The following is a 72,089-nucleotide window of genomic DNA, read 5'->3' on the forward strand; positions in this document are numbered from 1 at the left end:
GGTTTCACCCCTTAGACCTTCCTCACAAAAAATTGTTTCCACAGCCAATGGTAACACAACCCCAGTTATTGGGGAAGGATCCTTAACTCTTACTGATACTTTGAATTTGGATTCTGTTTTAGTTGTTCCATCTTTAGATTACAATCTTTTGTCAGTTTCTCAAATCACTACAGCCTTATCTTGTATTGTCATTTTTTGGCCTGAATTTTGTGTGATTAAGGACATCCAAACAAGACAGACGATTGGTTGTGGTATTAAACGGGGAAAACTCTATTACTTGGACTTGCAGTCAAAGGATTCAAATAAGTTGCAACAATCCTTGATGGCAGATGGATCTGAGGGAGAGAAGAAAAAGTCTGAAATTTGGTTGTGGCATCGACGTCTGGGACATGCTTCCTTTGGTTATTTAAAAAAATTGTTTCCTAGTTTGTTTGCAAAGAGTGATATTTCTGGTTTCCGTTGTGATATTTGTGAATTGGCTAAAAGTCGTCGTGCTTCGTTTCCGTTAATTTTGAATAAAAGTCCGTTTCCTTTTATGGTTATACATTCTGATGTTTGGGGCCCATCCAAAGTCCCAACTTTGAGTGGCTCACGTTGGTTTGTTACTTTTATTGATGATTGTACCAGAATGACATGGTTATGCTTGATGAAGACCAAAGATGAAGTGAACTTGTTGTTTCAAAAATTTCATAAAATGATTGAAACTCAATACAATGCAAAGGTTCGGGTTTTGCGTAGTGATAATGGTGGAGAATATCAAAGTTCTGATCTTCAAAAGTATTTGGAAGGACATGGCATCATTCATCAAACTACTTGTTCCAATACACCCCAGCAAAATGGAGTCGCTGAACGAAAAAATCGACACTTGTTAGAGGTTGTTCGTGCTTCCTTGATAGCAGCAAAAACACCAATATCTTATTGGGGAGAAGCAATCACATCTGCCGCATACTTGATCAATCGGGTACCTTCTAGCTCAATTAACTTTCAAACACCTCTCCAAGCTCTTACTAATGCCGTTGTTGCCCCAACCGTCCCAAATCTACCTCCTCGTGTTTTTGGTTGCGTGGCATTTGTGCATCTACACAAGCACCAACGCACCAAGTTAACTTCCCATGCATTGCAATGTGTGTTTGTTGGATATGCATTGCACAAAAAGGGATATCGATGTTACCATCCTCCAACTCGACAAATGTATATTACAATGGATGTGGTGTTTCATGAAGATTCAATGTATCTTTCATCTGAGTCTGAACTTCAGGGGGAGTACCATAAGGAAATTCAGACTCTCGATTATGATTATCATATTTTTGAGGAAGATGAATCTGGACAATCTGAACTAGTGAACCAGGAAGTGGGTGAGTTGGATATGAGTGGTCAACAATTTGGGTCCGAAGATGTCTTCATTGAAATACCAAACCAATCGTCGTCTGTTGAGGGTGTTCTTAATTTGGAGCCTGATCCATTCATGAAACGGTTACCACATCGTCATAATAGAGGTATTCCTAAACCCACATATGAACCTGAATTGTCTACTAAAGTCAAATATCCCATGAGCAACTATGTGTCTACCCATCGTTTGTCTGAATCAAATAAGCCATTTGTAAATCAATTATCTACTGTAGCTATTCCTAACAGTGTGCAGGAAGCCTTAGCTGATCCAAGGTGGAAAGCAGCCATGAATGAAGAGATGAAATCATTGCAGAAGAATGAAACATGGGAACTCGTAGAATGTCCACCAGGAAAGAAGCCAGTTGGGTGTCGTTGGATCTATACTGTGAAGTACAAGGCAGATGGTAGTATTGAACGATTTAAAGCAAGATTGGTAGCAAAAGGGTACACTCAAACTTATGGAATTGACTACACAGAGACATTTGCACCTGTAGCTAAGATCAACACAATTCGAGTATTACTGTCTTTAGCTGCAAACCTAGATTGGCCATTACAACAATTTGATGTGAAAAATGCCTTTTTGCATGGCGAGTTATCTGAAGAAGTATATATGGATCTTCCACCAGGATGCATGGTGTCAGAAAAGCAATGTCAGAAGGTGTGCAAATTGAAGAAGTCATTGTATGGGTTGAAGCAATCCCCGAGAACATGGTTTGGAAGGTTCACAAAGTCAATGAGAGCTTTTGGCTATCGTCAAAGTAATTCAGATCACACTTTGTTCCTAAAAAAGCAACATGGTAAGATTACGGCACTCATCGTATATGTGGATGACATGGTAGTTACAGGAAATGATCCTGAAAAAAGAAAAGCTCTACAAAATTATCTATCTAGAGAATTCGAAATGAAAGATCTAGGTCCTCTGAAATACTTTCTTGGGATTGAAGTTTCTCGATCAAGTGAAGGAATTTTTCTGTCTCAAAGAAAGTATGCCTTAGATCTTTTACAGGAGACTGGAATGTCGGGATGTCAACCTATTAATACACCAATAGAAGAAGGTCTGAAATTGTGTGTTGAGCCTAATCAAGTATCAACCGATAAGGGAAGATACCAAAGACTTGTGGGGAGATTAATGTACTTAGCTCATACAAGACCAGATCTTGCTTATGCATTGAGTGTAGTGAGTCAATACATGCATAATCCTGGAGAACAACATATGAATGCAGTCATGCGTATTTTGAGGTATTTGAAGAATGCTCTTGGGAAGGGAATTTTATTCGAAAAAAATGTTGATCATCAGAGTATAGAAGTATATACTGATGTTGATTGGGCTGGTGCAGTGGATGATAGGCGATCTACATCTGGTTACTTTACCTTTGTAGGTGGTAATCTTGTGACATGGAAAAGTAAGAAACAGAATGTCGTCGCTCGTTCAAGTGCAGAAGCGGAATTTAGAGGTATGGCTCTTGGACTTTGTGAGGCATTATGGCTAAGACTCCTCTTACAAGATTTAGGTTACCTATCTAGGCAACCAATCCGATTGTTTTGTGACAATAAAGCCGCATGTGATATTGCTCATAATCTAGTACAACATGATCGTACAAAACATGTCGAGGTAGATAGATTCTTCATTAAGGAAAAGTTGGATGATAAGATTGTGGAATTGCCTAAGATTCGATCAGAAGATCAATTGGCCGATATTCTTACCAAAGCTGTCTCAAGTCAAGTGTTCTCAAAATTTTTAGACAAGTTGGGCATGTGTGATATGCACCAACTTGAGGGGGAGTGTTGAGATATTAGGAATGCTTTCCTTATATCATTATTTCCTTATATCATTTAGTGTTGAGATATTAGGAATGTTTAGATATTAGGAAAGTTGAGATATTATGAATATTGAGATATTAGGAATATTGAGATACTAGGAATATTAAGATATTAGGAATATTGAGATATTAGGAAAGTTGAGATATTAGGATATTAGTTGTTATTTCCTTATATCATTCTTTCCTTGTATCATTCTTTCCCATTCTTAGAATGGTGATTACCCTCTATATATACTTTGTACATGAACGAATGAAAGTATGAATGAAAAAACTACAATTTATCAATTTGAAGATAAAGATCACTTATATATCAATTTCTTATGTTCACTATATAGTTGGCCAATGGTTAACCAAATCAATCGAATGATTTTGGCAATAACCAGAGGTTAAAAAATGATTTTGGCAATAGGCACGGATTGAAAAAAGTGTTTCAATCTTAAGTTTTCATATTAAAATAATATGAGCCATTAAAGGTTACTTATGCATTAATTTTTTATGTTTACTATATAGTTGACCAATGATTGACCCAACGGATTGGCCTTTACCCTTTAAGTACTCCAACATGATTTTGGCAATAGCCACTGATTGAGCTGGAAGCTTGGTCAATCAAGCTACCAATCAATTGCCAAGGTCAATCGGTCAAAGTTTGTAGCCTCCAAAGACTATCTATTATACTTGATGCTTCCTACAATTATGCAATTGATTGATCACATATGTCAATCGATTGATGTAAACTATGTCTAGCAACTACTTTACCATGCAAGTCCTTTATAAGTTTCCAATACTTCATTTATTAAGGTAGGAATTGTTCCCATCTTTGTTTGAAAATCCTTTGAGTTTTTGAAAGTATTTTCGTAGAATTTTGCATTTAATGCACTCTTCATTTAGAGTGCATTTTATTTGTATTCATTTAGGGTGCATTGTCAATGATTTTATAAAATGTTTTTAATCTTTTAACACTCAAAATTTTTTATCTTTCAAATATAAAAAATACTAAAAACACTTCCTAAAATCACTACTAAACGCTCTCTTAATTAAAAATTAAAAATTAGGAATTTATATTAAGAAATTTATTTCTTGTAATCATTATAAAAGAAGACTTTAAAAGTAAGATATCACTTAAGAATTTTAAATCGTAATGTATCACTTGAAAAATTGTTCAATAGATACATCTTTTGAGATTTATAAAAGATCTTTCGAAACAAAGAATCCAAGTGTAAAGCTTCAAGGTTGGGTTTAGAAGTTTGGGATTAAAAAGAGGAAAGTGCACGTAAGTCATGATTAGGGTGAACTACTATAAAATCATTGGTCCGATCCTATCTCCGTTGTTTACTTGTTAATTGGGTGTTTATCTTAGGTTGAATTAAGATAAGGTGGTGTTTGATTTTTTGCTGTTTTATTTGATTAAAAGTAACATATTGATATCAACTAACATAACTAAATTGACCATATTAATAATAAGTTCACTTTAATCATATTGATTGATATCAATAAGTTACTCTTAGTTGAATAGAAAAAAAACCAAAATATTTTATTTTTCTATTCAACCAAAAAACAAACATCACATAAATCTAACATATTCTTTTAAATTATATTTTTTTTTATAAATCTATATCAAAATTTAAATAAGAAATAAGAAAAGATTTCAAATTTAATAAAATAGACTTAAAATTCCTAGCAAAAATACATTCTATTTTCTAAATTATTTTTAAAAACCTGTAAAATGATATTATGATAATATAAATTATGAATATTAAAAGAAAAAATTAATTGGGTTCGAGCTTGACTTAGATTGCATGAATCTTTAGACTAAATGTAGTATGAATTGATATCTTGTTGAAAAAAATTTTAAATCAACTTCACCACTAAAAATGATCACTCAAACGTAGTCAAAGATTAGGTTAGGTCGGTGGGTTCAAGCTTGACTTAGATTAGATGAATCTTTTTTCTAGTTGAAATTTTTTAAAATCAACTCCATTACTAAAAATAATTATCCAAGTCTAATTTTCATTTTTCCATTTTCCAAAGTAAAATGGATCTAGATTGATTAAAACTTAGATTAGGGTTTTTATTGGTTAAAAAAAATAAAAATAGAAGAAGAGGTTGAAGAAAAAAAATGATAATTTAGGGTCTATTTAGCAAGGGTCTTCCAAACAATTTTCTATTTTGGAAAAAAAAAAAAAAGAAGAAAGAAAATATGTTTTAACAATAAAAAATAAAAATTAAAAATTATTAAAAACAATAAATATTGTGTTTTGAAAAAAAAAAAAACCTTTTAATTGTTTTATATTATTTTTATTTGTTTTTTTAATTATTTTAAAAAAAATTATACAAATATAGATAAAAATTTTAAATAAAGTATTATATATAAAGGTTATTTTTAAAAATATATTAAAAATATTTTAAATTTTCAAAGAAACACTTGTTCCGCACAAAAAACGATTTTTTAAAATTATTCTCAAAAATTATTTTTTAAAACTGTTTTAAAAAACAGTTATCAACTTTAAATATTATGTGATTGGAAGGGTGAGTGTATTGTAAATTTTTAAATTTTAATGAGGTGTATTAACTAGATGAGGGTAAAAAAAAAAAAAAAGACTCAAAATATATGTTTAATTTTATTATAACTTTTAGAAAATTACGCAAAAAGGTCAAGTGTAGGGTGACGATTAAAGAACTTGTGGTCCCATTTCATATCATGCATCCTCTGGCAATTCCATAGTCATCCAAAAAAAAAAAAAAAAAGGAAAAAAGAAAAATCTGGAAAATAAGAAAACAAAAAGGGATTGCCCTGTGATGTACGTGACATGAAATCCACATGGAAAAAGGAGGGCGTTGAGGGCCAAGTGTTGGAGCATGTAGGGGGACTCATAGCCATCCAAAATAGTATCTTTCCTCTGGCCCTACACGTGGCAAGAGATTTACGTCTAAAACAGTTCCAATCCATAATAGAGTAAAGTGGACCCTAACAGGAGTGGTCCTTGTCACGTGGCTTTCCCTCAACAGGGCGGCACCGCCCCTCCCAAATCTTTTGCTTGTTACCTAGATTTTTTTGTTCATTTACCATCATACCCTTTTATTTATTTATTATATTATTATTAATTTTCCTTTTTAAGTTTGAAATTTGGAAGGTAAAGGAAAGGACAACCTCTCCTTCTTCCTACATTTGGTTTGAAGAAATAATTAAAAAATAATTTTGCATATTAAATTTTATTATAAAATATAATTAAAATAAATATATATTCATTTGAAATTTATTTAATTTTTATATAAAAGTAGGAAAATTAAATTAAATTTATTTTTATTTTATTCTATTTTATTTTCTTTTTTTATCATTTTCCTAAAATTTTATTAAAACCAAACACAACCTTCTATGTTAATACTTGATAAAATGATAACCTTAATTAAAAAACATTTTTTGTGAGTCCCCTAATTTGATGTCAATGTGTTAAATTAATAATTCAATAAATTTGTAATTTAATATATTTTTTGAAAGCCAAATATTTAAAAAAATATTAAATAATATTTAAAAAATATGTGCTAAATTAAAATATTTCAAATATATATTATAATTAAACGAATAAAATATTTCATTGAGGATTGGATTACCATTAGTTTTATTATTATTATTATTATTATTATTATTTATAATTTCACATACTTCCCTCAAGGTTTAAACGAAATACAACTAATTTTCATTGATTTGAAAATTCTTTAAATATCTTTCTTATTTTGAATTATAAATAAGATAAATAAAAATATCAAATGAAAATGATAATAGAGGCGTTAAATGAAATTTATTGGGACTAAACCCAAAGAGTTCAATGAAATTAACTTTTTTTTAAAAAAAAAAATTAAAAAATGACTTCATTTAAGGAATATTGTGTTATATATGTGTCTACAAATACAACTATTCAAAAGAAAATTGTATTAGTTATAATTAATTAAAGCATCTAAAAAAAAACATGAAGTGCAAAAATGGTCAGCATTGAAGAAGAATTGTGGGCTTTTATCTGAATGACGAAAATTTGTGAAGAAAGTGAAAAGAAAAAGAAATTAGGAGGAAAAAAAAAAAAAAGAAGAAGAAAAGAAGGGGGAGAAATAAATAAATTAAATGTATGTTAAGTAATTTTTTTTTCTCTCATAATTTTGTTTTATATATTTTAAAAGGTTTTATTATATTCTATTTTCCAAATCAAGTTATAAAATTTTAGGACCTGTTTAATTTGTTTTCTTAAACTTACTTTTTAAAAACCGCATTTTATTTTTAATTTAAAAAAAATTAAAATACATGATCAGGGGTTTATGTTTTCTTTTCGTTTTAAAAAACTGAAAACAACTCCTACTCATTCTTTAAAAATTATTATTTATTTCACTTCATTTTTTAAAATTATTTCAAGAGAACAATGACCAAAAAATATTAAAAAAATTTAAAAATACTTTTTTATTTTTAAAAATAGAAAATTATTTTTAAATTACACAATCAGACTCTTTAATTTTTTTTTCTCGTTTTTATTTGTTTCCCAAAGCCCTTTTTAAAAATAGTTGAATCTTAAATTTACTAAATTCTTACTATTAAATATATTATGTTATGTTTGCTCATCTATAAAAGTATGAAGAAAAAATATATATATATTTTTTTTATATTTGATTGTACTATAAAAAAATTTTTAAAATAAATATAATTAAAATTAGATAAAAATGTATGAAATTTTAAATTATTTAATTTTTATATTAATAAATTACAAAAAGTAAAATAACTTTGAAGTAATAAATAAAAATAATTTATTGGCTTTAATTTTTTTTTCTTTTTATTTTTATTTTCTTACCTTTTTTCGATAAGTAATATAGATAATGTAAAATCCAATAAGAAGAAGTAAGTGTTTGAAATATTTTTTATTTTTTTTAATTAATGTGGTGTTGTAGTGCTTAGTGATAACACCCCACTATACCACTATGATGGGGTCTCAGATGTGGTGCGTAATAGGAAATTGATTTTGTTTGTATTATTGATTTGGGTTGGTCATTAAATATAGAAGCATATATTTAATAATATAAAATGGATGAATGGGATGCCGCGTGGCAAATTTGTGATGGAGAGAGGAGACAGAGGAGTGAGCAAGCCATCCACCCATCACAGAGTTGGAGACACCTCCTTATCAAGAACCATCGAGCCTGTTTCTTTTAGCCCCACTTTTGTCCACACCCCCACCCCACTCCCATTTCTAAATTAATCCCCACCCCCACTGGCTTTGTGGAAAAAAGGACCCACTTCAAATTACTTCACTACCCTTCATTCTTCACAAAAACTTCTTTCTTATTTCCTACTTAAAATAACAATTTTAATTTGACAAGAACTTTTTTTAGGCCATATTTGATTAAAAAATAAAATAAAATAAATGATTTTTTTTTTTATATATTTGATTTATCATAGAAAATATAAAATAAAATAAGTGAAAATTTAAACATTTTAAAATTATTTAATTTTTATAAAAAAAAATTAAAAAAAAATATGTAAAAAAAAATTTTCCTCATAATTTTCATCCTTCACATTTTAAGTTACATTAACGTTAAGTTAAATCCAATTTGGTACTTTTAAGCAACAAAATTAAAGTAGGATAAAAATGTTGAAGTTAAAGGCCGTTTTCCCCCAAAAGTTTCTCCTGGTGCTCCACTTGCATCCAATTAGGGCAAAGACAAAAAAGTATAAAAACTTTTTTGAATTATCATATTTAAAAGTGTGTGTAATGATTTTAGAAAATATTTTTAATATTTTAAACACTTAAATGATACAAATTTTAAAGTATAAAAAATTTGAAAATAATTTCTAAAATCACTATCAAATGAGCTTTTAGTTTAATATTGAATATTTAAAGATTTACAGATTTTCAATTTTTTTTACATAAGAAAAAATAAATTTATAGAGTAATAACTTTAAAAAATTTCTTTAATTTAAGTTAGTTATTATTATTTTTCTTTTTCTTTTTTAGAGTATTTTCTTTTTCCCATATTTTTTTTATTTTATAAATTTGTTTAATTCTGAATGAATCCTAAGAAATATAGGTCATATTTAAATGATTTTCAAACTTGTATTAAAAGGTTTTAAGTTGAAAAAGGTTGAGTGTTGAGCCAAAAAGATGACTCAACCGGTTCAACCGGTCGACCGGTTGAGGGAGGCTAAAAAGTTTCTCTCTCTCCCAGTGGCCTTTTCTTCCCCGTCAAGGTTGAACCTCAATCGGTTGAGGTCCGGTTGATGACCGGTTGAGGACTGGTTGAGGTCCGGTCGAGGACCAGTTGAGGACCGGTTGAGGTCCGGTTGAGGCTCAACGGTCACTTTTCCTAACGGCTAGTCAACCGGTCGACCCCTAACTCGACCGGTCGAACCCCCAACGGCTAATATAACTTTTTTCTTCTATAAAAAGACTCCAAACTTCATTATTTTATGAGCTTAACCTTCCCAAATCATTCTTGATTATATTTGAGCATTGGGAGAGTGTTTTTTAGTGCACTATTGTTTCATAACTTGCATATCTTTAGTGCACCATTCAATCCTAGTTTTTTTTGTATCTTTGAACCTAAAGTTCTGTTACTAGGATTTGAGAGATCATTATTTGTATATCTTTGTGAGGAATTTTCTCAAGTGAGGGGTATCACTTGAGAGGTTGTTCAAGAGAGGGATATCTCTTGAAGAAGTGTAAAGGGTGCTTGGAGCCAAAAGTCCAAGAAGGTGAATTGGAACCATAATCCAATTGTAAAGAGATTGGAAGTTTGGTTGAAGCTTCAAGATAGTGGAACCCTCACTCGGTTAAGAGGTTGAGGAGAGTGAACGTAGGCAAGGAAGTGTCGAACCACTATAAACTCTCGTGTTTGCACTCTCTCTTCCCTAACTCTTTTAAATTATATGCAATTGTGTTTATTTTGTTTATTATATATTTGCATATAATTGTCTCTTATTTTTGCATAGTTTAAATTTGTGAAAAAGAGACCATCACCCTATTTACCCCCCCCCCCCCCCCTCTAGGGTGATTGCCATAGTTTGGATTAGCCTCAAATTCCTAACATATTTCATACGATTGCTAGGCCAAATAGACAAACACTCCCTATATGATCAAACAAACCTTTACATCGAGGTTAGAGATTGACTTTAATATCATTTGTAATGACCCGCACCTAACCATGTAGATATTGCCTGCTTTGAACACAAAAAAGTCTTCACAGCTTTAAAATGTATCTACAAGGTTAAAAGAGACCTATACTTATATTTTATTAGAATTTTTTTCTCCTATTTAGCGTAGGACATCACAAATTTTTTCTCAAGAACAATTCATACCATTCTTTTTGGTTTAGTGACCAACATACAAATATAAATTTCTATACATGAATCAAATATATATTTTGTATAAAAAAGTATGTTAGAGCATTTCCTTTGTTTATAAAAATGAAAATTGTGGAGATATGATGTTTTTGTTTTGCAGGTTTGAATTAATGAAACAAAGTATTTGACTCTAGTTTGTTTAACCCTAGTCAACGGGTATCATTGTTGACTTTTTCGACCCTAGTCAACAAGTTATAATTGTTAATCTTATGACCTTAATTAAAGTGTTATAATTGTTGACCTTCACATTTTTTGGTGGGGAATGTAATTGCTTTGAAACTCCAATCTCTAAGGGTTTGGTTAAAAGTCACCTATTTATAAAGTTTCATCTAATTGGACACCATTTGTTATTAGATAATCAGAGTAAAAAATATTTTGAATGTATTTGATTTGGATTTGATACAAAATTGTTTTAACATAAATATGAAAATGTTTTGTTCAAAAGTTTTGAATGTTTTAGCATGTTTGAACTCAAAAGTTTTTATGAAAATGGTTATACATTATATTTTCTATTTGCAATCATATTTGAAAATATTTTATTCATGAAACTATATTAATATTCCTTATTGAGCTTTAATTTCATTCCATTAGTTGACAATTTTTTGAAGGTACTCTCAATTCGGGGAAGGAGTGACGATTAAAATGAGATTTTGGCATTATTAGGACTTTTGGTTTAAATTTTATTTTTGGATATTGTTTAAAAGTAAGAATTTAATAATTGTTTGGGTTGTTAAGTTTGAAATTGTTTGGACAATAATATTTTAGTTGATATGTTAGTTTTAAAGTTGAGATTTGAAGATTAAACAAAAATTTAGTGATTAGTAACTTCTAGTTACAAAACGAATGTTTGTGTCATTTAATATAGCCACTGCTACTAAGAATACTCATGGTGATGCATGACATAAAAAAAGCAACAAAATCCTCTGAGAATGCCTACTCAATCAAGGCAAAGGGGATAAAGTCCAATTGCCGTAAATGTAGCTCCAATCTCAACATGCACTCTAAATGATTATAAGGACTCCAACTAAATGGGATTGGATTAAGATTGGTTAGAGCCGAAAATAGCTTACAAGAAATAATCTCTCTTTCTTTTTTTAGCAGCTAAGGCATGAACAAGAAGACCAAGTTCTTGGCATCTCAGAATTAGAAGGAAGGTCTCATTCCCATTTTCTTTCTTGTGGGCATGGAACTACTTTGAGCCTTTGGACTCAAGGTGTGAAATAACCACCCTGCTTTTGGAGTGGGTTTTGGGACGTGATAGCCATAATCTTACACTAATAGAATAATCAACTCCATTTTTACTATTAATATTTTTTAACCATTTCAAAATATTAAGAACATTTCAAATTCCTTAAGAAGACTTTTGTTTGCAAAACATTAAACATTAGTTCTCAAAAATCATTTTTAGAATTATTTTAAAAAATCTCAAATAAAACCATAACATTACATTTTATAGAATAGCCAACACGATGAGATTTTTCTAGTAATAGTCTAATTTGAGTAAAGTGCACCTAATTAAAAGATGATCACATGGTGACGACAATGGTGAAGATGACGATGATAATGATAATCACTTCGCAAAATTTTGGTACCATTCAAAATGGGGCAAATAAGTTCAAGTCAACAAAAAAAAAAAAAAAAAAAGTATGAAAATTCTAAAATGAAAGGGAAAATTTATGCAAATAAGAGAAGCAAAATTGAAAAAGGTGTCTCAATTCCCTCCTCTAGAGGTAATGTTAGGTTGAAGCAAGACCTCATGTTGTTGACAGGGAGGGCCTCCCATGCACACAACTGAGGCCCTCTAGTGTGTCCCGTCGTGCCACTTAATTATACAAGCGGCAGTCCAACTACCATATAAGGTTGAAAATCATTATTGTTAAAAGTCTGCTAATACACTTGAAGGAAAATGTACATGGATGTGTGTCCGAACACGTGTACGGTATGGATAGTAAGGCTTGTTGAGTACGATTGACGTAGGAACAACTTGTACCTATCATGTTTTTCTTTTCTTCAAATTTTTTGGGAATGTAATCATCACAATTATGGACCCATATGGTACAGTCGTTATTAACGGGAAGATAGAGGGTAGTTCTGTAACTTTGTGCTCCGCTCTTAATTGCTCCTTTATAAGAAGAGATCTGCAGCATGGAAGGCTTTGCAGTTGAATTTCGCTACACACAAAAACACTTCTACTTCTCCTCTCTTTATTCCCTCTTCTTCTTTCTTCCCGTTTGGTTTGCTTCTTTCTTTGCTGTATCGGAAGGTATGGATGATATGTATATATTTTTAGTTATACAACTGTGTGCATATGTGCATTTCAATTTTGATCTCATGATCGCCATTGTTCTGCGAAAGCTGATCTCTGTTTGATGTAGAAGGATGTTTTAGGTTTTTCAAGTTCACTGCTATTTCATTGGTTTTAATTTTTTGGCGGTAATGTAGATGGAGAGACCGAATTCGTCGTCAGGAATAATGAGGACGAAGTCGGACCAACTGGTGGAGACGGCAGAAGCGGTGGCGGCTGCGATGAGGTCCCCGACGTCGGGCGAGGCTACGGGAGGGGCGGAGAGCGGTGGAACTCTCTCGAGGAAGTCGAGCAGGCGGAGCATGATGTCTGCGTCGCCGGGACGTGCGGGTGGCAACAGCAAAAACACTCACATTAGGAAGTCGAGGAGCGCCCAAATTAAGCTGGACTTGGATGAAGTCAGCAGCGGCGCGGCGCTCAGTCGAGCCTCTAGTGCCAGCTTGGGCTTCTCCTTCTCCTTCACTGGCTTCACCGTGCCTCCCGACGAAATCTCTGATTTTAAGCCGTTCAGTGATGATGATACTCGTGAGTTTTTTTTTTCCTTCTGCTTTTCGTACAGTTACACCAGGAAGTTGAAAAACAGATGTGTGGTCCTCGCGCCACTTCAATGATTTCCTTTGGCGTCAAGGACTTGGATGCCACGTGGCTAATTCGAATGCACTAGAAGCACATAACTTCTCATCTTTTATAATTTTAAAAGATGTATAGAAAAAAAAAATAGATTTTTTTTACACATAGAACTTTATTAATTAAGAAATAAATGAGAATAATTAATTTGTTTTCTTATTATTAAAGAAGCATAAGTGGAAATTAAATGGTAGATTCGAAATAGAGATTAACAGTAATTAGGTAATTGTGATTACGTTGTGTGAAAGGGAGTAGAGAAGAAGAGTAATAAATGATGGGTCGAAATCAGAAAGAGAAGGGTTAAGGTTAACTAATACACACTCACAATCACAATCACAAATGGAGCCACTCATCAGCTTTAAAGAAGTGGTCAACACTCACTGCAAGTCTGCAACTACCATTTGGGAAAAAAATAAAAATGTAAGGTCTAGTGGACACGTGTGGTCCGCCCTTTTCAGACCAAAATGTCGTACTCTAGTACACTTGAATTCCCCATTCTACCCCTCTCCCCACCCAAAGGGGAAACAAATATGGTAACACACCAAAAGATCTAACATCGACTTACTCCCTTTAAAAAACAAATGTACTGCAATGCAAAATCAAACTTCATTTTTATTTTATTTATTTTATTTTTTAATTTTGATAATGAAAAATCCATGCCAATGACCACCATTGTGTTAGAATAAATAACATTTTTTTTTGTAAGAATTCTCATAAGGTGTTTATTTCATAAGACTATGTTTACTTCTTAAAAATTGATAAGGAAAAGAAAAAAATATTAAGAAAAATAGTTCTTATATTTGATTTTACCGTAAAAAATGTAAAAAATAGTTAAATATAATTAAAATTATTAAAAATTTTATGTATTATTTAATCTTTAGATAGAAAAATTAAACAAGTGAAAAAAAATTTAAAATAGTATATAAAAATAATTTATTAATTTTAAATTTTTTTATTTTTTCTTTTCTTATATTTTTCTCTCTATTTTCTTTCTCTTACATTTTTCTCTAAACTTTCTCGAACCAAACATGGCCTTGCTATCATGAAGCAAAGAAAGCATCATTTGTGGGTTTGCGTGCTGCACTGACTTTGATATTTTTCCTACTCAAATTTCTCAATGGATTTCTTCTTATAGTATGTATTGTTATTGTTGTTAGATAATCACGTCTAAAGGTTCACTACTTTAAGAAAGAGAAAGATAAACTAAGTTTATGTTTAATAAATAAAATAAGAAGAAGATTGAAGCATTCTACACAAGTAACATTTCCACAATGCTTTTCCCTGTTGCAGCTGATGATCTTGAAGCCGGAATGCGGAAGCAGAGGATTCAAGCAGAGCCCACATTGCCAATTTACCTCAAGGTAAGAGCCGTTGCCTTGTACGAAAAAACTCTTTACGTTTCCCCACTCTTTACCCTCCAAGTGCATCCTACGGTGTTCAAACCTCTGTTTCACTAAATGCACATGGGATTAATTCAATACTATCTATTTGGACAGGCAAAAAATTGATCCAAGGTGGAGATTTTTCTAGAGGTCAACAGTATCCATAGAACATGGCTATCATGGTCAGGATCCGTTTGTCTTGTACAGAAGAGTCTCATTTTACATGACATTGTTGTACAAGACTATTCCTTTTGTTCCAACATAACTGAATGCAATATATACTTGATACCCTATTTATATCATCATACAACTTGTGTTTGGGGTCTAGGAATCAAAGAAACTAGTTCAGAAACCCCAAAAATAACCACTTCAGAAACCTGCATTATGGCAGGAAAACATGTCATCTTCACTTGTTACTAGGACTAGACCCAGTACCTAAGTTGGACTGAACATTGGACAGAAAAAAAAAAAAAAGAAGAGTTGTGGAAGGTTTGATAATTGATATGTTTTAGAAATTTGTTACAAATATTTAGGGTATTCTAATGCATTGTGCTAGCTATTTACTGAATGAAGAATCACACTTTCTCTTCAAAATGCAGTTCAAGGATGTTACCTACAAGGTGATTCTCAAAGGAATGAGGACGAATGTGGAGAAGGAAATCTTGAATGGGATTACTGGTTCAGTTAATCCAGGAGAAGTTTTGGCGCTGATGGGGCCTTCAGGAAGTGGAAAGACAACTCTACTAAATTTGCTTGGTGGCAGGTTGAATCAGCCCACCGCAGGTGGTTCAGTTACTTACAATGACCAGCCATATTCTAAGTCCCTAAAGAGCAAGTAAGAACCCTAGACACTCCATGCACAAGAAAGAATTACATCATGTTTATGTAGGCCTTACTGAAGAATCAACCTACGAAACTACCTGCTTTAGTTTCAATAAGGTGATTCTAATCCATGAAAAGAAGGAAAAGATATCAAATTCAACATCTAAATGGAAAGCTACTGAGTATTTAGCAGCCATTCTAAGTGTATACTTAGAGTGGAAACTTTTCAGCATATAAAAAAAAATCAGTTCTCTATGAACTACCACCTTAGTATGAAGTATGAGCTGCATCACCTATAAGGTAATTTCCATACTGGCCAACTAATCTCAGCCAAGTTTCATGGCAGGCCCGAACATACCGACCGTTGGCCTCCAAGGAATTTGGCACCAATTTATAGAGAATTGGCATTAAGGCTGAAGGTAATTCTTCATACTAATGGCAGTACAAAAAGCAGTGGCATCCACAAGTAATTTGGATACATATTATGAGAATGAAATTGGTATTTTTCTGCTATGATGAAACTCTCTTTTGTTTTTTGGTCAAAGAAGAACATCATTGAACTGGTTTTGTAATTTCATTCACCTATAAACTTGCAAAGTACAAGTAGGCTGTTATATAATCTGCAAATTATAGTAGATATAGTTCATCATACATTAATTCAAATGGGAATTGCACTCCATAATAACATGAAACCATATGGCAGGATAGGGTTCGTGACTCAAGATGATGTTTTATTTCCTCACCTTACAGTGAGAGAAACATTAACATATGCAGCTCGGCTACGGCTGCCAAAGACATTGACCAAACAGCAAAAGGAAAAACGAGCCGTGGATGTCATCTATGAGCTAGGCTTGGACAGGTAGTACTCTCTTTCTCACTGCAATTGATGTCAACCACAGCTCAAAATAAATTCCTCATCCAATAAAGATAGAAATAGAAATGATATGGATTAAAGGACCAAATATGATGGACCTTAGCTGTTTGCAGAAGCTAATCAACAAGGGAAATATCAACATGCAGGTGCCAAGATACGATGATTGGAGGTTCCTTTGTTCGGGGAGTTTCTGGGGGAGAAAGAAAGAGAGTGAGTATCGGCAATGAGATTATAATAAATCCTTCACTTCTGTTTCTTGATGAACCGACATCTGGCTTGGATTCTACGACTGCTTTGAGGATTGTTCAGATGTTGCATGATATAGCTGAGGTATGCTAACTTTTAATTACTGAGGTAGGCGGTGTTTGTTTTTTGGTTTTTTGCTGAAAGTAATTTGTTTTCAGAATTTAGGTTGTTTGTTTTTCTACTTTTTCATGATTTATTATAAACTTTTTACTAAATAAAAAAAACCAAAATATGTAGCTTTTTCTCAACAGAAAATATAATATATTAGTTTTTCTTTACTTTTTAATACTTAATAGAAATAAAATACTATAAAAACAAACAACCTAATATTTAACACTATTAAGCATTAAAGTTCTATTTAGAATTAAGTAAAAAAACAAACACCACCGCAGTGTTTGTTTTTTTTACTTTTTGTTGAAAATAATTTGTTTTTAGAATTTAGGTTGTTTATTTTTCTACTTTTTCATAATTTATTATAAACTTTTTACTAAATAGAGAAAGACAAAATATGTAGCTTTTTCTAAATATAAAAAAATAATATATTGGTTTTTCTTTACTTTTTAATACTTAATAGAAATAAAATACTACAAAAACAAACAACCTAATATTTAACACTATTAAGCATTAAGGTTCTATTTAGAATCAAGTAAAAAAACAAACACCACCTAAGTCTTTGGGATCTCATTTCCTTGTGATTTTGATTGGACAACATTCTAAACATTTACGTTCTCAAAAATTTTAAGATCTAGAGATTTGTTTCAAGAATACTAAACACTTGGGGTGTATCCACCAGTGAGTCCCTTCTTGTAGCCTAGATCCAAGTCCTGGTATCCTGGTATACTTGTCCCTGTGATCTTCAACTTGAACCAAGGCACTTCTCCATTCATCACACTTGACCAAACCATCTTATGCAGCATTTCTCTTATTTTGTACTCAATTTGATGTTAATGTCATCTCTAGTATCTCATTGTTGTTTTTTCATTGGGTTATACTTATTTGACTAAGATGGGATCTAAATAGAACTTGAGACTAAATGTGCTTAATAATGTAAAACATTAAGTTATTTATTATTTTATTTTTTTTTACATTTTGTTTCTATAAAGTATTAAGAAGTAGGCCAACAAATTTATTTTAGTTATGCTGGTTGAGGATATTGGTTGGTTTCAACATGTTACTTTTAACATTCATAAAAAAATCAAATATTTTATCTTTCTATTCAATCAAAAAATTTAAGAAATAAGTAATAGGTAAAAAAAAAAAAAAAATCTGAAATTTGAAGACAAGTTGTTTTAAGTAAAAAGTTAAAAAAACAAACGGCACCTAACATTCCTAGACTACCCAAAATAATACAACAAAGATCATCGAAAGCCAACTTGTCATCTTACAAATTTTTTTGTTCAATTTCGCAAGCATTCATATATTCATTTCTCATTTTCCTTCAATTTGGCTTACATTTATATGACCATCTCTCTCTCTCTCTCTCACACACACACACACACACACTTCTAATACTATGGGAAGATAACAAAAGAACTCTCATTTTACACACATTTCTAATACTATGGGAAGATAACAAAAGAACTCTCATTTCACACATTTCTAATACTATGGGAAGATAGCAAAAGAACTCTCATTTCACATACATTTCTGATACTATGGAACATAACAAAAGAACTCTCATTTCTGAAAATATCTGGCTACCAAATTTCACTATTCTGTTAATAATGATACCAACACTTGATTGCATGTATTAGAATAATCTCAAATACATCTTTTTTATTTTGTTGCATCTCGCCACAGATTTAACCTATGATGCCCCAACTCTAGCCTAGAGAACTTAAACTACAATGTCTGCTAAAGCAAAATGCAATATTGAATTATTTCCTCAGATAACCCATTCTTTCATAGATGGTCAAGGGGAATAACTTCAATGAACAAGATCCTTTGTACCTTACTGATCTTTTGGTATTTTGTTTCATTTCTTAGTCTCTAGACTCTTCCAAAACTCAGCACCCTTGTTCCTTTCTGTTAGATGCTGTTCTTCTCTACTTATGTGGCAATTTTTAGCTGTCACAATCTGGTTGAGCAATTTAGTCAATAAGACCAGACAAGGCATACACTTAGAATATACCACCAGCTCCTAGAGTATTTTTTTTGTGTTCCCTTTTAAGAGGTTTTTTTTATCTTCCACTAGTTTAATTCTTTGATGTACCTATGATTTCTCACAGTAATTAGATTACTTTAGACATGAATAATTGTTTCTACAGACCAAATCACGTTAACCAATGCTGCAATATGATCTGAAAAAAAATTCAGGACAGTGCATTACCAATTTCTTTCATCATATGGCAGGCTGGAAAAACAGTGCTAACAACAATCCATCAACCATCCAGCAGACTCTTCCACAAATTTGACAAATTGATTCTTCTTGGGAAAGGAAACTTGCTCTACTTTGGGAAGGCATCAGGAACAATGGAGTATTTCTCATCCATAGGCTGCTCTCCTCTCATTACAATGAACCCTGCAGAGTTCCTGCTAGATCTTGCAAATGGAAACCTAAATGATGTCTCTATACCATCAGAATTAGAAGATAAAGTACAAACAGAGCATTCAGAAACTGAAACAAGGAATGGAAAGCCATCACCTGCAGATGTGCATGAGGTAAGTGTTCCTTGATTTGAAAACTAACCAAAACTTTTGTTCCTCAATATTAACAGAAGTATGTGTTCAGTTAATTATCATACCAGGCAACCAAATTACAAAGGTAACTCCAAAACTACATTGGTGACACTAGATCTAGCTAGAAAGTCAAACATGAATGGGTAACAGTGTCCCACCACCCATGTACATCCCAATCAGATTCCCATAATCTTTATATACCCACTTATCTGGCGGGTATGTTAATCAGGTAGCTGAGCTACCTCAGTAAGCTGACACAGAAAAAAAACTCCTATTCAGAATCCATGAAATAGTGATTGTTAAATGCTGCCCCTATGTTGTAAATCCTGCCTCATTGGTTACAATGATTCTTAAGAGATCGGCCCATGAATATGCCTAGACAACAAAATCAATTACAGTTAGAGCAGAAACTGCAACTTTACTATTCCACACATGAAAATCAAATTTTCATGACATGCATGTTTTGGTTCCAGTACCTTGTGGAGGCCTATGAGACACGGGTTGCAGACCAGGAGAAGAAGAAACTTATGATTCCAATTCCCATTGATGAGGAGCTCAAGTCAAAAGTCTGTTCTCCAAAGCGAGAATGGGGAGCAAGCTGGTGGGAACAATACTCTATATTATTCCGGAGAGGACTGAAAGAACGGCGACATGACTATTTCAGCTGGTTAAGGGTCACCCAAGTTGCATCAACTGCAACTATCTTGGGATTGCTCTGGTGGCAATCAGAAAGTACTAACCCCAAAGGCCTGCAAGATCAGGTATGAAACCATTGCTTTTTCCAAAGTAGGCAAGTTAATTTACAACTGTAAAGAAAAATTCACTCTCCTCCCACCAAAAATGACTCATCAGTATCTGGAAACGCACACTCTACAAAATAATGATATGTTAACCGTATAAATCATCAAATATCTTGGGTTCTTTCTACTAATCCCATTCAGCGGTTCCATCTTACCATGACATAGCTTTTACAAAGCATGTGTCAACAAGCATTTTCTTGTCAGACAGTGGCTTTTTCAGTCCTCAATGGTTTTTTGACAGCCTTCAATCTGTGCTAGAGATTCTGCTCTAATACCACCACAGGTTATTGTTGCTCAAAACTATTTATATTCATCTATGAGGGCACCTATTAGTTTGCTAATATGCATTTACTTGTGTCTTTCCTAGTCATGAAAGTAATAAGGTCCCAGGAAGAGAACTATAGCAGCAAAACTTCATAGAGGGTGAAGCAAAGCAACAAAACATAGGAAACCAAAGTAAAGAAGGGAATGCAAGAAAGATTATCTCATTACTTGTAAATAAATAAACTCATGTAAGCACTGCACAACTTCAATCCACAATGCATAAAATACACTCGAGTTCCAATGTTAAAAGACTAAGCAGATCGTGAAGCAAAATATAAGGTTTGAGAGAATCCTATTCAAAAGAAACCATCCACTAGATATGTAACTATCTAAAGTGAAATAATCATAGGCAGGCTATTCATGTAACATTAACTTGACAGTTAATTCTTGCACACTAACCTTGAACTTAAAATCTACCTATGCTGCAGGCAGGGCTGCTTTTCTTTATTGCTGTGTTCTGGGGCTTCTTTCCTGTCTTCACAGCAATTTTCACATTTCCTCAAGAAAGGGCCATGCTGAGCAAGGAACGAGCAGCTGACATGTATAGACTAAGTGCATATTTCGTGGCTAGGACTACAAGTGACCTTCCACTTGACCTCATATTACCAGTACTTTTCCTTATCATTGTATACTTCATGGCAGGCCTGAGAATGGATGCTGGTTCTTTTTTCCTAACCATGCTCACAGTTTTCCTCTGCATTGTAGCAGCTCAGGTATTCTTCTTTGACATTAGCTGGTTAAAAAAGATACCGTAGCAACATGTAATAAAATTCACTAAGATCTGGGCATAATGACAGGGACTTGGGCTAGCTATTGGAGCCACACTAATGGACTTAAAGAGGGCAACAACTTTGGCTTCAGTAACTGTGATGACCTTCATGTTGGCTGGTGGATATTTTGTGAAGGTAAGCACAGAAATTTGCTCAAATCTACATTTAAATTCTTTCTCAATAGACTTCAAATCAAATTAAGGAAACAGCTAATTTTGTTCATAAGATAGAGCTTCCTATGATTTCTTAGAGTAACACATGGTTTGTAATTTTTTCAGAAAGTTCCAATATTCATATCATGGATCCGCTACATCTCTTTCAACTACCACACCTACAAACTTCTTCTCAAGGTGCAGTATGAACACATTACACCTAATGTAAATGGCATGAAAATTGACGGCGGTTTGAAGGAAGTCAGTGCACTGGTAGCCATGGTTTTTGGCTACAGACTCTTAGCATACATCTCTTTGCGGAGGATGAAACTCCAGACTGGAGCATAAGCAATAAAGGCTGAAGGAACACAAAGCTGGGCAGATAAGTTTCCACTTTTCACTGCTCTAAGAGATATATTAGGAATGCGTGAGTTACAACGTTAAAAAGGAAAACTAGCAAGATCACTGAACCGGACCTTCTGGTTTTCTGCCTCTTAAGAGATTGTAAGTTCATATCTTGCAACATAAATAGCATAAAAGAGGGTCTTACACATTATCCTAGGCGTGTCAACAGTTTTTACTGCCTGGAGAATCCTTTGAGATGTTTTTTGGATAATCTCAAACTCATGCTTACAGGTTGGTTCATTATATTCTACTGCTAGTTCTGCATCAATTACAACTAACTATAATTATATCTATTAAATTGACGCATGGACTCCTGTAATTCAGTTACAGATAAAGAGGCAAAGAGCAGGGTAAGGTAATTAATTTAACTGAATTTGGCTATTGATGGAAATATATTACTACAGCAACCATCCTGTATACAGCTAACACTGGTAATCAGCAACTAAATTAAACAAGAATTCTCAATTAAATATAACAAAACCACTTTACAAAGGACCTCTTTGGTTTACACAGTTACATCCAAGGAGTCTAGACAAGAATCATGAAAGATGGTTGTTCAATGATCTGGAATTGATTAGATCCCAGTGTTATAAAATACCTCCTTCAGGTCAGAAAAGCAAGCCAACCCACCAAAGAAAAAGTTGGGAGCATATCTTCATTTTTAGACTTGCTGTAGATCATTGCTCTTCATCAGCAAACAATGCTTTCCTGCCAGCTGGTCATGCTGAATCTAATATCCATATATATTAACAAAATATCCTATGCCAATGTCCTTAACCAACCAAGTAGTCGAAGAAGGGCAGCATCCAGCACTGGGGACTTCTTCTCAAGCCCTTCGAAGTAAAATGACGGAAGAAAGTAAGTATAGTCAAACGAAAGCAACCTATTTGACGCTGATATTAGAAACTATCAAAGTGAATAATCTATTTTAGGAATGTGAAAAAGTTTGATTCAGTCAAATTTTGGAGGAAAAATTAGCTGAACCAATATGGTAGGTTTATGCTTGTATCAAACCAGGTTTCGAAAGATGGAAAAACTGAAAAACCGAACCAAACCAAACCTGTTTAAGGTTGGTTTGGTTTAGATGATCAGTTGGATATAAGCCAGTTTAGGTCTTATGTACAATTGATGTACAATTGATTTTTACAAGTCATTTAAAATCCATTAGAGTCTAAAGTAAAAACTACATTTAAAATTTTTAATCCAAAATATGATAAATGCATTTAAAAATTACTTTAATACACAATATATAATAATGAATATAAATAAACTCATCCAACATTAACCAATTATAAATCACAAGAAATATGTCAGAATATTGGTTTTGCTAAAAATCAGCGTGAGCTTCATAATTTTTGAAAACTGAAACAATTTTGCTGGTTTTAGTTAGGTTGAATTGATTCTATCGATTTTTTTTTTTTTTTCACTTATGCCTATAATTTATTTTGCATCTTAAAGTGAGTCACATATTTTTGTAGATCAGCAAATAATTCAAGGATGTTGACAAGGTTCAGTTACTCCTAGTAGAAACTAGAACTTAAAACTTTTCTAACAAGATAGCCAAACCAATAGCGAGGACTCACATCTCAATTCAAATTTCTAGTACTAAAATAGTTCAGGCAAGTTTCACAAGAAATCAATGGATATATTTCAAGTCAATGGCCAAGCAATTTTTACAATAAAGGAGTCTCTAAAACCCAGCTTACCAATATCTGCAGCCACTCGGTGTGCACACATTACACCTGAAAAGGCTACAGCTATAACACCTTGTCCTGGAAAGCAGCTATCCCCAACACAGTAGAGACCATGTATAGCCTGCAAGTTCCATCATTACATGATCCAGTTCATTCACTAAGCTAAAAAACAAATAAAAAATCGCTAAATACTTAACCATCTACTGATTATGGTAAAACTTACAGTTGTATTGAATGGCATTCCCAATAATCCCTTAGGTGTTCTGCGAGGCATTGGTCCATATGTGCCATTATCTCGAGCAAGATAACGCCTGTGTGTTTTTGGTGTCCCTACCTGCCATTGTGACAGATACTATGAAATGTAGGAAACCCCTTTTTTCTTAATAAAAAACAAACCAATTCTTTGATATGGATTTTTAAGTACAAATTAAGAATGAGAAATTTTTCCAAAATATCCAAAAGCTAGTCAAAAAGAAGAAAAAAAAAATAGAAAGCAAAAAGAAATAACTTCTTGAGAACAAGATAGCTACATATCTCAAAAATATAACATAAGCATGTATAGTTAGAGAAATTGTATACCCCTCAAGGGGGTATAAAAATCCCCAAATTTCCTACAAAAGAATCCTGTGGCTTGGCTCCTTATTTCACCAACAGATGATCAGTAGCATAATTAGTTAAACATGACCAAGAGACAGAACACCCAACTGGCAAGCAACATCTAAAATTTGGTGAAGTCGTCTATTATACTTCCAACAAACTTCTCTTTCATAATAGCAGATTCCCTTTCCACCCATAGGCTAGAAAGAGAGAATTCTTTGCCTCAATGGCGATACCCCTTTCTACCAACTTTGAAAAAGCTTGCAACACTATGCCACCATGGATACCTCCAATTCCTAGAAAACCTGGGTTACCCAAAGCACATTTATTGAAGTTGAACTTAAAAGAACCTGCTAACCAGAGGCAACTCTCTAACAAACCTTTTTGACTTGTATACTGAGTTCCAATCACAATGTAAAACACAAATTGCAATAAGGCTTAGAAAGAGGACTAAAAATAAATGAAGTCTCAAATAGTCTCTAAATTCCTTCCTTTATCCTAAAAAATTCTTAAGGCCTGTTTGACAACTGTTTTGAAAACAATTTTCTATTCTCCAGAATAAAAAAATAGGAAAACATGTTGGACAACTAGAAAATAGAAAAAAAAATTCTGCACCTAAGAATAAAAAACTGGGTGTTTTTAGAGAATATTTTTTAGTTATTTTCAATCTGATAACTATTTTAAAAAATAATTATATAAATATGGATAATGATTAAAAATTAAACATAACAAATAAAAGTTATTTTTAAAATATATTTAAAAACATAGAAAGTTAAGAATATTTCAAGTGCCCAAACAAACTTTTGTTTTATAAAACATCAGATAACAATTTTAAAAAACTACTCTCAAAAACTGTTTTCAAAAACAGTTCCTAAACAGAGCTTAAATTTCTATCTTGCCAAACTATCCAAGTTAAAGTGAGACGAGGCACATGCCAAAGTATCCTACTCAAAAGAATACTCCTAAGAAGAAAGATTTTGTGGTACATCAATGACCGATGTCTTACACCTAGGAAGGATGACGAAAAATACACATCAATAAGAGAGGACAAGATAAATTTAAAATCTACAGTTTTTGAAGCAACAAGGTTATGATAAAAAAAATAAAGCTCTAAGATAGAGGAGCAGGAGAAACCAAGAATGGATGAAATAAGGGACTTTCTGACTCTAACTACTCTTAAAAAGGTTTGGAAATTGGAAACATAGTGGCTGATTGCCCAACCCCAAGTCTTTCAAAAAATGAATCTTGTTGATGAATCACTATGGATTTGTTGACTCGTTTTAACAAAGGATAAAATCCCTGTGAAATTGGAACTGTATACTTTTGTATAGTTGTATTTTTTTTCCTTATTTCACAAGTGGTTAGCAAGTTAGTTGGTGAGTCCTAATTTCTAGGAACTAATTCCTAATTTTGTGTAAAAGGTAGGTTCCTAAATTTGCTAGATCTCTTTATATGTATTCTTCTTATTCATTAATGTAATTGAGATTCAATTTGTCTACATAGTATCAGAGCTTTGGGCTTATTTTTTCTGCAATCTCTCACCTCGGCCTTCATTTCTGTTAAACCGCTTCTGGTCTGTACAGCCTTCATTACTGCAAGAGTATTTCCATCCCTGCAAACCTCTGTTTCAGCCTTCATTGCCATAGTAAATCTAATTCCAGTTTTTTATCCTTCTTATTCTTGCAATGTCAGAAGCCTCAAAAGTCTCCACCCTGATCAACCCTGCTCTATCCCAAGACAGCAACCTGCCACCCTCAGAAGAATATCAGAACATTCAGCCATCCTTCAGACTCAATGGTTGAAATTACCTGATCTAGTCACAACTAGTGAAAACGTTCCTAAAGGGGAAAGGGAAACTCAACCACCTTATTGGACCTATGCCTGGTCAAAGTGATCCTCAGTTTACTGCCTGGGATGAAGCCGATTCTATGATAATGACATGGCTATGGAACTTGATGCTGCCAGAAATCAGTGGAACTTACTTGTATGTTCCTGACCACTACAAGAGATATTTAGAAAACAGTGAGGCAAACGTGCTCCAAGGCTCAAGATGCCTCTCAAATCAATGAAAACAAAACTAAAATCCATTCAACCAGGCAAGGTACGATGTCAATAGAAAAATATTATCAAGGGACATTTGCCCCTGGGAGAGGTATAAGGCTGGGCTTGTGGCTGAAGGCAACACTTAAACTTATGGAGTAGATTATCAGCAGACATTTGCCCCTATTGCAAAGATGAATACTACTAGGATTTTGTTATCCTTAGGTAATAATCTTGAAAGGCCTTTGTAGCAATACAATGTAAAAAATGCATTTTTGCATGGTGACCTAGAAGAAGTCTATATCGAGGCACCTCCTAGGTTCACCAAGAATTTCAAAAACAACTGTGTATGCAAGTTGAAGAAAGCTCTATACAAATTAAAATAATCTTCTAGAGTGTGGTTTAGGAGGTTTGCTAAGGCAATGGGAAACATGGAGTTTAGACAAAGTCAAGGGGATCATACACTCTTCATCCAAAAGATCAAGTACCAGTAAGGTTACAATTTTGATGGTATATGTAGATGATATAATTGTCATTGGTGTATGTAGATGATATAATTGTCATCAGAAATGATTTTGAAGAAATTGAGAAACTCAAAAAGCAATTGGTAAAAGGGTTTGAGATAAAAGAATTGGGAGTACTCAAATACTTCTCCGGGATTGAAGTGGCTTGATCAAGAAATGAAATTTTTATCTCTCAACAAAAATACATCTTAGACCTTCTAAAAGAAACAAGTATACTGGGCTGCAAGCCATCATACACTCCTATTGAACAAGACCAAAAACTAGGGGAGATATCAAAGATTAGTTGGAAGACTCTTCTATATATCTCACACAAGGCCAGACATTGCTTATGTCATGAGTGAAGTCAATCAATTTATGCACTCACCTAAAGAATCCCACTTGGAAGTTGTTCACAGAATCTTACAATATCTAAAGTCTACCCTTGAGAAAGGTATTTTTTTCAAAAGGAATGAGGAGCTAAGTTTAGAAGCTAACACAAATGTTGATTGGGCCAGATTAATGGTAGATAGAAGATCGACATCATGTCACTATAATTTATGTGCTGGTAATTTGGTAACATGGAGAAGTAAGAAAAAAGTAGTAGTGGCTATAGCAAATGCAGAAGCAGAGTTTAAGACTACGACACATGAGATTTGTGAGTTATTATGGTTGCAAATAGTCCTTGAAGATTTGGGAGTTAAGTGGATAAGAACCATGAAACTATATTGTGATGACAAATTTGTGATCAACATTGCTTATAATCCAATACAACATGATCACACTAAGTATGTGGAAATAGATAGACATTTCATCAAAGAAAAGCTAGACAATGGTCTAATTTGTACTTCATGTCTTAACAACTAGGTAGCTTGCAGACATTCTAACCTAGGGCCTGCCAAGTCACTTATTTCAATAGATCACAAGCAAGTTGGGAATGGACAACGTTCACTCACCAGCTTGAGAGGGTATGGATTTGTTGATTCGCTTTAACAAAGGATAAAATCCTTATGAAACTAGAACTGTATACTTTTGCTTACCTATATTTTTCTTCCTTCTTTCCTAAGTTGTTAGCATATTAGTTGGTTCGTGTGGAGGTAATAGAACTTGTTGGCGTTTGAAAAGGAGGAGTTATTGGTCCAAAGGCTGAAATATTCTTTTGTATATAATTTGTGGTCTTGGTCTAAGGTGTCTATAGATATGCGCCTAATTCTCTTGTTAGTTTCATTGATTGGTTAGACTTTAATTAAGGGTAGGCAATGTTTTATGTTTTTTCCCCTTTCCCTCTTGGGTAAGCGTATAGGCTTCTGCTGTATACATCCTATATACTCGGGGGCACTATTTTGGTGTTTCCCCTTTATTTATATATACTTTTTGCTATTAACTATCAAAATAAAAAATAAAAAAATTAGTTGGTGAATACTGATATCTAGGAACTAATTCATGATTTTGTGTAAAAGGTAGGTTCCTAAATTAGATAGACCTCTTCATATAAATTTTGTATTCTTCCTATTCATTTACGATTCAATTTGTGCACAAATGTTTATATCATCATCCTCCAAAAAGAGAAGATGATAGGAAAAATAAAAAATAAAAAAAAAATTTGTGCAATAGCTTCCAAGGGTACAATGTTGGCATTCCAACCATTGGAACATGACCCATAGATACTCCAAGTGAACTTGTGTCATAAAACATTACTTGGAAAAACTCCATAACCACCTCCTTTTCATGTATTAGTCCTTCCAACTAGTACTCACTCAAATTGGCATTAGTCCCCCCATCACTCCCCCACCCTCAGCACTTGTAACACAAATTGATAAAGATTAGTCTATGACCCTCTAGGAGACTTATCGTGGAAAAATATCATATGTGGAACATCCTAGATTTTTAGGAAGGAAAACTTTTTCGATTTTTTAGTAAGAGTTTGTTAATACAATTAAAAAAAATACAAATAAAATAATTAAAAATCACTAATAATTTTTTTTTAAAATTATAAATTAGCATCATCAATTTACCAATGATGATTAGTAAATAACAAGAACTCTTGTAATTATATTAAATAAATTCTAGTAATAATTTGAATTCCTTATATAAAATTTAAAGAAATGTAATTAGATATGATGATACAGTAAACTGATTAATAGAACCTAGTGAAATAAGAAAGTAAAGACTAAAAACATATTTTCAAGGAAGATTAAAATAAAAGGTGAGTATAATATTAGATTGTAACAACCCAAAAATTTTTATGAGTACAATTTGGGCAAATTTCTCTAATTTTTATGGCCAATCAAATTCTTCTTGAATCATAACTTTCATAACTTCAAAATATCAAAGATCTTACCTTAATTCAAGTAATAAAAAATAACTAGGAAATTAGGGAGAATGGTTAATTAACTTAAAGTGAGTAATTTTAGGTAACACTTGGCACACTTAGAGAATTGTAGGGATTTTAAGGGTATTATTGTTATCATTGTGTTAGCTAGAGACATTTTTGTCACTCCACGAAGATAAGGTGTAATAGTAAATTCATTAGGGATGGCTCTATGTTAATGCTTGATTTTGTGGATTGGTTAGAAACTTCATAGGGTGCAGTTGTTTGTTTTTGTGTATCTGCACCTTTTTGCTTTTTGGTTGCTTGTATATATTGTGTATACTCTTTTCTTTTTAATACAATTGCTTTTACCTATAAAAAAATGCATAGTTGTAAATTCACAAAAACTTCGAAAGTACATAAAGATAAATGGAAGAGAAAATTCATCATTTCTTCTCTTCTTTTTCATTTTGGTGGCGAGGCTTCAAAGGTGTGTGTGAAGGAAAGCAAATATTAGGAGTCTCCAAGTTCTATGTGAATAATTTAGTGGTAAGAAAACCCTTTTTATTTCTTTAAAAATCACATTTAATTTTAATACTTAGTTCCTTCTATAGCTCTTAAAACTAATTAGGAGTTTTTCAAGTGAAAACTCCTATGTGCCTGTTAAGGAGGTATAATCAACTTCAGAGAGCAAATCACTCGGCACTTAGCTCTAGTGTTTTTCCTTATTAGACTTGTGGGAAATGTCGTCCATTTCCTCTATGTTTTTCAATTTCAATTTAGTTATTCTCCGCCATGTGACACATTTTGTAAACCCTTGCTTCCGTTGTCAACTTATCTAGTTTTTGTTGCTTCATTAACACCACTTAGCTGCATTATAATTTTTTTTATTACTCTATATTTATCTATTGAGGTGACGATTCCACTTTAGATTCTAATATAGAATAAGCTTATTGTCTCTTAGTGAGCCCCTTTTAAGGCAGGTCACTGCAATATGTGGTCCTAAACCTACCAATAAAATTCATACTCTTAACTCAAGAACCAAGCTTACTATGAGGTCATTACTAGATATGTCTCATTTTGCACCCAATTCATGTGTTCATAAGGTTTTATCTTATGTGGTTTCCTTTACCTCCTAAGCAAAGCTTCCCCTTACGTCATTATCTATTAAACTTTAATAATAATTGATCTATCATAATAAAATAGTTTGGTAATGAGTACATGCAAGACAAGGCAGACAACATAAATGAAAACATGATGCAATCTGCGCCTCTACTTCCATCCCTAACCTTGTGATCACCTATAATACTCGAACTCTCTAACTTCATCTAGCATATATGTGTCAACAGGATATGCCATGGGTATGTGAGCGGAATCCTTGTCAAATACTCCTACTTTGCTTAGAGTATGACTAATGAATATTGATTGATTTTATTTTATTTTCAATTTCATTAGTTGATTATTATATTTTTTAAAACAAATTAAGAACATTTAGGTATAAGTAAATAATAATAATAATAATAATAAAGATAAAAGAAAGAAGACAGGAAATTGAAGATATCTTTACTTTTAATTGATTGCTAGTTGATTTTTTTTTTTTTCCTTTTATTATGCTATATCCTTGTATCCATATCTAAATTTTAGATCCTTTTTAGCCGATTCCTCATATCCTAAACTTTGGAGTTAAAAGAATTTGACTCCTAAATATGTACCCACACCCAAGTCCAAGCATGGGTGATCATTATTACACCAAACCCAAAGACCTAACCAATAGGGCATAGGTGATCACTATCTCTAAATGAATTTTATTCCCATAATAAACTTATCTAGAAACTAGAAACTAGGGACTAGGTGAAATAAAGCCATGACAAGCCCTTGGGAACTTATTTAGAGCTTCCACCATATAAATGACATGCAAAGAATAAAAAGGATCCTCATCCATACTTCCAATATAACTAATTCATTCTTCTCAATCCATTGGCTTATGTAAGAAGTGATTTGATGCTTGGATTCACCACATAAAACTTTTAAAGAACTTCATAAAAGATACTTGTTTTCTTTGAAGAATGCAATTATATCCAATTAGAGACTAGCAAAGTTTACTTAGGTGGAACACCCTAAATTGTGGGCTATTGAAACGCGACCCACATTGTTCATGGTGCAATGGAAGATTTGTTTCCAAACGAAACAAAAAAACACAAAGATCACAATAGGATTTGAAAATTAAGGAATAATTCGAAAAAATTATATTTAACTCCTTCTAACAATTTCAATAAGCCTTTAAATAATGTTTGTAATGCAAAAATAAAGGAAATTACTAAGATAGGAAACTTAAAATAAGAAACTAATGATGAACTTAAAATAGAAATTAATGATGTAGGAAACTAATAATGAACTTAAAATAGAAACTAATGATGTAGGAAACTAATGATGATCTTAAAATAGAAACTAATGATGAAGGAAACTAAGGAAGAACCTTAATAAAAACTAATGATGACTTGAAACTCATCCTCGAGTTTTGTGGCTGCAAAGAAAACTAATCCGGGGGAAAGTATTCAAAGATATCAACAACATTGAAAGTATTGGAAATGTTCATATCAGCTAGAAGATCAATCTTGTAAGCATTATCACCAATCTTACAATAAACCACCTCTTGAACCTTGGTGGGAATATCAATAGTTGCTTCAAATTGGCCCTTAACCACCAACGTTACAACAAAATTCGGCTCCTTGACTTGCTTAAAGAAATCTAGGCTCGTTATGTTGGTGAATAGGGGCTTATCTTTCTTAGTAACCAAATTGTCTTCTGACGATTGAGACTGTGGCATCAAAACAATCTTCTTGTCAGCCACCAAAAAAAAAAAGTATTATCTCGACCCTTATAAGTGACATCAACATCATTGTGTCACGACCTCCCCAATAAAATATGACAAGCGTCCATATCCACCATGTCACGTACGATCTCATCTTTGTAATACTTTTTGATCGACAAAGGAACCTTGCAAACTTCTAACACTTGAACTTTTGGGTCCTTCTTAATCAATGCAATCTTGTATGGAGAAGGATGCTTCTCAGTCTTCAAATTTAGTGCTTTCACCAAAGCCTTGGAAACAATATTCTCGCTACTGCCACTATCAATGACCAAGTTGCATACTTTATTACGAATAGTACATCGAGTCTAGAAAATTTTATGTCGTTGAGAGTTGTCTGGCTTCTTTGGGGCAAGCAAAAGTCGTTGGACAATGCATGCCACTTCTTCTCCCACATCTCCTTCTACAAACTCAGTACCCTCGTAGATATCTTCTTCAAAAACATGTTTCTCGGCACTACCACCTTCTTATGCAAAGTCAATAATGACCCGGCTAGTTGCACTACCATTTTCCAAGGTTTGGACGCCCATAAAGGTCATTATTGACTTGTTTTGTTGTTGGTTTCGGCCTTGAGTATTAGATCGAACAGGGGCTAAAGTTCCACTTTGATTTTGCGTCAAATTTTGAGTTGAAGGGGCATCTTTATTGTTATTATCGTTGCTTCCTGAAGTTGTTAACCCCTTTGGAGTAGAAGAAGCTTCTTGGGTTGGTCGCCGAAAGTTACTCTGAGTGCACACTGTGGAGCTATTGATATGATTTTCCACTTTCATCGCCAAATTAATTGCATCTGTCATGGTCCAAACCCCTTGAAGAGCCAATCGATCTTGAATAACTAACTTTTGGCCTCCAATACAATGAACAATTAATTGATCCTTCGTCTCAGACAAATTAACTAGGGCATTTAATCGATAAAATTGCTTCGTATATTCGTTCATAATGCAGTTGGCTTATCCACAATTTTGATATTGTTGGTATAAAAATTGTTCATAATCCGAGGGGTCTTTATAACAATCGTTTTATCTTAGGCCAAGTACTAACATGTTTTCCTTGTTGTTGACAAGTATATTGAAGTTGTTCCCACCATGAAGAAGCTCCACCTTTCAACTTATACGCCACAAGCTTTACTTGATTTTCTTCTGAAATATTCAAATAATCGAAAAAGTTTTTGATGGTATGGACCCAATCAAGAAATCTTCAATGTGTAATCGACCGTCAAAACTTGGTAAATCCATCTTCATCTTAAATTCTTGGTTATTTTGACCTCAATCGTTAGCTTGATAATTGAAATGAAAATCATCTTCTTTTCCAGATGAATAATTCAACCTCCATTGTTGCTTTTGTTGAATAATCCTCCGTTGTGGAAGTCGAAAATCATCACCATCTTGAAGAGGTGGAAAAAACTCATCTTTTTCATAATAAAAACCCTTGCAACTACTCATGGAAAGCCACCACCAGCTTCGAACTCGCCGTCACCGTCGGTCAGAACCCCTCGCTAGAGGTTGCCGTTGTCACGTCGCCTAGGAGCTCCCTAATTCCGACGCCTATACAACTGTAATGGAAAAGGCTCATGAAAATTGCGATTTGTGGCTGGACCCGTGCAAATCGCGCCTCTGTCGTTGATTTCTATCCCGATCCGGCGTCAGTCATCATAGTCGCCCTCCTACTAGTCACCACACTGGTCTGGTCGTCCTCCACGGGTTCACGTTTTCCTTCGAAAGTCAATGCAACCACCATCTACGTGAGGTTGCGAAGAGTTTCGTCGATCTTGTCGAGTCGCGACTCAAAGTTTTCAAATCGTTGTTCGTCATCGATGGTTCATTTTCCACTAGAACCATCATTAGCCATCAAATTGAGGTAAAAATCCTTACTCTAATACCAATTTTGGTGCAGTGGAAGGTTTGTTTCGAAACGAAACAAAAAAACACTCAAGAACAAACATAAAGATCACGATAGGATTTGAAAATTAAGGAATAATTCGAAACTATATTGAACTCCTTCTAACAATTACAATAAGCCTTTAAATAATGTTTGTAATGCAAAAATAAAGGAAATAACTAAACTCGGAAACTTAAAATAGGAAATTAATAATGAACTTAAAATAAAAACTAATGATGTAGGAAATTAATAATGAACTTAAAATAGAAACTAATGATGTAGGAAACTAATGATGGACTTAAAATAAAAATTAATGATATAGGAAGCTAAGGATGGACTTTAAATAGAAACTAATGATGATCGTGTGATGAATCAGTTCATCTCTTATGAGCCTCATTATGAATATTTTACTCTATTTGATTTCGGCATATGGGGAATGTGGAAATTAGAATTTGGATTGGAGAACTCTCCATTACTGGACTTCCTACATGGCATCACTATGGATTGATAATATTTCTTCAGCACTTAAAAATGATGAAAAGTGGCTACTTTCTTTTCTTCTAGGATGACATTTTTTAGAAGATATGTAGGAGATACTAGATACATTCAAGTTAAGCATGTAGAATCTAAAGAATATAGCTTAGTGTGAATCCAACTAGCAGTATAAATGCATTTTCTTCCAGATTTTGTTTTCCACAATCCAAGGAAAAACCATTGTCTGGATTATGAGCTATCAGTGCCCACCTCATAGGTTTATCATCTTTCATCAAAGAAACTTAATTAGATCAGCAATTACATCATATGATGTCATGCCTTTGAACTTGTTATGAACTATTTTCCAAAACTAAATACAGTATAAAAGAGAACAAAATCTAACTGAAGTTGTAAAAGCAGTGTGAATCAGACTATTTTGTTGGATTTAAAGAAAGCACACCTCAACAAACTGTTTCCAATTAATTCCACTTCTTTGTGCACCAAGTTCAGTTCGAAGTCAAAGTCTAAAACATTGTCCATAATTGCTATAGAATTATTCTGTAAAATGAGGGAATAATCGTACCTCCTTAAAAACAATGGATGATTTGAGCCCTGGAAATAGTTTTTTTTCCAATCTGCTTATGATTTCATCTGCCACAAGTTCCTTCTTTGCCTCATAGTCTTTTAGAGGGAGTCCCTGATAGATTCATTTCTATGTCAACTAAGAATTTATGTAAGTGGTGGATATTGCATAATCAAGATCACCATAAGACATAGCTGTGCAAAATTAATTGTCCAAATTAAGATCACCTTCCAGTCCTCTATGGGAGAAGTTGTAAAAATATGAAGAATATGGCGACCTTCTGGAGCCAATGATGCATCAAGCATAGTTGGAATGCTCAAAAATATGCTTCCATATGGCTCCTCTAACCTTGTCCAGTCATTCTCAAGAACAAAATTAAGGTAAGAGAATTAAGTGAACATATGATGGCAGTCATGCCTGACTAATATCCTCATAATTTTTAAGGAAATAAAGGTATGTAGAAACCCAAATACCTCAAGAACAAAATGGTGGCAATCTGTATCAGGTGGCAAAACCTCAGCTTTAACCCCCATGTGAATGGAAAGAAATGATGGGGCCTTAACATAGACCTTTTGAAAGTTCACCTCTTCTTTTGGAAGTTCTTCACCCTTTAAAAGCTTTCCTGCAGTATATGAATTTTTAGTTTGGTTAATTAATTACTGAGAGAACTGATATAGCAGTGCAAGGTACAACAAGGCAGGAACTTGGCAAAATAACTCATAAACATCCAAAAGATCCTTGCAGAACTAACCAAATGTATCCCATCTAGTAGCATTAGATACTATGGTTTTGGCAAAGAACTCCCTTCCATCTGAAAGCTTCACTCCCACCTACAATGCAAAGCAAAATAAAAATCTCACTTCATCTATAAAATAAGTATCAAGTATAGGAATTTTAACATCATCTATCCACAAGACTAAGGTCAAACTCACGGCCTTTCCCTGCACCAATATAATGCTAGTCACATTTGCCTTATAAAGTATTTCACTGCCATTTTCAACTAGACCTTTTGCCAAGGACTTAGCAATTCCACCAACACCACCAACAGGGTAGTTAATTCCCCCAAAATGCCTATCACATAGAACCTGGAAGAAACAAGATTTCAGGAAAGCTAAGAAATAAAAATAGAGAGAACAAAAGGCAATTAAAAGCTTACCATGCTCGCATTGATCATTGGTGTCTGCAAAGCATTAACTGTGCTCACTATAAAACACTGCAGGCATACCATAGTTAACATTGATGCTCATGAAAGTAGGGGGATATGCCATATGAAGGTTCCAAAGCTATCAATAAGAAAAAGTCAACATCAACTATGAAATAACTGCAGCAAACCTCAGCATCTATGAAAGATAACAGCTGGGGATCCTTTATGTACTTGCGGGCTATGTCTCCAGCATTTTGGGGCAAATAATAGGCTGCAGAAGATAACATCATATAAAATAAATACAAAATGACTTAAAAGAGAAAACAGATGCGTTAAAGCAAACTTCTATGGACAACACTAGGATATCCAGCATATAGCAGAGATATTAACCCATTAACCAGTCGCCAACCAACAGTCCTGTGCAAATATGGATCACACAAATGAGGAAGGAAACACATGTTCAATGAATCTTCTCTTTCATGAGTCCCATCCAGGAACTAGCCATGAAGAACAACATAATCATTTGTACCCGGTCTCTATTCCAAAAAGAATCACCATATTCAGTACTTTAATTTACCATTCAAAAGAGTTCAGCGTGGATCAGCTGTATATAAATGTACAGCAATCTATTTCATTTATTGCATCCTCTGTATACCCAGATAGAGAGGATTAGTCTTTATTGAGTTGTGTTGAGGATATCTTATGCATACCCATTTGACATACCAAAGTAACTACAAATATTATGTAGCCCCTCAACACCTCAAAACATTTTCTCACATCTTATGGAAACTTAAAAACATAAATACATAATACTTCACAATTGGAGTCAAGAAACATAATAGTACAATTATCAACTCTACTACCATGACATGATCACATATTTTTTGTTTATCATATGAATAACTGCATATTAATATCTAAGCAATTTTCTGGAGCCTGGAAAAACAATTACCAAGTGTCAAGCATTCAAGAGGCTTCTGAAAGAACTGTCCGAAAAGGTAGATTGGCTCCTCAAGTGACTTCAATTCCAATGAGTTTAGGGCATTGAAGATCTACTCAATACATATGCAAATTCTTAAGATAAAAATTACAAGTAGAGGCAAAAATGCCCAGAAGAAGATTGAGTCACCTCAATCGAAACAGACCTTCCAACATTCATTGTAGAATTTGAGGATCCCTTCCTTTTCATGGGGAAAATTCTTGGTAAGTTCTGCAATGAATTCACCGTATTGTCTATGTACTCGGACCGAAAGGTTACTGGGTAAATGGAAATGGACAGTAGTTGGATCAGGTATCACCTGCATCTTACATCCAACTGCTGCCAATGCTTGGGTTATTAAATTTAAATTTCCCTGCCCACATTTGAACACAAAATGTGAAGAACTTATTACCACTAACAACTCAACAATGCCAAATTGGAAAATAAGTCAGAATTTTGTAAAATTCAAACAAGCAGAAAAGGAAAAAAAAAAAAAAAAAAATCTACCATAACAGTTCCTAATTTCAGAGTGCATAAATGGAGATTAAAATTAAAGACCTAAGTCCTTGAGAAAATCTCACCAAATGCAATTAGCATGAAGCTTCAGCTTTTGTTAGATTTTTATGTTCATAAATTAGCAAACTGCACTCTAACTAAATGCCATTACTTTGTAAAACAGAGATTTTAGAATTTAAATTTGAGTGCAAATTAATACTCACCAAAAAAAAGAAAAAAAAAAAGAAAAAGAAAAGGCAACATACTAATCTCGGTTATTCCTTCAGGAAATAAGGTATTCAAGGCATTCTTTTCACGTGGAAATCCTTTCCCTCTCTGCCCATTTTGATTGAAGCAGTTGGCAGGAATTTTTCAGGGGGCAAATGCTCTGTTGCATAGTTTGGGGATTGTCCATCATGTCTTCTTAATTACATTCATGAAAAAATTTATCTGAAAACCTGAGGTTTAGTTTCTTTCTTGAGAAAACTTCCCTAGAAATACCATTCATAGAAGAAATAAGGAACCCTGAGTTATAAATTCTGGTTTTCTGGGACAGCATCTGGAAATCTTGCAGAAACCAAACAGCATCATCGTGTTTTATGTAACATTTCAAGGTACAAATCTTGCAGAAACCAAACAGCACCATCGTGTTTTATGTAACATTTCAAGGTACAAATCTACCATCTTGAATTGGTCCATTACAATCAACCACTACAATATAGTCATTTCAAGAAACTAGAATTATCACATACCAAATTTGTGGTCATAGTTCCTATTTTCCTTCAAGGCCTCCTTGTAGATGGTGAATTCCTACTTTAAAAAACTACATACAACAATATTGATGCCCCATTGAATTGCAGCAGAACTCTAAACATGCCCTCAGAGAACTCACATCATATTAACAGTACGAATACAATTTTGAATTTTCCAAGAAAATTAAAAAGCATATTTTAAACTAAAATTCTGTTAAAATATATATAGATATATATATATATATATATATATATATATATATATATATATATATATATATATATATATCCTGAGTATGAACTTAAGTGAAATGTCACTTGTTTAGTAATTATTGATAATACTAGAAAGAATCTCCGTTGTTCATTAAATGCTCCTGCACTTGTATTAGTAGGGGTGGAGTGATCTTAAGAATGACTCACTCTCCTCTGCATGGTGGCTTAGGGCACAAATAGTACTGGGAAAAATACATGGGATATCAGTGAGTCAAATCTAAACAGTATATTTCAGCCAGCAAATTACTATTTTGCTCCTCAATAAGTAATCCATCCATGAAGCATAGCACAAAACATCAGTATGGCAGTTGTGATCATCTTCTATCATCCCAAAATATTTCTCACGATCACTAACCATCAATCCTAGATTTTCAAATTGTTTAAAATGATACAAATCAAATTCAGTCCACTCCAGAAGCAAATGACAACCTGAATTCAAAGCTTAAGACCTTCTTCACTCATAGAGTAAGTTGTGAACTTCAGTAAAGCTAATAATGTCCAATAAATTAGTTATTTTTAATTCACTTTTCACCTGAAAAAAAAAAAATTTAGAACCTTGTTGATGGTTCTTCAAGGGGTCAAGCTAGAACCAGCTCTAAGTAGAAACTCCAGTTGTGAACTTGTTACAGAGTTGCCTATGGAACAATTTGCATAGCAAAACTCTTTGTTCAAAATATAGCATGAAATTAATTCCTTTTGAAAATTGAACAATTTTGAGTCAGATTATGATTGAGATTACAGGGGTTGCACCCATCCATCTTCCAATAACCAATCTAGACAATTGTTATGAATCAATTTCAATATGATCATCTTAAACTCCTAGTTTTAGTTGCTGATACAAAAGGACAGTGTATAATTCAAGAAGGAATATAATAATTATTAAAGCCGACCTTATCGCTGAAACCAAACATCACAGAAGACCCAACATCAAACGTATACCCATCTCTCTGGTAGAACCCAGAGCTCCCACCAGGAATCACATACTTCTCCAGCACCAACACCCTAGCTCCCTTCACTGCCAGCTGTGTTGCCGCAACCAACCCTCCAATTCCCGACCCGATAACAATGGCATCGTATTGCTTTTCCCCTCCTGTTCTTCCATTCCCTTCCCTCTCTACCACTTCATCCACACTCAGCACTGATCTAGGCCTCACAACACAGCTTCCACTCCTACTCCACCTATAGACCCCTAATTCAACACCACCATGCTTGTAACCCTCCAATCCCATGGTTTTCACCTGGTCACCAGACATAAATCTATTTCCCAAATTTCTGGGCCTCAAACTGCCCAACTGTAACTGACAACTGCAAAACCCTAAACCCATGCTACTCAACTTGTCACCTCTGAAACCCAGGGTTCCCACTTGACCGAAATTCATGTCACCCAGCTTGTAACAATGAAAAACCAGGTTTCTTTGAGGATCAACAGATTGAAATTGGAGCATTTGGTTGGTGGGTCTTACACTGCTCAACTGGGTGGCTTTGTAGGGACGGCAGAGTTTTTGAATAGTTTAGTTCATTGGAGGTGCAAACGTGTGAAACCCCAATTTGAAAATGAGGAAGTAAGCATGTGGGTTGGGTTGGATTAGGATTGAGAGGATTTGTATATAGTCATGGTAGTGAGTGGTATCTGATTCCAATCCATGATGCCTCTTAGAGCATGGGAAATGGGACAAAAAGAGCTAAAAGACAATATACAAGGTCATGTTTTAATGGAAGAAGAGCTGGATCGTCTGTTCATGAAATTAACTGATTTTTCTTATTATTTTAATGGTGCATTATTTAGTTTTTAACAAATGGGGATGCTAGATCAATACTGTTAATGATTTAATTTCTCCTACTGCTTTAGGGTTTTCAGTAAAAATAATCTTTTTTTCACCGACCACATTCACATTCACATTCACATATGATTTTTTTTTTTTTTTTTTTTTAAATTTCATGGGAGACCTAATTAGGAACTATGATTTTAGCTTTTAGGTTAAAACCATAATCACTAATTATAATTTTAATACGAAAAATAATAAATGGACCTTGATGTAGTGAGATTACAAGTTTAATGAATATTTTAAAAAAGATATAGATTTAAAATTTTTATAAAAATATTTATTTCTGAGGAGAAATATATCTACTTTTTATTACAGAAAGAAAAAAGTGAAAAACCTAATAAAGTATACCATTTTAAAGAACAAGCATCATTTTTTTTTTTATTAAATACTATAATTTTGTCAAACTTGGTTTTTAATTAGTTAATTTTTTTATAAAAAAAAATTCTTTTTTTTGTTCTTAAAACTTTTCTAATAGTTATCATATCTCTTTCCGAGGACATCTTCTTCAAGTAAATAATGTTTTCATGATTTTTTTTTTTTTTTTTTAAGATTTTCTACTTTAAAAGCTACTATGTTTTTTTTTTTCAATAGTTATGATATCTACATGTTTTTTTATTACAAAAATAAAAAGTGATATAATGGAGAAAAAAATCTCTTTTTGAGGACAAACATCATTTATTTTAAAGTAATATTCATTGTAAAGATTTTTCTAGATTTTTTATGTTACATAAAGCAAAAAAATGAAAAATCTTGAAAAAAAAATGCTTTCATGATTTCATAATTCTTTTAAAAATTTATTTTTTTTTATTTTCTTCTAAAAATTAAATGGTTATCATATTTATTAGCCCTATAGTTATCCTAATTGAGTTTTAATGATTACAAAACAAGGTTACAACTACTAATTATTCAAATCAAGTTAATTATTTTAGATTTTATTGGAAAATTTAAAGATAGTTCAAATAACTAAAATAGACGGCCAATACATTGAAGACTTGAGCTTTTTGAAGACTAAAGAAGACTTAATGTAAGATTGCACTTACTAGTGCACTTGAATCATAAAAAAATTTCATGTACTTAAAGTTTCAAAAAATCATCCTTATTAAACTTAAATAGATTGTCTTCCCTTAAAATCAGATGATTTTATTCTTTTGATGAAACCCTAACCTTATTATTCTTAAACTTGCTTTAAAGGGTTATTTGAGCTTAAACATGTGTTACTAAGGGTTCATAACCTTAGTCAAGAGCTGTTTATGCATTTTACACTACAACTAGTCGAGTCAAGGGAGATATGGTTGAGCTGGTTGGGCTTGATTAGATGATGTGCACTCTATCTCTTTTACTACTCAGTTTGAAATAATTGACGTTGGAGCCTCATCCGATCAAGGATTGGTTGAATTGATTGCTTAACTAGTTGAGATCCAAAATACTAATAGTGATTTGCCTATGCATTTAATGCACAACAACTAGTGAACTAGTCAATTGCCAACTTATTTTCTTCCTCTCAATCACAACTCTTTTAATTGATTTATTCTTCAACTTGCAATTCTTTTAAGTGCGCCTTTAAGTCCATCCTAGTTGTCATTGTATTATGAGTTAGATCAATTAATACCATAATTTCTCATATCAAAATTAGTCTAAATTGATTATATCATTTTTTTCTTCTACACAACAATATATATCTCTTCTAATTTTTTTAACTAGCCAAATAAACCTAAAATCATATGAAACATAATTTGTTGATCCATTAACATTCTAATAGTTTATAGAAATAATTTGAAACTTGAAAATTATACCAATTATTATGATAATAATTCAAAAGTTAATTTATATATGTAATGGAGAAAGTTGGATATTTTCATATTTAATAAATGAAATTTATATATTTTTATAATTATTTAAAATAAAATATTATTATTATTTAACCTTTATCAAAAGATTTTTATTTTTATTTTTAACTTATAAATATCATTTATAAATTATTAACTTATCAATATTTATTTTTTTATAATTTTTATTAAAATATTATCATATTTTAACAAAAATATATATAATTTGTATTTTTTTTATTATGTGACAAATCTATCATTACATCATTTATTGAAACAATTATTATCCATTTATTTCTTATAATTTATTATTCATTTTAAAGTAAATAAAAATTTATGTAAATTTGTAAAATATTATATTTCATTATTAAACTTTTTCAATAGTACTATTGATTTTCAATGAAAAATATAATTAGAATATTTATCTAAAAATTTATGTTGAAATCAGATTGTTTTCAGAACAAATTTGCACTTGACAGGAATATATGAATGTAAAGTGTTCAGTGAGGCCAATAATTTTGATGACGAAATGACAAAGGATTGAAAATGTTGTTTCTTAAAATGAGATGCCTTCCAAGACGGCCAAATAAGTCTAAACAGAAAGAGTCAGAGTGATTGTTTCTCACCTGGGTCCTGACAGAATGGACGGCAACATGGGAGAGGCAAAACCCACATTAATCTCCCCCCGGTGAACTGCTTCGGTGGCTTCTAGTTCTGATGAATTAAAGAAATTGTAGTCCAGATTATCTTCAACATCGATCAACCCCTCCAAGACCTTGATCACCATTGACATAGAAGGCCTTCTACCAGTATAATTTTGTAGACACCATGCATCAAACTTCATCATCTCTACAGCTTCTGCTCCATGTAACTGCATATCCTCACTGCACTTATCAGCCAAATCCAACATCTGATCTTCCTTAGCCTTTCTCTTAAAAAGACTTAACAAATGTATACCTTCCTCACGCTGAGAGAGATCAAAATTTCTTCGCCCACACAAAATTTCCAAAGTCACAGTACCAAAACTATAGACATCCACTTTCTGTGATTACGGAGCTCAGCCATTCAGGAGCCAGATATCCGGGAGTTCCTCTCAAGGTTGTCACAAGTTGGCTTTGGTTCCTGTCCATGAGCTTGGACAGTCCGAAGTCAGAAACTTTTGCATTGAAACTTTCGTCTAGAAGGATGTTTTGGGGCTTAATATCTAAATGGATGATTTCTGTCTACATTCTTCATGGAGATAGGATAGACCCTTTGCGATATCCAGGATGATGTTCCCCCTTGTTTGCCAATCAAGAGCAAGCTCTTTGTTTCTGTGGAAGATCCATTTATCCAAGGAACCATTACACATATCATAAACTAAGAATCTATTTGATTTGTTGGCACGGTACCCAACCAGTCTCACCAAGTTCAAATGGTGAATGCGGCCTATGGTCTCAACCTCAGCTAAGAAAGAATCCTTTTTCTGAGATAAACCATTGATACACTTCACAGCAACTTTTGTTCCATCTGTCAGAATCCCTTCAAAGACTGAACCAAATCCTCCTTTCCCAAGCTCCCGACTAAAATTTTCAGTGGCAACTACCAAGATTTCGTGAGAGAATCTAGTTGGCATCCCTGGTACTTGGAGCAGATCTTTTTTCTCCCTGTCTTCCTTGGTATCTTTTCCTTTCAAAATTAATTAGATATCTTCCTACGATCATAATTATAAGAACCAGGCTAGCCAAAGCACCAAAAGTAGGCAACAGCTGACTAATCATATTCTCTGGATTTGAGGAAGCTTGGTACAATGCAGTTGTCTCACTCTCACATGAAGCATGTGGGCATTGATTTTCATTTCATTCATGATCAAATTCAAAATTTTGCTTTTCATGTTGCTCATTCGTAGTCAAAAGATTAACTATAGGATGCTTTGACAAAACCGCTATAATGTCATCACTTTCTTCCTCTCAAGACCAAAATTGGAATCTCCTATTAGAGGAGCTCCATTTTGAGGGAGCATGTTAATGAAAGTTAATGCTTATCTTTAATTTAAATATTAGTCTTTATCTATTATCAAATAACTTATAATAGAAGATAATAATTATTAATTTGAATTAAAGTAGAAAATAGACTTGTTCTCTTAATTTTAGATAGTTGAGGTTTATGCCCTCAAATGTTATTTGTATAGGAATATTCATCAATCATCAATAAGGAAGGAATGCCATATTTTCTCAATCTTCTTCTTTCACTATAGATATCACATCTTTTTGCATATTTTTTTGTTAATTCAATACATGTGTGCATGTATGCTTCAATTACTTATTTTTGATAAATCTCTTCATTAATATCCTTTTTTTTTTTTTTTTTATCTCTTCACCAATAACTTATTTTGATCTCTTTCAAAACTTACATAATATTCAATTTGGTAGCATTATTTTTAGATAATACAACATTAATTTAAAAAATATTTAATGGAGTGAAATTTTAAGATTATAGATCGATGTTTAAGATTATAGATTGACGTCCAACTAGTCGTACACATGATCAATTGAGCAAACTTTTGAACACTCAAGGGTTACACATATGACCAAAATCAATAAGTAATTGTAAGAAATAAAAATTTATATTTCTTGTAGGGATATAAACTGAATTTTGTGATGAAGATATTTGATGGATAGGCTTTTATTTCAGGAGTGGAAGCTTACGATGGGTCATTAAAATTCACTTTTGGGGGAATTAATTAAAAATCTGGAGAGGTCCATCAAGGTTACTAGCGAGTGAATAGAATTTCTTTCTCCGTTTGAAGTTGTCGGGGCTACATGATGACAATTGGAAAATTAACTCATCCCTGTCCTGAAATGCCAGGATATTCTCAATTCTCAATTATTCGTTTCTATCCATCCTTAGTATTACACGGCGATATATAGGAAAACTCATTGGTCACCTTCCCCAAATAATATGTATATTGTCACGATATTATCATATCTTCATCATTTGTTTCTTTCTATCCATCATGTTTGTCAAGGATACGGATACGTTACCTTAATTGGCTATTCCCTTGTACATATTTATTCTTCATATTTTATGTACTTTGTAAATGGCAATATATAGAAGAAACACTCACCACAATAATGTGTGGTGATTTTCTGCAAACCTTCACATGGTATCAAAGCCATTTCGGACTAGCCTCCATTGATCCCCTTTGCTTCAATGGCTATCGAAAACACCTCCTCCACCCTTCTCCCTTTCAACACCATGATTCACATGGTGACCATCAAACTCTCCTCTTCCAATTATCTCCTATGGAAGAGTCAGCTTTTTCCTCTCCTTGAAAGCCAAGAACTCCTCGGCCATGTGGATGGAACTCTTGTACCTCCTCCATGGTTTGCTCCTGCTGACTCTTAGATGCCAAACATCAAGCACTTGGCGTGGAAAAAAACTGATTAGCGCCTCTTGAGTCTTTTACTCTCCTCCCTCACGGAGGAAGCCATGGTCGAGGTTGTGGGTCTCTCCACCTCATGTGAGGTCTAGTTAGCACTCGAAAATACATTCAGTCACCGATCAAAAGCCAGAGAAATTCGGCTTAAGGATGACCTTCAATTGATGAGACGTGGAATGCGATCGACAATCGAATATGCTCGGGCGTTCAAGGCCCTTTATGATCAACTCCACGCCATTGGAAGACCAGTCGACGACACTAATAAAGTCCACTGGTTCCTCCGTGGCCTTGGTTCGGATTTCACCAGTTTCTCCACCGCCCAAATGGCCCAAACGCCACTGCCCTCCTTTCCCGTTTTGGTCTCCAAGGCTGAAAGCTTTGAGCTTTTCCAAAAATCCCTTAATAATCACGGTCTACCCACAGCTGCTTTCACAGCCACCAATCACGGTCAACCTCGCTCAGCTTTCAGAAACCAGTCTCGCCATTAATCAGGTCGCCACTCATCTTTCTACCGTGGCAATGGTTGTTCCAACTCCGGGCAGGGCCGCCGTCCGCCACGCTGCCAGATCTGCCTCCAGGAAGGACACTACGCTGATAAATGCAACCAGCGGTATGCACGAGGTGGAGAACCTATTGGCACCACAGCTAACCTTGCCGAGGCCTTTAAGGCCTCCTACTCTCTTAATGGGCTCGAGCCCAATGACTAGTACCTGGACACAGGGGCTTCGACCCACATGACACCAGACCTCTCCCACTTGGATTGAGCAAGTAATTACATAGGTAAGGATCGTGTAGTTGTCGGGAATGGTGCTTCCCTTCCCATTACCCACATCAGTACCATCTCTCATATCTCATCTCTTGAGTTATTGGATGTATTAGTTGTTCATCGCTTAACGAAAAATCTCTTGTCCATTAGTAAATTAACATATGATTTTCCTCTTGCTGTTACATTTACTAATAATTTTTTGTCTATCCAGAATCATCAAATGGGAAGGGTGGTGGCAACTGGTAAAAGAGATGGTGGCCTATATGTGCCGGAGCGCGGAAATTCCGCTTTCATTTATGTTCTTAAAAATAAGGCTCTTCATGCCTCGTATGATTTATGGCATGCTCGTCTTGGACATGTTAGCCATTCTGTTATTTCTTTATTAAATAAAAATGGTCATCTTTCTCTTACCTCATTGTTGCCTTCTCCTTCATTATGTGACACGTGTCAAATTGCAAAAAACCATCGCTTGCCTTATTCTCGTAATGAACGACGCTCGTCTCATGTGTTAGATCTTATTCATTGCGATATTTGGGGTCCTTTCCCCGTTAAATCAACTTCGGGATTTATTTATTATGTGTTATTCATTGATGATTATTCCCGGTTTACTTGGCTTTATCCTTTGAAATTAAAATCTAAATTTTATGACGTCTTTATTCACTTCACTCACCACAATAATGTGTGGTGATTTTCTGCAAACCTTCACAATGTTTCAATACACCTTGAAATTGCTGGACATATACCATTTTAGATGCCTAAATGTTAACCACCAAGGAAAGCCAAGCATTGTACCCTGACTCTATAGAAAACATAAACAAATAATTTTTATTCCATGTATATTTATATAATTATAACATCTTCTTTTACTTCCTTTTGTCCGTTGAAGCTATGGGCATCAGCAGAATTCTGGGTTGTCTTCTTGGGTGTCATATTATTTTTATTCCTTTTTCCTTCCCTCTCAATGCCCTAACAGCCTATGACTTTGCTGCCAATCTTTCATCTTCATGGATTAATAATGGGTCTCGAGATATTGGTGTTGGTTCTGAAGATAACTCCACGCTAAGGCCAATCTTTTTTGGATAAGGCATCAATACAAGTTTCGCATGTGGCTTCTACTGCAATTATAATTGTGAAGGTTACCTTTTCGCTATCCTCATATTCCCACCACCCAGAAAAGACAAGTATCCAGAAGTCCAAATCCCAAAAGTAGTGTGGTCTGCTAATCAGAACTTTCTGGTTAGAGATGATGCAACCTTGCAACTCACGCAAGATGGAGATTTGATCTTGAGAGATGCCAATGGTACTTTAGTTTGGTCCTCTTAACATATCTGGTAAGTCTGTTGTGGGCTTAAACTTGACCGAGACAGGAAACCTAGTGCTGTTTGACAGCAATAACGCATCTGTCTGGCAGTCTTGTGATCATCCAATCGACAGTCTAGCTCCAGGACAGATTCTGGTTTTCGGTCAGAAACTCACAGCTAGCGCATCCAACAAAGACTAGTCTCAAGGTTTGATTTCATTTTTCATCACTAATGATAGTGTGGTTACTCGTATTGGGTCCAATCCACCTCAGAACTATTTTGCTATCTCTCATGGTTATCACAATAGTACAGAATCAAGATATGTCATATTCAGGAAAGAAGGTCTCTTCTTTCCCTCCGCTCAGCCCATTTTTTTTTTATGTTCCTGACTCATTTTATGCTCAGTACATGAAGTTGGAACCCAAAGGTCATTTGAAATTTTATGGGTTTGTCAATGACATTTGGAAGGTTTTGCTCAATCCCCCTTTTGGAGAGTTAAACTGTACATATCCTATGATATGTGGCAAATATGGAATTTGCTCAAACCAGCAGTGCTTTTGTCCATGACCAACTGCAGGAGAAACAAGATATTTCACGCCAATAAATGATGAGGAATCTGACCTTGGGTGTTGTAAGAAAACAGAGTGTTTTGGAAATCTGGTGTATATTCGATGAATCAACTTAAGGGAAGAAGATGCATATATACAAAGCATTGGTTAGCCTATTCTAGGAATCTATGTGCAAACGTATCAGTTACAATCAATAAAAAATAATCTTCTATATACAATCAAATATCATCCTCAAATTACGGGATTCTTGATTCTTTTCCCATAATACTCCCCCTCAAGTTGGAGCGTGTATGTCAAGAATGCCAAACTTGTTGAGAAGGGAATGAAAAATTGATGAATTGAGTGGCTTAGTGAACAAATCAGCAAGTTGGCAAGACGATGGAACATGAGCAGTTACTATGGCACCTGATTGAATTCGTTCTCGAACAACATGACAATCGATTTCTATATGCTTGGTATGTTCATGGTAAACTGGATTAGCAGCAATATGGAGTGTTGTTTTACTATCACAGAATAGTTTGGCAGGTTGCGAGTGTTCTACCTTCAAGTCATCCAACAAATACTTGAGCCATGTAAGTTCACATGTAATGGAAGCCATTGTTCGATATTCTGATTCAGCTGATGACCTTGACACTGTTGTCTGTTTCTTGGTTTTCCATGAAATAAGAGTTCCTCCAAGAAAAATGCAATATCCAGTCACAAATCGTCTTGTGATCGAACATTGAGCCCAATCTGTATCACAAAATCCTCTTAGTAGCAAATTTCCTTTTGCAGGAAAATATAATCCTTGTCCAGGTGCACCTTTAAGATATCGCAGAAGATGATGAATAGCATCCAAATGAGGCTTTCTTGGTTCTTGCATAAACTGGCTTAAAATGTGAATTGAATAACTTATCTCTGGCCTTGTAATGGTAAAATAAATGAGTTGTCCGACCAATCTTCTGTAAGTGGATGGATTCTTCAATAAATCTCCTACTGTGGGCAAGAGTTTATTATTTTCTTCCATAGGTGTCGACAATGGTTTGGCCCCAAGCAAGCATGTTTCATCTAAAATATCAAGAGTGTATTTTCGTTGGGATATCGAAATACCATTAGTAGAACGAGCAACTTCAATACCAAGGAAATATCATAATTGACCGAGGTCCTTGATGTGAAATTTGGTGTGAAGAGACTCCTTAAGAGCTGCAATGACATTCTCATCATTGTCGGTGATGATCATGTCGTTTACATAGATGAGCATAGCTGTGAAAGAATTACTAGAGATCTTTGTGAAAAGTGAATAATCAGCCCTTGATTGATGGAAACCATCTTATTGAATGGTGGCAGAAAATTTCTGAAACTAGATACGGGAGGCTTGTTTAAGTCCATATAATGACTTGTTGAGTCGACATACCATAGGTGTCTCCTCCTGTCGACGAAAACCGGGCGGCAATTGCATATAGACTTCTTCAAGCAAATCACCATGGAGAAAGGCATTTTGAACATCCATTTGGTGAAGTGACCAATGTTGGACAACAACTATAGCAAGTAAACATCGAACTGTAGTTAACTTAACCACAGGAGAAAAGGTCTCCTTATAGTCAATCCCTTCGCGTTGAGTGAAGCCTTTCGCCACCAACAGAGCTTTGTATCGCTCAACTGTGCCATTAGAGTTATATTTGATCTTATACACCCATTTGCACCCAATTGGACGATGACCGGAAGGGAGAGGTGTGAGTGTCTAAGTGTGATTTTGTTCAAGAGCATGGAGTTCTGCAGCCATAGCTTCCTGCCATTTTGGATCCAATACTGCATGTTCATAAGTTGTAGGTTCCACAAGAGTGGTGATGGCACAAACAAAATTCCGATATTTTGGTGAGAGTTGTGCATAGGAAATATACCGAGTCAAAGGGTGACGCGTACCTGACAAGGAAGAAGATTGGCTGGAAGCAACCTTGACGGTGTGGTATAGATGAAAATTCTGGAGTTGGACATTTGGTTGCTTGATGCGGTTAGAATGACGAGTAGCAAGAGGTGGAGGTGACACAATGGTGTCAAGATCAAGTGTACATTCATTAGAGGTAGACTCAAGAGATGAAAGCAAGGTGGTGGCTGATCATCGGCTTGGGGTTTGGTTGTCTCTATGGTTATGGGTTCATATGAGGTTTGTGGTAAAGGAAGAACAACCACATCATGTTGTTCTTCTTGTGGATTAGTGTGGAACAGAAATATATGTTCATGAAAGACAACATCTCGGGAAGAAAAAAATTTATTAGTTTCAAGATCATAAACCTGATAACCCTTTTGACCAAGAGGATAACCAACAAATATGCAACGACGAGCTCTTTGATCAAATTTATGTGTGGGTAAGAGATTGGTGGCATAACAAAGACATCCAAAAGTTCATAGATGATGATATGAAGGTAGCTTGTTATAGAGAAGTTGTTATGGCGATTTGTGAGAAAGAAGGGGTGTAGGTAAGTGATTGATTAAATAGCAAGCCGTTTGAATACTTTCCCCCCAAAATTTTAACGGCAAGTTTGCTTGAAAACGAAGAGCTCTTCCCACATTTAAAAGGTGACGATGTTTCCTCTCAACCACCCCATTTTGTTGGGGGGTGTAAGCACACGAATGATGGTAATTGATCCCCTTAGTATCAAAATACTGTTTCATAGAGGAAATTTCAGTCCCATTATCGGTTCGAAGAGTTTTAATGCAACGATTAAATTGGGTTTCCACCCAAGAAATGAATGATTGCAATATCCCTTGTGTTTCAGATTTAAAACTCATGAGATGTATCCAAGTATATCGAGTATGGTCATCAACAATTGATAGGAAATAACGAGCCCTAGAGTGAGAATTTATTCGATGTGGTCCCCAAATATCACAATGTATCAAATCAAAAGGTGCGTGAGAAGAAATGAAACTAGATGGAAAGGACAAATGAGTTTGTTTGGCTAAAGGGCAAATTTCACAAACATGCTTGGAATCAAAATAAATTTCAAGATTAATTTTAGCAAGAACTTGAAGAGGACCAGATGATGGGTGCCCAAGACGTTGATGCCAAATATCAGAATGTTTGTGAATGGTGTAAGCCAATGCTGGATTTTGGTCTTGTGCGAGGTAGTAGAGGCCATTATGTTGCTTGCCCAGGCCAATCGTCTTCCTCGTAGTAGCGTCCTGCACAACACAAAAATCAGAAAAGAACATCACTATACATTGTAATGCCCGTGTTAGTTTACTAACTGATAGTAAATTAACTTGAAATTGTGGAACTTTGAGTACGTCATCAAGTTTAATGTGGGGGGTAACATGCAATGAACCAATTGACTCAATATGTGCTTGACCACCATCTGGCAAATTAACGATAGTGGTTCTAGGCAATTTTTCGGATCTAATAATTCAGCTGAGGAAGTCACATGATCCGTGGCTCCACTATCAATAGTCCAACACATATTTGAGTGTGGGCAATCCAGAATAATTTTGGATGATGGGATATTTATACCTGTGGTATTTGCAAAATGTTGTGAATTACCACCATTTTTTTTCCAAATCATAGTCATTAATTGGTTATATTCCTCAGTTGTGAGCCTTGGTCCATCATTTGTTGGAAGAAGTTTTGCTTATGTCTCCACAGCCTTATTTGTTTCCACTTTCACATTGTTTGCATTTGAGTGACGTTGATTGGGAGGCTTCACGTTTTTCCCATGAAGCTTGTGGCCAATTGGAAAGCCATGTAGGTAGTAACATTTCTCAATGCTGTGATAATCATGGTCACAATAAGAGCAGTGCAGTGGAGTCTTTTGCTTTTGAACCTGGTGTGTTGAAGTCGCCTTATTGTCCCGATCTGCAAGCATGTCATAATGGTTCTTGTTCCCATTATTGAGAAAAACTTCAACCTGTTTTTCTTGTTGAAGGACAAGTGAGTAAACTCGGCGTGTATCGGGTAGAGGTTGCATCAATAAGATTTGTCCACGAATGGCAGCATAACTATCATTCAATCCCATGAGAAATTGCATAACTCTCTCTTTTTCATCCATTTCCTTAAGTTTCTCTAATCCTCCACAAGAGCAGGATAACACTTCATGATAGGATGAAAGTTCATCACAAAAAGCTTTAAGTTTTGTGTAATAAACCGAAATTGATTGCTGCCCTTGCCTATGTTCCACAATGTCTCGCTTGATCTGATAAATTCTTGAATCGTTTCCTTGCGAAAAACGTTCTCATAGATCTACCCAGATTTCTAATGTTGTTTCGGCATAAATCACACTACTGGCTATGTCTGGATGAATGGAATTCAATAACCATGAGATCACCATATCATTGCAACGTTGCCAAGAAGGAAAACTATCATTAGTCGAAGAGGGTGGCTTAATGGAACCTGTGACGAATCCAATTTTGTCTTTAGCACTCAAACTGATCCTCATAGCCCGACTCCATGTGTTGTAGTTATCTCCTTCAAGTACTTTGGAGACAAGTACCATACCCGGGTGGTCCGAGTGGTGTAGAGAGAAAGGATCTAAAGCTTCTGTGGTAGCCTTAGATGATGTCAATCCCATTTTGTTGATGTCCATGGTAGCAGTTGTAACAAGGAAATAGGTTGCGGAAGCGTTTGGAAGAATTCAGAGTCACCAGGTTTGGCGCTCTAATACCATGTAAGAAAATAGAGTAGAACAGAGTGTTTTGGAAATCTGGTGTATATTCTATGAATCAACTTAAGGGAAGAAGATGCATATATACAAAGCATTGGTTAGCCTATTCTAGGAATCTATGTGCAAACGTATCAGTTATAATCAATCAAAAATAATCTTCTATATACAATCAAATATCATCCTCAAATTACGGGATCCTTGATTCTTTTCCCATAATAGGTGTAAAGAAATCACACCCCTATCTTGCAATGCTTCTCATTATCAGAGTCTTCTTATGCTTAGAAGTAGTGTCCGTGCTTATTCTCCAATTAAATAAGACTGAGATTGGTAATGAAACAGAAAGTGACATTGAAAGTTGCAAGTAGGCTTGTTTAAGTAATTGCTCCTGCAAAGCTGCCGTCTTTTGGTCTAGTGTAGAGAATGGTGAAACTTGCTATCTACTACCTGAAATATTTTCGCTGATGAAAGATGCTTATCTACCAGACTGGACTACATTCATTAAGGTGCAGAATATCTCAAATCCAGAGGTTCCTCGATCTTCCTCAAATCCAGAGGTTCCTCAATCTTGCAACATTGTCATGAAAATCATATATAGGTGGGTGATAGGAGCCAAAATATGTGCTCCAATAGCACATATTATATTATTTATGCAATATAAAAAGCTCAAAAAATCCAACTTAACTAAAATCAATGCTAAAACCCCAATTATGGATCTAATTTCTATTTTGAGCCTAATCCTAGGTTTAAGAGATGAAAAAAATGATAAGTGGAAAAGTTATTATCAACCAAGATTGTTAATTAAAAGGGTTAAACATGCATAACTAAGAGACTTAGACTTGTGAACCATGAAGAGTCTAAGCGAGGGCATGATGAGCAACTCATAGGCATAAAATACTAGCAAAAAATGTTATGGATTGAGATAGAGGGCAAGCAACAATAATGGAGGAGGTTTTGAGGCAAATGCAATCAAGTTCATATGGAAATTTGGAACTCAAAATCTAGCCATAGCATATATTCTGACTTTAAGGTAAAATTTGGAGTACTTTCCAATGTTATTTTTAGGCATTCTATGTATTTTTTAAAGCTTATAAATTCATGATTCCAACGCTTCAAACGGTGTGCAAATCGGAACTAAAACGAAAAAGTTATGACAATTTGAAGACAACTACATAGAGTTGAAGGACCATTTCAAAATTATTTCAAAATTCCACTTATGAATTTGAAATTCACTTTGAAATGACTCCAATTTCGAATTCACCCACTACCACTTTGATGTTTTTCTTGCACCTTTAGAGTTGCATCTTGGGCACTCTATCCGCCTTAAGTGGCCCCACACGATAATAAATCATCTTTTTATTATTTTTTTTTAGTCATTTTTAGGTATTCTTTCTCTTTTTATTATTGAATAAATTATTATTTTTAATTTCTTTGAAATCAAGAATGGTTATTTCTTATTCTTTTATGGCATATGTAAGAACATACCCATAAAGGCTAAAAAACTATCTTGGAATGAAACATGAAAACTTAGGGTTAGATCCAAAGAGAAACAATGAATGAAATGGGATTAATAATGAAATGAATGAAAGGTTAGGATACTAGTATTGAGATCAAAATACCCTCTAAAGTTAGTTTGACTTAGGAGATGGTACAATCGCATATTCCTTAATACTAAGGATTCTTGATAATTCTTGATCCCTAGTTATCAAAAGTTTTGTTATTGTTATCTATCTTAAGGCAAATCTACATAAAGTGGTAAAAGCCTAAAAACCTTAGACCTAAACCTAGGTTTCATGTCCATTCATCTATTAAGTAATTCACTGGAATAAAAGGTGTGGAACTCAGGTTGATCTCGTTAGACCATGCATTTTGATTACCCTAAGACTATTAAATCATATGCCCATGTTTCGCTTAATGGTTTATACTCGAAGTTGGATTATGGATCCCCACTCTTGATTAATTGAATTAAAAAACAATAATTATTATGTAATCTAAATAGGTTTATTTATGATTTTTTTTTTCCATATTTTATTCTGGTTTATTTGAATTAGGCATTTTTTTTTATTTTACCTTTAGCAAATAATTAATAATTTGGATCTGAAAACAAATAAACATATTAGAGCTTATTTCAGAGGACAACCACCTGGAATACTACAAAGCCAAGTAACTCTATCTCTGGTTTTTCTTGACCAAAGTTATAATGTATTTAGGCTTTAGTATTTTATTTTTGGGATGGTGACTTATTCCTCAAACAAAATTGAACCAAAAAATTTGAGAACAAGAGTTCCCTAGCATGTCTACATACATAACACTAAGGTCACAACATTGTGTGTCACTCTATGCTAAAAGATGAATAAACTAATTGCTATTTGTTCCCCGATGGTTCTAAATTAGCCTCATTATATCTATCAAACTTTCCATAGTAGACAGAATCTTAAGGATCATGCTTACCATAAAATCCTATAGGAACTGAATGTTATAAGGAGAATGACTCACTGATATAAAATGACTAAACAAAGACAAACAACTAAATGTTTGTCCATTGATTAACGTGATTATCCTATGCTAGTGCTACTCCTAAAAATAGGTGAAAAAGACTACCATAACTACTAGTAAAAAGATAAACACGCTGTGGTGGAGCCAGTTAGGTTGATGTATTATGTTTTTTCCCTTGATCATTGATCATCTATATTTGTATACCCTTGACTTCATTAACTCCTTCCATTTAAATTTAAATCTCAATCAAGTGTAGCATTTATGTGGTAGCTTATACTTTAACGATATCATATCTATCTATATATATATATATGATCTAGTTTTTGTTAAAAGTAAATTACCCCATTGTTAATCACCTTCACATTAATGTTCTCATAAACCATTAATATCTTTAGATTCCAAAAAATTAATTTTCTTGATCTAACAACTTTATTGCATAAACCCACTAAAGCCTCATGTTTACATAAACTCCTCGACCTTGTCACCTCTCCTTTTAACCTATATAGCCAATGTGCCCACTTTTCCTTCTCATTTTCCTATAATTTGTTGTTGTGTCTTGCTTACCTAGCTTACTTTCTTCTTTTTTCTTTTTGATTTTTTTTTCATCTATTTAGTTTGCACCATGTGAGCTGTCAAGGTAACACTCAAACAAAGTGATAGATAATCATCAACTTGTCTATGCTATATCACATGTACTGTTAGTGCAACCTTAATTTTTTTCTTTATAAATTAGTTTTTCTTAATATACTTGAGGAGAAAGAGCACATGTAGGCATTACTTTATGCCTCTACAGTAGGTAGCCTTATGTATGTGATACTATATACTAGACTAGATATATGCTTTGCATTAAGCATGGTAAGTAGATATCAATCAAATCTAGGCTCTAGATATTGGATAACTATCAAGCATATACTCAAGTATTTTAGGATCGGAGAATGAGGGATTATATGCTTGTATTCCAGAGTGATGAGTTAGTACCCAAAGGGTAAATAGATTTAGAATTTTAGTTTGATAAGGATTTTGGTTGGGCTACTTTCAATTTTGTTTTTACTTTTGGTGGTGCAACTATTAATTGGAGATGTGTGAAACAATTTTGCATTGTTGACTCAACTATGGAAGTGGAATACATTGCAACTTCTAAAGTAGTAAAGAAAGACATTTGGCTTAGAAAGTTCCTTATTAGACTTGGGGTTGTGTCCTTGGCTAAACAACCCATGATTCTATTTTGTGATATCAATGAGGTTGTGGCATAGTCTAGAGAACCAAGAAACCACTAGAAAGGTAAACACATTAAGAGAAAGTAGCATTTGATTCTTGAGATAGTTCAAAGGGGTGATATAGTGGTTGAGAAAATACCTTCTATGGATAACCTAGTGGATACATTCACCTAGACATTGATAGGAAGAGTCTTTGATGGTCATAGGGATAACATATGTGTCAAATGTGTAGCTAGTATGCTTTAAAGGCATGATGCTTTGTGGGTTAGTGAGAGATTGTTAGGATAGAGCCCTTAAAAACATGACATAATAAAATATATTTTTAGATTTTATTTATTTATTAATAAAGTTCTAGTTTACTTTTATCTATCCTATTTCTCTGCATTATACTTTGTAAACATTTTGACCTTCACCTCTTACACTGTATGTGACTTTGGTGCATTAAGAATTGTACAAAAAATCCAAATGATAGGTTTCTTATAAGTAGATGACTTGTTCATAGTCAGTTCGTAGGTTTAAGCAACCCATTAGAGGTGTTAGTGCACTACCTCCTAATTGGAGGGCTGGCTAGTTGTGGACCCCGCATTTCGGCTCAGGCGTTTCCCACTCGATGGCGAACTCGATTTTTATTTGAAAAATTGATTTTTATTTGATTAAGAAAACTGACTTGGAGTCGCCACTTATTTTTGTTTTATTTTTTAAAAGGGTAAACAAAATAAGAAAGAAAAACCCTAAGTGTGACTCCTTATTTTGGAAAAGGCGGTCTACGAAAAATCGGATTGGGTTCGGGGGTCAGGTTACTTATCGGGAAGGTACGGTAAAGACCGTAGGACCCCTCTAAGTCCCTAAAGTCGGGTCTCTATTAATAAAATGAAGCTGACAGGGCAATCGATGTGTAAATCAATGGATACCCCAAATAAATCATGTACATGTGAGAATCAGAAAATGCATGTAGACTAACCAGAGTAGGAATGAGTGTGTACCTGAGCAGCGAGCCACTATGCGCTATCAAGAGAGAGGGTTAGTGCAAAATAAAGAGCATAAACATAGCTCACATGTCACTAAATCGAGTACAAAATCATCAAAGGTACTCATGGCACTTCATTCAAATTCACTTTTATTTCGATGAAAATTTATTTGATGTTGGGCCCCCCACCAAAGCCCATTTATTTTGCATGAACCAAATCTGTACATTCCATCACTAAGAATTACATAATTTGGTTCTCGCTTATTTAAAAACATTTAAAAAAACGAGGAAATGTGAAAAAGACTTGCCGAAGAGAAAATGGCAATCTATTTTATTGAAAAGCAGACTTTTAGAACCTAAGAAAAATGCTAAGGATAGGAAAATTTGAAGATTTGAAACTAATTAAAAAAAAAATTAAAGAAACCATTTTAGAAAATGAGGTTTAGGAAATTTATTTTTAAAGTCAAAAGGAAGGAATTCGGGAGAGTGACACGCGACCCTAAGTTGGCCAAGCTAAAGATGGCCATGTGTACTTGCCTCAGAGGTTTAATTGGGTGTTTGGATAGTCACCTTTGCATTTCCATATTCTGAGGACAAAACGAATCTGTCACTTCTATTTCTTCCTTTGCCATTGGCATTTCCATGAACCGGTTTCTGTGATTTCCAGGTGCTGAAAGAATGATTCCCTGAGTGATGGTGGTGACTGTCAATACTTGCCATCAGGTGGCTGATGAAACTGAACAGAATCATGAACGCTTGCATCGCAACTACATATCTCATGGATTGTATGTTCTTGATTTGTCCAAGTTCTCTTTGCAAAGCCCTAATACCCTTTTCGATTATCTTCTAAACCATAGCAGTATTTCCATTGGCTTCTTCCAACTTTGTAACCGTTATCCAAATAGCTGGCTCCTTTGAGAGCTCCTCCCTTACCTTATTGAGAACCTTCTTTGCATTATCATAAGTTTCCAGCCTTGCAAGAGCAAGTCACAATTCTGCATGCAGAGGACAACATTCCACAGCCCTTTGAAGCAAATGCCTTGCACCCTCCTAATTAGCGAGCTCCACAACTGCTTACCACAGCCTCACAAAGTCAGGTATATATTCAAGCCTTTTCCTCAAGACCATGCTTTCATTCACATCATCATGCTTAAGCTTTGCAGCTTGCATCCACAACTTGACCGAATTGGATATAGACTTCACTCCCTTAGCTATCACAACCTTGGCTTCATCAGGACTTGCAAGCCTACAAACCTCAAACCGCACCTCCTCATTCTCGGGGCACTCTTCACATCCTTTGTGTATTAACTGTCTCGCAGCCTGTATCTTACCAGCAACCTCTTCCAGTCTTGCTGCAGCAATCCACCTAGGTAGGTGTTTTGGACTCGTCTGTGTGACTGACTTAAGCAATATTCTAGTCTTCTTAATATCTGAAATCTCTGCATCACTTGTAATCTTTATACATTTAAGATCAATCAAATACCCTTTTGAGTCCACAACCGTCAACCCTGACATGGAACCTGAAAGCTTATCTGACTTCAGTGATAAAACTGTTCCTCTCCTCTCTCCCACTGCTGTCAAATCTGTTACTGGAGTCTGTGTCCATGGTGTTTCAATCCCACAGTCATCAACCATAGCCTTTCCGGTATCATCAGCTTACTATATCACTCATCTGATTCTTCCGCCATGCCGAAAATCTTAGGTGGCAACATAACCCATAAACCTGTAAACCTCCGCCATCATTTATCCCCCAACGTGAAGCCACCACTGAGATCACTACACTGGGGATTATCAACTGACTGATATACTACTTACAAGGCTTTTATCAATCCCGGGAGTGCATCTATTGCTCACCACATGGAAACACCTATCTCCGCACCTGGACATTCTCTGACCTAAACAACTGCCCAGATCTGATATGGCTTCTTTAACTGACAAATCCACATCCGATGTGTATATGAATTTCGAGAAGGAATCATGGGCTTCATTGGTATATAGCATTGCATGTCCTGTAGCTTCTCATAAATAAATATAGAACCCCAGTTTGAACCGTTCGAAATATTTGCCCTGGTGATCACAGATGAAATATAAGATTTCCATTGCAGCCTTGAATTCATTTGGATTTAGACGTTGATATCCACAAGCCTTTTACTCAGCATTAACTTCAACATCTCTTCAGAGTATGTCGGTGTAGAATAGAGAAGAAACTGTTGATCAACAGTCACACAAAGCAATCCTTGATCTAAGTGCAGGATAGTGGCAGCAGTGAAACCCCTTTTAGAGTCATCACTGTCTGAGCTGACAGTGACATTCGAGGATTGCTGCTCAAATAGGCAAACTGCACCTTCAGAATTCCATATTCGAACAGCCCCACATTCTCCAATTGTGATAAAATAAATTGCTGGTGACTCACTTTTCTTCTTCCTACCCTTCTGCCATTTGTATGAATCTAGAGATGAAGCACAGGGAGACTTGGAATGAATCACACATACGTCTTCAAGCACCTCATATGTTGGGACAGTCAATTTGCAGCTATAGTCGTGAAGGTCCCACAAGTTTACACCCTTGTCTCTTCTAGCACTGAGCAAGGTCCATCCATCTTCAGACACTGCCAATGAAGTCACTGCTGAAAAGTGTCTTTTAAGGGTTGCAACACACTTCTTGCTCATGAGATTCCACACTCTTACAGTCGCATCATCACTTCCAGATACAAGAAGAAGGCGATTCACATCGGGATAGAAAATGATACTAATAACAACCCCTTTGTGGCCTTTGAAATAATGAGTGTAGTAACCCCCCATCAACATCCCATACAAGGACTTTCCTATCAGCTCCTGCTGACTTTTGGTGGATCAAGCCTTTCAACTTTCACCTCAGCTTGCTCAATCAGGTCCAAAGCAGGGGCACAAGGGAAAGACAACTTCATCAACTGAAGCAGATATGTTACAGGTCTCCTTGTTAGTGCATCCTCCACCTTTCCAAGATTCTTCATCCAAGTCGAAATTGACGCAATGTTCGATTTCTGAACAAGAAACTGTAACTCATTCTGCACATGCCCAATTCATGCTTTCACTGTTGATATCTTCTGCTGGCTCTCATCTTGCAAGCTTTCCTTTTGGTATCCTTTTTCTCTCATCGATACAAAACCCTACTTGAACCAAAGTCCTTCAGATTCCTTGCCTTCCCCAAATAGATACAGGTGACTACTATTTAGAATAGTATAACCAAAGTCCAGAGCTTCAGAATATTTCACAGATGTTCTGCTCCAATTTCACAGTGGGCTTTCAATCTTGCATTCATATTATTCATCCCCACGATATGATTGGCAGGCTTCGGGATCTTCACCAGGCGATAGAAGATATATACCATAACTTTCCTCTGTAGTTTCAGTGAGTTCTTTAGAAAGAACAGCTTTGATTTGATCCACTGAAAAAGGCCTCGTTGACTTCAAAATATGAGTGGGGTTCGTTTCAGAGATTTGATGGATTATTTCTTTAGGCTCTTGACCAGCACGTTGAATGTCAAACACGTGGGAGATGGAACTAAAGGGTAAGGGATAAAGGATGGATGTATGAGTGATAGGTGGGATAGTGGTAGAGTCACGGGTGATGAATGCAATGGGTATAGTGATAGGCATGAGGGTATGAAGGATGGCAGTGTATGCATGCTTCGATGCACGTGAATTTAAAACGGGTAGTGAATACACTGGTGAGGGAAAGATAGGTTCAGTGGGTACGTTAAGAGAAATGGTTATATGGGTATGATGGAAATGGGTAATTAATGGAGAAAAGGGGTATGAGTGTGAAGAGTAATAGGAATAATGAGAATGCATGAGGAGGGTGGTATGGAGAATGGGATAGCATGGCAGTGGGTACGAAAGGAGTATGGAGGAATATGGGTTTAGGGGTTTAGAAAAGGTGGCGGCGTGCCCATGGGATGTATCCATTGCTGTTGATATACATGAGGATGTAGCGTCTTCATGCCACTGATGATCAGATGCAAGGCATTCAGGTCGAGAGCACCACCTAGAAACTCCACCATCTGAACTTGCTAAGGACACACTCAAACTACCAGTTCTATGGCAGCTACCATTATCTGCTGAAAGCAAGAAGGAACCTGATAGAGAGGTAATGTCAAAATCAACCCTCATATGAGACTGCACCACCGTTCTATCTTTCTAAGTCCATCGCTCTAGGGCTCAATTCACTGTGGAGGCTGCCCTTTCTTCCATCTCCAACAAATTATCGTAACCTGAAATACATGATAGAGTCAGTGGTCCCACTCAGCAATGAAGTGCCTTGTAGGTCAATTGCTAGAGCCTTGTCATAGAGTGTCTGTACAAGCTTGCGGTTAACGAATCTGTCACATATCAAAAGATCCCATGTAGAACAGATAGCAGCAGCACCAACAAGAGGAATATTAACCCCATCCTCTCCAAGATATTTCACCGGAACATTGGCACCAATGCTAGTTCCAACAGCAAATAGAGGAGCCTCTGCTCCCCAAAACGGCTCGACATCACACCATCATGCCTTGAGCGTAGGGAGAGAAAGTTGTCATCATAGGCTTCTCATCACCCTATTATGACTACCAGCCATATTTACTTGTTGTATCATCTCATATTCTCCCCTTGATAACCCAAAACTGAGCACCTCCTTCAACCTGTATAACCTCTTATCTACTCACCCTAGCAACAAAGCTTTGGAGATGCAGACTGTATAGGATAATAATGCATGGCTTTCTCAATATGTGAACACCGTATTTCCGATCAGAAATCCCCATAAACTGAACTCCCAGCTCTGATATTCAGCATCATCAACGTACCAGTAACAGGGAAACACAATGGAAGAAAAGGAGCCAAAACAAAAACAGGGGAAAGATGAACGAGGAAAGAAATGAAAACATGAACGTATTAGAGCCTCATTTCAGGTGACATCCATGGGCTAATACGGGTGAGGAGATCTCAAACTAGAGTTATAAAATATATGAGAAACATAATTCCATTAACTACAAGCCAAACCACAAAGATAACAACAAGATCAATAACAACAAGAAGGAAATGGTCCAGAAAAATCAAGAGATTCCGGCATATAATCAAACCCAAACTGATGAGTAATGCAAAGCAAACCAAAATGAGAAGAATATGACTCAAAGTAAGCAAGAAAATCGCCTCAAACTCACCTGCAGTTGCTCTCTTCTCCTGTTCTCTCCTTCTTCAAGCTTCACCCTCAAAAATCCATCGAACCAGCAAACTCCCTTCTCTCTCTAGTAGCTTTCAAAAACCCTGTTCTCCCTCTCTTCTCTTTTTCTCACAATGTTGTTCCCCTCCCTCCAGGAACCCGCTCTGTTTTTCTTCTCCAGTTGTCCTCTCTCACAAAAAAAAATCACCAAACAAAAGCTCTCCCCCTTCTCTGGTCTGCCTCTAACTTTCCTAAAACCACCAAACAAAAGCTCTCCTCCCTAAAAGCTCTCCCTGAATCTCCCTAACGGCAGTCCCCTGGACCACCTCCCTTTTTGCTCCCAAAAAAAAATCCTCCAGACCAACATGCCAAAACTCTCTGAAAAGCACCCCCCCCCCGGTTCCTGCAGCTGCCAGCCACCTCCCTCTCTCTCATACGCTCCTCATAACAGAAAAATGTTGCCCTCTCTGAAGATCCTTCCAGGTGTCAACCATTCATTGGCTCCCTCAGCTCCACTACTTGATTCACTGAAGGCCAATTACAGGGTGACACGTGGCTCCTTGAGAGCCCTCCACATGCAAAGAAAAATATCTTGTAGAGGTGCCGAAGAGTGAACCCCAAATGGGGGTCTACACTAGTCTTAACCATCGGGATGAGTTTCTCATGGTAAGTTCACTAGTGTGTATATCAATCGATCATCGTCTTGACAGTTTGAGTTTAGGTTGTTAAGGTCGCATCTATATCAATTAGTCATGTTCCTGTCAGTTTGTATTCAGTTCAAGTTAGGATCGCACCTATATCGATCGGTCATTTGTTTTGTCAGTTTGAGTTCAATTTGAGTTTTTGGGACCGTACCTATATTGATCAGTCATTCATCTTATCAGTTCAGTTTTTGGGACCGTACCTATATTGATCGGTCATTCATCTTATTAGTTCAGTTTTCGGGACCGCACCTATATTAATATGTCATTCATCTTGTCATTTCAATTTTCAAGGCCGCACCTATATCGATCAGTCATCTTCCATGTCAGTTTGAGTTCAATTTGAGTTTTTCAAGACCGCACCTATATCGATCTGTCATTCATTTTGTCAGTTCAGTTAGAGTTAGAGCCACACCTATATCGATCGGTCATTTGTCATGTTAGTTTGAGATTTTAGTTGTCGAGACCGCATCTATATCGATCGATCGTTGTCATGTTAGTTCAGTTTGATTCATTGCGATCGCATCCCTTTCATTCCTTTAGTTTGTTGATTTCGGTCATTACGACCATGTCCCATCCTTTCCTTTAGATTTAGGTGACTCTAGTCTTTGCACACCTTGTTCTCACAACTTCATATTCCATCATATTTCGTATAGTAGATGTGTGGGTTTTCTCTTTTGCTCGTCTCTATGCTCCTAGGTGGTTCGACTGCTACTCGACTTTGACATCGATTTTTGAGACATGTATGGAGACATCTTAAAGGAAGTCTGGATCCATAGTACAAATTTAGAAGCGTTCTAAGAGCTATCATTCTCCTAGGATTGTAGAGCCCCTTTTGTTCTTTGTTGGTTTGAACGAACTTGTGTTCCACTTGTTTTTTTTAGGAGGTCTTTCTTGTTCTTGGGTAGAGTTCACTTCGTTACACTCATTATTTACACTCTTATTTCATTTCGATGTTCAATTCCTTACACTTATGAACTCTACCGAAAATGGACATATTTGTAGACCCCTCTTGTGGACCAAGAGATTTTTTTCTCAAACCCGGGAGAGTTGGCAGCATCTTGGAGGAGTAGGGGCCCGGATTCCTCAAGTGCTTTGAGCTGCATGGGACGCATGGCCAAGAACACCACCACCTTGCCATGGTGGTGGTTGAGAGAGGGACGTGTGGGAACAAAGCATGATGGTTGGAATAGAGTTTTTCAGAGGAGAATGATGCAGGCACAGGAAAAAAAAAAAAAAAAAAGCTAAACTGAGAAGGAGGTCGGGTTGGTGGAGCTAGGGAGTGAGGTGAGAAAGTTAAAAAAAAAAAAAAAACAGAGGAAAAGAGTCCAGAAGAGAAGAACATAAGTATGATTTGTATAAGTTACCAAGTTATTTCTTTTTCATACGGTTCCATCATGTTTTTTGGGTATACAAGTATTTTATTTTGATGTCTGAATGTGAGCATTAGAAGCTTTTGCATATTTTTATTGCATATGAGTTTGTCGGCATGCATTTTATGCTTGATTCTTAACCTATTTCCTTCACTCACCAAACCCATCACCATATCAAACCACCTTCAGCTTATCCTCCACCCATTCCCCGATCATTCCATCACCGCAGCCGCCTTCAACTCATTCTTTTCAACTTCCCCATATGCATGAAACCAGCATGCATGCCCACTTCAGTGCATGCATGGCCTCCTTTAGACACCTCGTGCAGCCTACACAACCACCACATAACCTGCATAGCCCATACAATTATCACATGCTTCTGAAAAAGAACTAAACGGGAGAAACAAAGGTGTGGAGTCTTCATTTTTGGAAGGAGGGGTAGAGAAAAGAAGTTGAAAAAGGCTAGTCGTGAGAGCAAGGAAGAAAAAGAAAGTTTTTCTTCAATGGCGGAAGTGTCATGCCTCCTTCATCTTCACGAGGACGAAGAGAATCACGACCATACTCCTGAGCATATCGACACCCTCAATTCTCTTCCCTATTAGGGTCTCTATGACTTCAACAGCTTCAATGTTTTTGTTTCTGATCATCCTCCTATCGTTGTCCATACCCGTTAATTATTCCAGGCCCGATCGGAGCGTTCGCTTCATGCTCGAGCTGTAGACGACACTTTCGAGCCCGATTCCATCACCATCGTGGATCTATTAGACCATGAAAATCATGAGGGTTTCTGGCTTTGAATTTGGTGAGTCATCCACGGTTTCTACGGCGGAACCGTTTGGGAGTAGTGTAGGTTATGTTGGGTTTGAATCAGATTCGGATGAGGATATGAATGCGTTAGAAGGAATTGATCTACAAGCTGAGGATGATTTTAGGTTGGACCAAGCTCATGATGATGATACAAGTATTCGCCTTTATTGGGATTCACTGCAATTAGACGATCATAGGGAGACGAATGAAGATTTCAAGTGGGAGGAAATGGATGGTGTGATTGATGAGAGAGAAGTTTTAAACATGGTTCTTGGTCCTGATGAGGAGGGACCCATTCCATTATTGCCTGCAGGTGAGCCCATGGAAGTGGATGTGGAAGAGGGCCCAACAGTAGCAAAAACCTAGAACATAAAAGTGTTCCAACCTTCAAGATTTATAAGAACAAGGGTAAGGTCAATGAAATGATTTGTCCCAGGCATTAATACTTGGAGTATTATAATCTCTAAAATGGATGTACATTTGTGTCCTCCCATTGCCCAAACCCTCTTCAGATTGGGTTCTTCCCAATATCCCACAACCACGTGTCATCCTCTTAATTCATATTTTGATGTTGAAAATTTAATTTTTTTTTTTAAATTCCATTCTCAAATGATTTTCAAAACTTTAAATTCCAAATTTAATCCTCCAAGATTCCAATTTTCAAAATTTCCATTTTCAAATATTTTTTCAAAATTATAATTTTCAAATTTAATTTTTAGAAAAATTCCATTCTCATATATTTTTTCAAAATTCCAATTTTTAAATTTAATTTTCGATATTTCAATTTTCAAATAATTTCCAAAACTCCAATTTTTAATTTAATTTTTCAAAACTCCAATTTTTAAGTTTAATTTTCAAAACTTTGACTTTCCAAACTTTAATTATTTTTATTATTTTTAAATTTAATTTTTTAAAGATTCCAGTTTTAAATAAATTTCCAAAACTCTAATTTTTATTTTTATTTTTCAAAACTCCGCTTTCAAATTTAATTTCCAAAATTCCAATTCTAAAATTTAATTTTCAAGACTCCAATTCTTAAATTTAATTTTCAAAACTTTATTTTCAAATAATTTTTCAAAATTCTAATTTTCAGAACTCCCATTTTCAAATAATTTTTTTTTTCAAAATTCTAATTTTCAATACTTCAATTTCCAAATTTAATGTTCAAAACTTCAATTTTCAAATAATTTTCAATGTTCCAATTTTCAAATAATTTTCAAAACTTCAATTTTCAAATAATTTTCAAAACTCCAATTTTCAAATAATTTTCAAAACTTCAATTTCTAAATTTAATTTTCAAAATTCCAATTGTCAAAATTTCAATTTCCAGATTCAATTTTCATAACTTGAATCGTCAAATAATTTTCAAAACTCCAATTTTCAAGCAATTTTCAAATTCCAGTTTTTTTTTTCAAATATTTTTAATTGCACCCTGGTTTTCAAATAATTTTAAGTCTTTCTTTTTCTTATTCCTTCATTAGGGTTTAGAGTCACTAAAAATCCCGTTTTTAAATAAACTTGCTATGAACACTTTCACAAATTTGCTTTGATTTTGAAATAATTTTCCATTTTTCTCAATTTTTTAAATAAACATGAATATGATTTTCATAATTCCAAAACAATGGAATTTGTGAGATTAATTCATGCAAAATCAATTGGGCTTTGGTGGGGGCCCTATATATGAGTTTTCTTTTTTAATTATCAATTGTTATGCTTGATGAATATTGTTTGATCTTTGTCTTACTATTTGATATGCATGTGATGATTTTATACTTAAACCAACTTTGTTTCCATGATAGCGCACTATTACTTACTGTTAAGGTACGATCTCACTCCCACTTTGCTTATTCTTACGCATGATTCGTTTTATTATTTGATCATTTTATTGGTATCCATTGATTTCTCAGTTAATTGTCATGTTTGCTTCCCCTTATTTAGTAGAGACTCATTTTTAAGGGTTTAGAGGGGTGCTACGGTCTTTACTGTACCTTCCCAATAAGTAACCTGACTCCCGAACCTAGGTTTGGTTTTTCACAGACCGCCTTTTCCAAATAAGGAGTCATACTTAGGGTTTTCTTTCTTATTTTGTTTTCCCTTTAAAAAAAAATAAATAAGTGGCGACTCCAAGTTTTTTTTTTTTTTTCTAAAAATCAAATTTTCACAAAAACAAATAAAAAACGAGTTTCACCATTGAGTGGGAACACATCGTGCGAAAATACGGGGTCCACACAATCTAATCTTTATAATCACATAATCATTTATGTGACTTTTTTTTTTTTAAGTGTAAAAACCATAGTTACCAACAATGGGTTTTAAAACCACTATTAGTAAATGAGCTTTTAAATTTAAAGCTAAAACGAAATAATAATAATAACAATAATAAAGTAAAATTTGATGTTGTACAAATGCACTATTTTGACAAATATTTTTAACACAAGTTTAGGTTAAATTTTTTTTTTATTTAAAAAAAAAAAACAGGTTACTTTGATCGGAAACTCCAAAACCCACATTATTCTCCCTTCGACCAATTGCTTCAATCGCTCCTAGTCCAGATTAATTAAATAAATTGTAGTCAAATTATCTTCAACATCAATCGCCCCTCCAAGACCTTGATCACCATCGACATAGAAGGCCTTCTATCATATCATTTGTTAAATGCTATCATTATGCTTAACATTCTGATATGATATGGTTGGATATTTGGGTTTTAAATTATTTATAAAAATTATTAAGTTTGTCAACAAATTAAAACTTTTAGTTATGCTTAAGCTTGAAGTTTAGTAAAAAAATTTCAAAAAAAAAAATTATAGGTACAAAATAGCAAAGCCATTTGGGATGGGTTTTGATTTGTGACTTTTTAATATTAATTAGGTCAATCTCAATATATATATATATATATATATATATATATATATATATATATTAATATTAATTGGATCACTATTTGAATTTCAAAATAAAAAGAAGTAATTACTATATATCAATTGTTACTTTATTTAGAATCTATTTACCTAATAATTTTTTTTTTTAAAAAAAAGTTAAAGAAAATTTAGAAAAATACAAGTAGCAGAATAATAAAAATCATATTTGAAGATTTTATAATTGGTTGGTAAAGAAAAACAAAAGAAGAGAGAGATTGTGTTATACTTTATTTGCTTTTAATAGGTTTCTACTTTGTTTATTTTTAATGATTTTTCTTAAATTATTGTTATTTATTTTTTTCATGTTTCTCTCTTTTTTTTTAATAAATAAATAAATAAATAAAAGTGAATTCTACTTGTTCTTTGAAAATAATTTTTTATTTTATTTTATTTTTAAAAATTGTTCCATAAAACAATAATCAAATAGTCTTATCAAATTTTAAAATTGTTCTTTTATATATAAAAAAAAATTAAAAACCGTTTTGAAATCAGTCTTAATTAATTCATCTTTACCACATTCATGGCATTGTGAATTTACCTCCATTCCTATTTCTATTCCCATTTTTGGTGCACCAATTTACTATTAATTGCTTTTACCTTGTAATCATTATCAAACCATAATGATATTCATACAATCATAAATATTAATGGGTTCAATAGTAGCATTGAAGAGATACCTATTGAAAAATATGATCAATCAAGTCGTTATTTTGTACCTTGTCTCATCCATTTATACCTTGATCTAACTATTTGTATCTTAATTCTATTATTTATTTTTTCATCTAATTAACATTAATCTACACTTTATATGCACTATTGATAATAGAAAATGAGAATTGATAGGTACCGAATTGATATCTTAATTTTTTTTGCCTTATTAATGATCTTTTTAAACAATTCTTAAATGAAATTCATCAAATTTTTTACTTTTAAAATCATTGTTTTTCTATCAACAATAATATTTTCATTTGTAACATTGTGAACTCAATATGGTTCGTTTAATAATTTTATGGCGAAATGAATAGTGATCGAAAATGCCTTCGAAGATGGCCAACTACGTCTAAACAGAAAGAGTGAAATGATTATTTCTTTACTTTCTTATTGAATAAAAGTAATAAAGACCTACGTACTTACTTAATTCTATGGGAGTCCCTCTCTCACCTGTGTCTGACAGAATAGACGGCAGCACAAGAGAGGCAAACTTGGACTTTTCTCAATAGTACGATAATTTAAAAAAAAATATTCTTAAATTATTGTAGTAGAAGAAATTATTACAAATATATGGTAGTTTTTGCTACCTAGGAGAGAGGGTGAACGAATAATTTTTTTTTTAAAACCAAAATCTTCTTTTCAAAAGACGATTTTATTTCTATTTAAAAAAAAAATTCAAAAGGGAAATCGTCTCTTGAAGAGACGATTTCCCATTAAAAAAATTTAATATATATATTTTTTTTAAAAATCCCAAATTAAAAAAAAAATCCCCAAGAAGAGACGATTTCCCATTAAAAAATTTATTTATTTATTTATTTTTTAAATTCCAAATTAAAAAAAAAAAAAAAAAAAAGTCCTCAAGGGGTTCCCATGAAAAAAAATCCCAAATATAAAAAAAAAAAAAAAAAAAACAATCCTCAAGAGAACTCGTCTCTTGAAGAGACGAGTTCCCATGAAAAAAAAATCGCAAATTAAAAAAAAAAAAAATCCTCAAGGAACTCGTCTCTTGAAGAGACGAGTTCCCAAATTAAAAAAAAAAATCCTCTAGGCGGAATTTTTTTTTTTCAAGAGACGAGTTCCCTTGAGGAATTTTTTTTTTTTTAATTTGGGATTTTTTAAAAAAAATATTAAATTTTTTTCATGGGAATTCCCTTGAGGATTTTTTTTTTAATTTGAGATTTTTTTTAGTGTTACTTTTTTCATAAAAGAGTGGTACCTTTTTTTTCCTAGAAAAGTGTGATATTCTCTTTTCCAAGAGTTATGTTGATGGATGCGCAACAAAATTAAGAGAAAATAATATAAATGATTAAATACATTTTTTTAATGAAAATATATTTTATTTTTATTTTATATAAATAAACAATTTTAAATTTTAACAAAGCAAAATGTTATATGTTAAAACCACAACCAAGTTTTTATATTTTTTAATTAAAAATATTAAATATTTTAACCAAAAAAAAAAAAAAATTAAACCACGATCAATTCTGATTTTTCACATGAAAATTTAAAAAATATTAAAAATATAATAAAATTTATAAAATAAAAAATCTTGTGTTTTGGGAATATAAAAAATCTTATGTCCTAAATATCTAAATGTGTTCTTATATATTTATTTTTATATTAAATTTGTTCTTATTAATAATTTATTATATATTATTATTTTATGTTTAAAATGTTCATAAATAATTAAAATAAATAAATATGAAAATATAAAATTGTGGAAATTTTTGAAATTTAAAATTTTTTATGAAGCCAACATATTAAAAAAAAAAAAGTGGAAGTTTTATGGAGGAAAAATCATATGACATGATTGCCACATGTCAATTTTTTTTAAAAAAATATTAATCATAATGAGTGATGAGTGATGCAAAAGTACCCAAAAAAAAAAAGGTGATAATTAGTCATTGGAATATGGATGATGAGGGTTAGGGGGTAGTTTTGGCGTGTTAAAGATTTTTTACTATTTAAGTGCATATTTTGAGGGTTATTTTCCCCAAAATAAATTAATTTCAAAAAATAAAAAGTAAAAAGTCAAAGTTTCAAAAAATTTATTTATTTTTAAATAACACATTATTACATGATTCTCCCTTTACAAAATTACATTAAGCCTATCCACAGACCTTTTTTCGTTTCTCGTATATGATAGGGTATTTTATAAACAAGTAGAGGACCTCAATTACTCTACTCACGTTTTAGAAACCCAACTCATGTTCTACGAACTCATTTTAGTAGTTCCTTCATGCTTACAACTGCTCAAGTGCTATGTGTTTCACACACTTTTACCTTTCCTAAAATGTTATCAAATAATCCGTACATTTTTGCAACACAACCCCATGCCTATCGAAGAATAGGAAGTTACATCTCCATGCATCAGCTGCACTCATGTCTGTTTGAAAAATAGCCCCAGACATCTTAATAACCACACTCACATGTCAGCCATGAGCCTGAGCTTTATGTCTCAACCAACCAACCTTAGGTCTGCATGCCTTAGCTAGCCAACCTCGCATATCTTAATTGCATACATCACTCGCACTTGTATGCCTTGCCAAGCCAACACTTGCTTATGAGAACCTTTTATCATATGTTGCAAGGTATCATGAGCTTGTCCAAGGTCTACACATATAGCATTGTCCACATGCAACCCATGCACTAAGTTGCCAACAACCTGCTTTGTCTCAACCACGCAACCCACATCGTTAGATGTCTTGTTCCGCTCATGGCTCTACGTCCACTCTCCCATGCCTTGCCCCAAGTCATTATGCACTTGGGCGAGTACAAGCCCTAACATTGCCTTGTGCTTGTTCGTGGAGAGTCTAGGTGTGC

At 34.2% G+C, this 72,089-nt stretch overlaps 3 protein-coding genes across 5 annotated transcripts; 1 reads left to right on the forward strand and 2 right to left on the reverse strand.

The window, feature by feature from the left end:
• Positions 1-12,704: 12,704 nt before the first annotated feature.
• On the forward strand, positions 12,705-22,238 carry LOC117920904 (ABC transporter G family member 22). Of its 3 annotated transcripts, XM_034838596.1 has the most exons (12): positions 12,738-12,847; positions 13,027-13,414; positions 14,807-14,877; positions 15,498-15,733; positions 16,424-16,579; positions 16,741-16,924; positions 19,193-19,501; positions 19,993-20,280; positions 21,072-21,184; positions 21,286-21,356; positions 21,441-21,548; positions 21,692-22,238. In XM_034838596.1, exons 2-12 carry the CDS (start codon positions 13,027-13,029, stop codon positions 21,772-21,774), a joined length of 2,007 nt encoding a protein of 668 aa, XP_034694487.1. In that variant the 5' UTR covers positions 12,738-12,847; the 3' UTR covers positions 21,775-22,238. The 3 variants fall into 3 exon arrangements, with proteins under 3 accessions (XP_034694489.1, XP_034694487.1, XP_034694488.1); XM_034838598.1 differs by having other exon boundaries at positions 12,705-12,847; positions 21,072-21,356; XM_034838597.1 differs by lacking the exons at positions 12,738-12,847; positions 13,027-13,414 and adding an exon at positions 15,013-15,080 and having other exon boundaries at positions 21,072-21,356.
• Positions 22,239-22,329: 91 nt separating this feature from the next.
• LOC117920906 (prolycopene isomerase, chloroplastic) lies at positions 22,330-40,216 on the reverse strand. The gene is made up of 13 exons (XM_034838599.1): positions 39,447-40,216; positions 37,203-37,409; positions 37,010-37,109; positions 36,246-36,328; positions 36,070-36,126; positions 35,846-35,998; positions 35,665-35,743; positions 35,387-35,535; positions 35,141-35,275; positions 34,914-35,027; positions 23,888-23,998; positions 23,677-23,785; positions 22,330-22,803 (listed from the first exon to the last, which is right to left on the reverse strand). The coding sequence occupies exons 1-13, from the start codon at positions 39,999-40,001 to the stop codon at positions 22,730-22,732; spliced, it is 1,926 nt and encodes a 641-aa protein (XP_034694490.1). The 5' UTR covers positions 40,002-40,216; the 3' UTR covers positions 22,330-22,729.
• A 2,614-nt stretch (positions 40,217-42,830) lies between these two features.
• Positions 42,831-43,823, reverse strand: LOC117920240 (G-type lectin S-receptor-like serine/threonine-protein kinase SD2-5). Its single transcript, XM_034837663.1, has 2 exons — positions 43,614-43,823; positions 42,831-43,250 (listed from the first exon to the last, which is right to left on the reverse strand). The coding sequence occupies exons 1-2, from the start codon at positions 43,821-43,823 to the stop codon at positions 42,831-42,833; spliced, it is 630 nt and encodes a 209-aa protein (XP_034693554.1).
• Positions 43,824-72,089: the final 28,266 nt, after the last annotated feature.

This window comes from Vitis riparia, chromosome 8 (genome assembly GCF_004353265.1).
Source record: "Vitis riparia cultivar Riparia Gloire de Montpellier isolate 1030 chromosome 8, EGFV_Vit.rip_1.0, whole genome shotgun sequence".
In the NCBI taxonomy this organism is placed as follows: Eukaryota; Viridiplantae; Streptophyta; class Magnoliopsida; order Vitales; family Vitaceae; genus Vitis; species Vitis riparia.

Coding starts and splice junctions, on each gene's coding strand:
- LOC117920904 (XM_034838598.1), top strand. CDS start 13,027: ATGGAGAGACCGAATTCGTCGTCAGGAATAATGAGGACGAAGTCGGAC. Junction 13,415..14,806: donor GTTCAGTGATGATGATACTC/GTGAGTTTTTTT, acceptor TCCCTGTTGCAG/CTGATGATCTTGAAGCCGGA. Junction 16,925..19,192: donor TGTTGCATGATATAGCTGAG/GTATGCTAACTT, acceptor ATCATATGGCAG/GCTGGAAAAACAGTGCTAAC.
- LOC117920906 (XM_034838599.1), bottom strand. CDS start 40,001: ATGCTCCAATTTCAATCTGTTGATCCTCAAAGAAACCTGGTTTTTCAT. Junction 35,999..36,069: donor CAATGATCAATGCGAGCATG/GTAAGCTTTTAA, acceptor TGTTTCTTCCAG/GTTCTATGTGATAGGCATTT. Junction 23,999..34,913: donor CATCCATTGTTTTTAAGGAG/GTACGATTATTC, acceptor TCACAATGGCAG/GTAGGGACACCAAAAACACA.
- LOC117920240 (XM_034837663.1), bottom strand. CDS start 43,823: ATGCCAACTAGATTCTCTCACGAAATCTTGGTAGTTGCCACTGAAAAT. Junction 43,251..43,613: donor GCATTCACCATTTGAACTTG/GTGAGACTGGTT, acceptor CCGTAATCACAG/AAAGTGGATGTCTATAGTTT.